The sequence below is a fragment of the Lytechinus pictus genome, chromosome 12 (genome assembly GCF_037042905.1).
Source record: "Lytechinus pictus isolate F3 Inbred chromosome 12, Lp3.0, whole genome shotgun sequence".
NCBI classification, from domain to species: domain Eukaryota; kingdom Metazoa; phylum Echinodermata; class Echinoidea; order Temnopleuroida; family Toxopneustidae; genus Lytechinus; species Lytechinus pictus.
Window position 1 is genome coordinate 11632602 of NC_087256.1, and position 72089 is coordinate 11704690.

The following is a 72089-nucleotide window of genomic DNA, read 5'->3' on the forward strand; positions in this document are numbered from 1 at the left end:
AGAATTTCCTTTATGGACATTAAAGTTATTCAATTCAATTCACTTCAATTCAATTCAATTCAATTCATTACTAGATAATAATTGGCAACTTTACCCGTGTGAACATTATTCGCACAGCAATCGCAATGTTAATATTACCAGTATAATGCCGCGCATGCGCACTGCTAGTTATTTTTGGCCGATCTTGGATCAAACTGGAGCAACCGTCATGGAATTCAAATTTGCTTGTTCGCGATTTGCTGGCCACGTTCAAAGTTTTGTGTTTTCTTCAAAATTCAACTTCCACAATACGGTAAGATTTATTCTTTCTTTTGACAGATTTCTAGTTCAATTGCTTCTATGGTTAAGATACTGTAAATTTATTTCCAAGAGCGATGACGTGTGGGTCGGGTTCGGAATAATGAGATGTGCACTGAATCTGAATGAATGGGTTGCGTGTATGGTTAGTAGGAAAATGCTACACCTTCGGATCAGGGCAGTGCCGTTAGACTATCGGGCCGGTTGGGCGGCGTCCGTCTGCGCCGCGTCTTCGCACAGGCCCGAGGCAGCTCCTGATGACTGATGATGGCCGATTCCTGCCGGTGCCTGTGACTGAGTCTGAGACTGAGTGCACACAATTCCCTATCACATCAGGCACATCACATCGAAGTTAATTTCAAATTAAACTAAATCAGATATATTATATTTATAAGATGATATTAGGCCCTAGTTGATAATTATTAACTTGATTACCAATACCGGTATACTTTTTAGTCTTGTTTCAAATTCAACATGTTCAAACATGTCACTGACATAGTGGCATTAGTGCAATGCCAATAGTTTAGTACTTAGTCTTAGTTAGTAGACAGCTGGCAAGTGGCAGCCGTCTGTTTTATGTGAGGAGTTTGTGAACATTTTAATTTTTTTATTTCTCCTCGTAGATAGAGACGGCTCGCAATCGTGCAGCCGCCATTAGGGGTTAACAATGCAAAATCCCCCCCAACGGGCTCATCAATTTCTGTCTTCATGCCTTTGTGTTATGAAAATATATAAAAAGAATTGGACTAAAATAAATATTCAGTTTTGACCTGAAATGCACCAAAACGAGGAAAAAAAACTTAAAAGGAAAAAACAATGACTTCGGCTGTCGCCTAGGCCTACTCCCACTTCCCTGGTTTATCCGAACTTATTACATTTGGCCATTTTTTAGTCCCTGTAGAGATCGAGTTAGAACTTCGGTCTAGCTGTAACTGGTGAGTGGAGCCAATGGAGATCAGCGGAACAATCTATAACAGAGACCGAAGCTTTTGGTCTATGACATTAGGCCTAACTCACTCAAGGGTTCATTACACGCCGCCGTGCACAGAAAAATCAAGCCATAGAAGTCGTGTGTTGTGGATACCAGAAGTGGGATCGCAGCACGCGCGACCCACTAGTTAGAAATCCACTGCCAAACGCGGTTCATGGTGCGAGGTTAGTATACTAATACTAACCTCGCAAACGGTGTGAGTGGGCCTGACTAACAGTTCCACCTACGAGTACTCGTTTGACCATGTTGACTTTAGTTTGATTTTGAATTTGCTAAAGTAATTGCCATGAAAATAAACGTTAATTTTTAATAAAAAGCTAAAAAAATTAACACGAATTGCATTGTTTGTCAGACGGGAAATAGCAGAAGAAATAATACAAAATATTGCAGGTTTCAGAGAAATCCATCAAAGAATGAAAAAGTATTAATTATGTGATTTGTAAGTTGTAACGTCATATCATGCGAACAGTAATCCTATCCGACTCTGTTTTGATTTTACACTCGGTAAATATTGTAGTCCCATATGTAGACTTCCATGGTGTTGCAACATTAACTGAAAACGACCGTTGATCGTTTTGATCGTTTTACACTTGGTCAACACCATGAAAATCTACATATGGGACTACAATATTTACCGAGTTTAAAAACAAACCAGAGTTGGGAAATAGGTGAATATTCTTCATTTTTTCGGTAGTTTCCAACTAAATCAAAATAATTTCAAGGAATTATGGAAAACAAATGCCTATTTTGTGAATATAAAGATGTAAAATGTGAAATTTCAGCAACTTTTTGTGGAGGCTTTTTTTTTTTTTTTAGGAGCGCGATATTTTGTTCTTATTTTTTTCTAGGAGCGCGGTAGGAGCGCCGGCGGAATCGCGCTCCTCAAAAAGGAAGGTGTGCAACAGCAACTATGGGGAAAAGGGTGAGCTACCTCACCCTCCTCGATTACTGCTCTTTTGATGGGCAAAAAAGGGCGCAAGAATTAAACAAAAATATGAGTAGGAATAGCTTACCTTCTTTGCGAAAGATCTGCTGAAAAAAAAAAAATTTGATATCAAATACAGAGGGTCAGGTTCTTTCTTTGATCGTTCATCTTACAGCTTGAGCATACCAACATGCCAGCCAATCACATTTGTATTTATACCGTATCATTTTCTCAGTTCACTGAAAGTTTTCAGTGAACTGAAATATTAATTATAAAGTGATCATTTGAATGATGAATCTATTTCCACTAACTACTTGTCTTTACAGAGTTTAAAATCTTGAGTTCCACCACCTTGTGTTAATGTGGACACCCAAGAGTGTCGACAGTGAAATCTGATTTTGAGCATTGTTTCAACTATAAAGCTTTACTTTCTTCCCCCATTTTCAAACATAGTTTACATAAAAAATGTATCTCACATAACCTATGATGCCCGTAGTCAAATTTCATATTTTTTCACTCTTTCCAACAAAAAGTAGATTCCTGTGAAATCATAGCAAATTTCTACCATTTTTTCCCATTTACTACATGTAGACCTATGTGTTGTTACATGTAGTTATCAATACAATGGTCAAGGGATCCCTGAAAATGACCTTTATTGTCTTATTGAATTTTTAAACAATTTTCATTTCCAGTCTGATATGACAAGTTAAAGTATCATCTTTCAGATGATATCACATCTTACAGAATTTGAAATCGGGATCAACACACTGTCAGATTTTAAAATATGATTTTAGATAATTCATTGGTTTTATCTTTTTTATTTATGAATGTGAAATTCACACTCATTTCATTAAAACAACAAATGTTTAGTACTATTGCAATTACTAGAAAGACCCCCCCCCAAAAAAAAAAAAAAAAAATTATGAAGATTTGCAGTCAGGTGGCAAAATATTTTTTAAATACCAGTTTCATCCATGAGTGAGGTTTTGTAGAGAAGGTATGATTCACTGTCAGTTGCTTTGTGGAGATAATTTGTTCATAAAACTGTTTTATTGGCACGTCACCTGTAGTTATTAGAAGGTTGACAGATTTCATATCTTTCATTGATTGCATTGCATGCATATTCCCAGATTGTAGTATCCGTTGACTTTGCAGAGGAGGGGAAAAGAACAGTTTAAAGTTTTGATTTTCAAGTAAGTTTCATTTGGTAATGGTGATATTCTTCTGGCCTTCTTTTGTTGTCCTCTTTGTAGAGTGTAGTCATATCATATTGCTGGGTTTGTGATAATGAGTGCTGTGGGAGAATAAAACTTAAAAAAACACTGTTGAGTATTTATTGTAGATTTGCTGTGAAAACTGTCTTTTCTGTTTATCATACATGTATCATAAGTGATTAACATTAATACCTACAATACATGTAAGGTGTTCTACACGTACTGTAGCGTGATTCAAAAAGATAATATCAACCAGCAGCCTTTCCTCACACCATCCAAAGTCGTCAACTACTTGCATCTTTGGCCAGGTTCCTACATGTACACATTCAAAAATACATTCATACCGCAATAATTATGTAATCAAGTAGCAAAGCTACTTTCATTAAATTACGTAAATTATGAATATCCTACAATGTACTCTAAATGTATATTTACAGAAGAGCTATTAATAATATGCCATTATTTAGAAATGATATACAATGTTGGTTAGTTCACTATAAACAAACTATATAGATAATTATGAAATATTGTAAAAAAAAAGAAGAACATGTTTGTGAACTTTAAACCCACACACGGTGGGTGCACTTCGCTCACATTCTACATTGTATAACGTGAGAAAACTTATCAGTCGGTGATCTATACTTCTCTAGCAGTTTGAGTTGTTTGTAGTTTTGTACAACTGGATTATTTGTTATGTATGAATAAATACACTGTACTTGATGTACTGCACAAGAAACCTGCATAGACTTGAGCTGATAACCCATGGAGGAAGCGTTGCTGATAGCTACAGTTATGGACCAATATCCTGTGATAGTCCTGAACAGGTGAACAAGCCTGCTGGACGACACACCTATCCATGCAATAGATTCTTTGCTATCGCTTTGCAGATCATATTCCAGCAAAGATGGTTATTGCTGGATGAAAATGATCTCTTAATTCACTTTTCTTATATCCACATGGCTGAGGTTTTCGGGTTTATGTCATGGGAGGTTTAGCAGCTTATGCCACATTGCATGGTTAGGATGTGAGTCACAAGTCATGATCGAATTATGAGGTAACTCTAAATTACATGTAAGACAGGACGCCTGTGATGTGTTTATGAAGGGCAAGCGATGATATGGTCCATTGAGATTCAATACTTATGATACGTGATGAAGTTGATGGATATTACTTGGAAGGGATTCAATCCGATATCTTGACCAACCAATTGCAACACCCAGGATAAAAGGATAGCTTCTTTCAGGAGCTACCCAAACTGGTACTTGTATTTTGTTGAATGATAAAATCTTGAGTATTTTTTCATTTTCACTCTAATGACCCATTGCAGAGCAGTGTACACTGTACATGTATTTTACATTCTAGAACATTTTGTATCAAAGATCATCTCTGGATTCATACCTTTTTACGTGACACAGTTTTGGGTAAACTATTAAAAAAAAATATTCTGACCCATATTCTTAGTCCAGTTTAATTCAGACCGTGGTCTAATTCTTCTATAATTATGGAAGCCAAAAAAGTATATTAAAAAAATGTGCACATTGTACATTTGTTATGTTAACTCTCTTTTTTCCCCCACACTTTACAAGTAATTATGAAGAAAACTAATTTAGTTCCTGTATTCCCTGACAATTATGAATAGGCTAGTTATGAATCAATTGGGCACCAAACGTGCTGACAAATTGATCCTTTACTTTTACATATTGTAGATGTCAATTGGCTATTCATAGTTAAACCTCAATTTCAGAGCAGAAATTTTAGATTCAACTCGAGTTCAGATTATGTGCCTAAATACCTGTTATTCATAAATTGCTACATGCTTCTGACAAATGGACAACAAATATGTACAGTTAGTTAACTACACCACGATATATATGGCCTAGAGTTTGACCTAGACATGAAATATGGTTACTAATAGTGCGCTGGAATATAATGTCATAAAAGTGGCTTCCTTCCTTCCTATCCCAATTTCCTGGTCAGGTTGTTTAGATTGACCTCTTTTGACAAGGATAAGTCATATGTGTATGCGTGTCATACTACTAGTGTGAATGTGCCCACACTGTAGTCACACATAGTGATGTGCTAGTCTTAATGGCAGACATTGATTTGTTACGTGTGCTTCACACATGTACCAGCATTATGATTTGTCATCATCTCCAATATTTTGCAGATGATTAGGAGAAAAGTTTGAATTTTGGGAAACTAACTCGTAAAGAACATTCTATGAGAACTGTGCATGTACAAATGTAGGGTCCATGGTTAAAGATATGCATGCAGTACATGTTCACATTCCATGCATTGTTGACATGCTTTAGCTCACTGATAATACTGTGAGTGATAGTGACATGTACGTACAGTCATGCACATTTTCCAGGATCGATGTGCACACGCAAGCATGATTCCTCTTTGTTTTGGGACGGTTTCCCATGAAACTGAGATTTCCACAAAGCTGCCTGATTTAAATGCCTTTTAAAGAACAATAGACAAGTATTAACAATGAATTTGAATAATTCACACACGTAAGCACTATTAAGCAACCATCCAAAGAATTGTTCAAAGGACATACATACATACACAAGGATTTTGCTTTGATAGCTTGTGGGATCATTTCATTAGTTAGGCCTACATGTCTACAAGCCTATTTCTAAAACTTCATTTTAGTATGTGTATTAGGAATGAGGATGCAAAAGATTGCAATGAAATTTGGTGAGAAAGATAAGGGGGTAAAGTGTTTTCTAGATTTCCCTTGCCCTTCCTTAGACTAGACTTGCCTCCATATCAGCCTGCAACAAAAAGGTCATGATTCACTACTGTATTTCAACAAATATCAGTAACCACTTTCTTGCTCTCAACAGAGCTGGGTTGTTCACAATGAATCCGAAGTACCTCAGTCGTTCTGCATTTTTTATGCATAACTCACAAGACCTTTCATCCCAGTATGATCCAGCTTCATTGACACTAGTGAACATTTCCATTTGTCCTTGGTCTTCAAACTAGAAATGTAAATGATGCATGTCACTGTCACAGCTTGCTGCTAGGTCAGTCACTGTGCACTTTTGGATTCATTAGGGGAGTTGACATATCTATTGTAAGCTACTATTTTTAGCAGTGATCTGTAACATGAGATGGCATGTGTGGGACTGTACATGAAGTAGTAGTAATACATATCCCGTGGTAGAAATGGTTCTTGATACAAGAACTGCAGTTCCAAGTAACGACACATTACAGGCATTTGTGTTGTATCCTGAAGGAAAAGGTGATCAAATGCTTCCTGCCTTTGGTGGAATGAATTACTAGTGTGTAATTTTGTAATCCGTACATGAACGTCCTGGTTGTGTTGAGATAACATACAGACCTACTGGTAAGTTAAAGTACTTTTTATCATGTAGGTATTACATTTCATTGCAAATTTTTTTTCATTGTCCTGAATGAAAAAAAAAATGTAGTGACATCATCAGCCCTCATTTGTTTTTCACAGTCACCTGTGGTGTGCATGCAGCATTAGTGTTTTGTGCACAAATATATGCAATACTCTAATTAGTTTTTCTTATTTTACATTCTCATTTAGATTAAATTCTCAGTGCCATGCGTGTTGATTTTTCTATATTGAAATTTTTATTCAAATCTACTTTTTCTTGGGATGACAGAACTTTAAGGCTCAACCAGAGAGCTGTAGAGATGGGTACAAAATTCACTGCAAAATACATAGTGTACATGTACATGTATAACATTTTACACTGTATTCATCACAATTTTATGTTAAGTCTTGAGTTTCAAAGAGATTATCTCACATGTGACTTGTAATGTAGTATAAGTAGTTAAATAGTAGTTTTTGCATGTGCTGTAGCAGTCACTTTTTCTTGACCTTAAATGGTCATGTAGCCATGATAATGACGATGACAGGGTGAAAACACAACACCTTTCATTATTATTGGGACTGTAGGTAAAGGATCATATTGCTTTCTCCATGGATGATACATGTATCTCTGTCTTCATAGAACACTATATGTCTTGTAGTTGTAGGCTGGACTGTGTCACATCTGTTTTCCTCATGTTTTTCATTGGTACAGTGTTAATTCATTTCAAAGAGAGATGTTCACCTCGGTTCACCTCAACCCAAATTCTTGTTGCGTCACTGAACCCCACACGGTGTAGGCTATGGCCACTTTTACCCGGTATTCTATCAGTTTGTTAATTTCTAATTCTCAAATGTTGAATGGTCTCTTATTAAGTTGAGACCAGAGTTTCACAGAGCAAAATGCTGAAAATTTCATCAAAATCTGATAACAAATTTATTGGATTTTAAAGATTTGCATTATTCTGGTGTTCCAGTTCTTGGCATGTCTTTACTCTTTATGAATATTCATGAGGTGGGCTGATCATGTCACATCCCCACTTTCCTTTTTCTTATGTTATTTATACATGAAATCATTTTGTTCATTTTTTCATAAATGTGTAAATGATTTGTCTCCATTATGATGAAATAACTTGCAGCAATAAATAACTAATGCACTTTAAAAGCAGTTGTCAATCCAATTGCTTTAGTTCTTGTTAGAAATTTTTTGAATAAACCTACAGTGTAATTTCATATAATAAAATACAAAAGAACAAGTGGGGATATGATACCACCTAACGGATATGAAGACATGCCTAGAACTGTTTCGCCGGAATAATGCGATTCTTTAAAATTCAATATTAACTTTGTTGTTTGTAATCCGATTTTGATCAAATTTTCAGCATTTTGCTCTGTGAATTTTACTCTTTTTATCAATATCTTTAGCCTGGAGCATCCCTTCAATAGATACTGTACATGTATGTAACCACACAATTCTGTTCATCTCAAGCTTTTCTTGTAACAGTAACATTTCATTTTTTCTCCAAAGGTTACATCCTTAACATCTGTATGGATTGAAATATTTGCCATTCAATAAACATATATGGAATGATAGATACATATAATTGTACAATATTAAAGGAGAATGAAACTCTTGGAGCAAGTTAGCTTCTGTGAAAGCAGAAAAATCAAAGAATAAGATCAACAAAAGTTTGAGTAAAATAGGACTAGCAATAGAAGAGTTATGAGCATTTGAATGTCGAGATCACTAATGCTATGGAGATCCTCCCATTGGCAATGCGACCAAGATCTATGATGTCACAGATGAACAACTCTCCCCTTTTGGACACTGAAAATATACCCCAAAACATCTCTTTTTGCTCATTCTAATCATATGACAAACGATTCATCAATGATATGATGTTGTGAAACCTCTGTACTTGTCCTCTCATAAAGAGAACACCTCACCTTGTGATAGACTCTATAAAAGTGAGAATATAAGTGAAATAAGTACTAAAGTAATGAGGGAGTTGTACGTGTGTGACATCACAGATCTTGGTCGCATTGCCAATAGGAGGATCTACATGGCATTAGTGATCTCAATATTCAAATGCTCATATTAAACTTTCTTGTTATTCATTCAATCTTCCTCAAACTTTCAACAATATGTTTATTTGATTTTTCTCTTTGATATGGATTCAGCTGGTTTCAAGGGTTTCATTCTCCTTTAATAAGTGCATCTTTATACGAATTCAGTAGTCGGACGAAGCTGATGCCAACCATTTTTGTCCACACTTTTCTTCTCATGGCCATTTTAGTCAAAGTCAGATACCCGTTTCTCTCTATTCTTAATTCAGGTGTATTGTAATGGGGAGGGAGTCATGTGTACAGTGTATGCTGCCAATCTGCTACTATGGATACAGTACCCTCTTATTTTAAGGTGGTGGTGATGATGATGATGATAGTACTAAAAAGTGTGGACACATCATTTAAACTCGTCATGTTTAACGTGTGTCTCTTTGCCCTCCCCTTTCACGCTGTCTTATGAGTCATTACTGGTTCAGTCACTACAGTGTAGCTACATGTACCAAGCAATATTCTAATGTGCATACTGCCCGCTTGGAGATGACAGTCACTGCTAAATTGAGTCACCAATCTCTTGTGATGGTATTGGGAGGGTATGAATTTGATTGAGATATGCCAGGGGGCTTTATGAGGATGCCTTGATTATCCAACAGATTAATATTTGAGCCCCAGTTTTGATTTGATGAATATTTTCTTCATTGGCCTGGCTGGATGACTGGATGTGCAAGTGCATCCCGAGCTGGAATTGAATTTGATTTGAATGGCGGAGGTAATGGAGTGTGAGATTGGGAAATTGATACTAGATACACGTTCAGGGGTTTAACCATACTGTACATGTAACACCACCATGAGTGTGATAGAAGGATGATGGTAATGTATTGCAGGAGAAGATTATTATTGATTTGTGGATTGGTAAAATGTACATACATGTACATGTAGTTCAGGGAGTGACGATGATACTACTCGTAGAGTCGTCGGTGTGCATTCCCATTGCAATGCACTGTAAATCAGTACATTCAATTCTATGTGTTCATGGAAGTATTAAACCAATAGAACAAATGATGCTCAGTGGCCACTTTTCATGATGCATTCATGCAGTGTGCATTGTTATAAAGTTGAAGAAAAAGAATGTGTGCTGCATACATTGCAAAACATGCAAAGGTACATTACACAATGTGTACAATATTTGGAACAGTATTGAAAATTGCTGTACATGTACATTTACAGTACATTTGTCCTGTACCGTATTTGAATTGAAATTTGACATCCATGGGTCTGTTTACTGTGTTGTACAAGTAAACACCTGCAATAATGAACACTGGTAATTTATAAACAGTATTAAAAAAAAAGTAATTGTAAGAAAACAAGCATGATCCATCTTGATTCAGTCTATACATATTTACAGTATCATTAATTAAGAGCAGTACTCTGAATATTTCTTGAGATGAGTATATTCTACTGATGCTCTTCTTCTTCATATAATACCATGGACAAAATTGTTGCCTGCGCTTTCTTCTTCTTTTTTTTTCAGTCGCTAGCCTACATGTATACCTGAATTGTATGACCCATATCCTTTATCTATTAAAGTTGCAATATCCAGTGCAGGCCAACTAGGCCTAGATTGTTGAAAAGTTCCATCCTGTATAAATCTTAGGAAAACAAGATGGGAGGTGCCCCTTGCACATCCCCTAAAATGGGCCTACCCTCATATGTATTTCTATTTATGAAGGTCGGGTAATGAGAGATATTCTGGATTTTGAAACATGAAGTTGCATTGACTATATTTTACTTTATTTCCCCCAAATATTTACTTGCAGACTATAGGCCTACATGATGGATCAACCATTACTTCCCTGAGAATGATATTGTACATATGTATGTAGGCTAACATGTCAAAGAACAGCTCAGATTTCTTACAAAATGATTTTGATGCATGAAATATGTTCTAAAGCAGAAGCATTTGGTAACAATACATTTTCTATATGAGATGCCTGCATTTGAAAAGGATGCATGATTTATAGGTCTATAGAATCCTCAAAAACTCAAAATCATTTGACACTGTATATTCTTGAGTTTAAAAAATGTAACATGATTATAGCACTCAGGATTCAATTTTTGCATAATTAATGGACTCATTCAAGAAACAATGATTGTTGCATTTAATTGTGTATGGATTTCTAAGACAGGGCCGCTCTTGTTGAAACAACATGTGATAAACATAAATCAGTCACTTTAATATGCAGAAGGGATATGAAGTCACATACTTGTCAACTGCATGGTGTGGTACTACACAGTAGCAGCTGTAGAAATGTTTACAGATTAATGTTGTGATAAAAGTATGTGATTTATTGCAGAGGCGTTGCGGATCAATTGAGAGACATTTGTCTTGAACATGCACAGTGGAACGGATGAAGTGCAGCCCTGTATTCTGTTCACTAAGCTTCTTGAGAAGATATGATTTTAACCCTTGTGTTACCACATGGCTTGAATGGTATTCACTTTGTGAAGGGTACATGTATTTTCAGCAGTACACATGTACATGTACATTTGGTATTACATGGATTATTATCAGGGTTGATGTGCTTTGTATGCAGATGAGATACATGTATGCTTCAAGCAGATCATCTGTGTGTTATCTTGCATCAGATGTCAAACATTTAATATCTCTCATGTTATACTTTGACACAAAAGTTACTGTACACACTGTACTTCACTTTTGAGTGAGTGAGGTGAAGTTATATACAATAGTAACAATACATGTATATTGCCTGCATCTTTAAAAGATCTTTAAAAGATGTTGCTGTGGAGAGATACAAATACGTTCATTACTAAAGACACATGATTTACTTTGTTAAAAATGTTTTTGCATGAGATGGAGAATTCAGTGGTCCTTGTGTGTAGTTTGTTAGTCTGAAACTACAGTTAAAAACTCATAGGAATCTAACAAAAAATTGTATTGACATGTTGGATTTGAACATTACTAATTTTTTTTCTTGGAGGTGAATATCTGAATGTCAATCATTCAGAATTTACAGTTTATTTGATGTTTAATTTCATTCTCTTTGTTCCCCCTTTGTTTCTATCTCTGTATTTTCCCTTTGAACTCTTATCCCTTCCCCTCCCACCTTCCCGCTGCACTTCTCTATCTGCTCCTCTCCATATTTCATTCTACAGGTAAAAAATGAATGGGTGTCCATTTTCTCCAGTGCTTGATAAAGAAAATTCAGTCACTCCTAAGGCTGTTGGAACCCCATCCAGCTTGCCACACTCAATCTTGAAACCATCGAACATCATCAATATCGTTACTCCGCTGCCTATCTGCAAGAGTTTGAAGGTAATTAACCTCAACAAATGATGTTTACAGATTCTTTTTGAGATGCTTGTATTTATTGGTCTCTAATTCAGTACCAGTTTATGATTATTAAAACACTTTTTATTGATCTCTCAAAAGATAAACACTGCTTTTTCATCATACATGTATTGCACACCATGGCATCTTCCGCTTGAAATCATAATGCCCATGTACATCAATTATCTAATGACCTTTGACCTTTATATATTGTACATCAATAGACTGAATGGTTTAACAAGCTATCAATGTTCTTGCACATCATTCATCGTGCAGACATTTAATTCTTTGTGTAGGTCAGATGCAAGCTGGTTATATGATTAGGGAACTACATGTATTCATCACCTCAACTCTTTATTATTTTAATGAAGAGGTGTGTTTACTTAATATCTTCTTGCTTCCTTTATTTAAAGTTTTTATCTTAGTAGCATTCAGACTAGAGAGACATTGATCACAAAACATTATTCCTCCGGGATGGGCGACACGGCCTCTCACATGAGTGACTTTTCATCCGACGGAAGTTTGTCCCCTTCATCCCACTTTTACTCACGGAGCTACACCCCAGTACAGAGCCTACCCTACACGACTGAAGTCAATATCAATTTCAATCATTTGAGCAGCTCCACGCAGACTAGAGATAGCATAGCACGGAGGCCGCCGCAGAGATCAAATTCCATGCCAGTCACTCGAGGAGAGAGCCGGAGACCCCGTGTGCAGAGTAGACACAACAAAGACGGGGGCTCTGTGATGAATGTTCCATCACCAAAGGGCAGCCCTGCCAGTGATAGGACTCTTGGTGATCAGAAGAGAGGTGACAACTCTCGCAAGTCGGCAACGAGGGAACGAAAACGAGGAGCCGGTAGCGGTAGTGGACCACGCCGTACTTGTAGGTTAATGAGTGCTAATGCTGCCTTGGACATGGGTAGTGCACATTCTGATAGTCATGGGGTGGGGGATAGCAGTAGTAATACCAGTTCTGTCATGGCACCTGCTTGTTCGGATGTGTACCTTCTTTCGGATACTCAGCCAGAGATTGAGCCATGTTCTCTACCAGATGTAATTGACCCAGCAGACCTTGGTACTGTGGAGATAGACCCTGGAGTATCAGATGATGAACTCATGGCACGATTGAGGCAGCGAGATGTCAAGAAGGTCCTGGAAGCTCTAGGGGTACCCGATGACTCTATAGCGGATGATTATAAGGATCTGTCGTCTGGTAGCGATTCTCTCTTCACGGATGCAGAGCTCAGTCAACTGGATAATGACCATGATCTGAAGTCTTTGGAAGAAGAGCTCGGCGGTGATCTTGACAATGATATCTGTCTTCCAGATGGCCATCGGTCTCCTACACCCAACCGCATGGTGAATGGTATTGGCCAGTGCGAGTATGGGGATTCCTCAGAACTGTCAAAGGATTCTGTAAGGTCACCAAGTCATAGCTCCAGTGACTCTGCTCTAGGTGTAGCCTTTGACAATGCTGCCAGCTCGCCACCACAAGATCCAGACTCCCCAATGGCGCAGGTAGTGTTGTGTGTGCATGGGATTTGCAGTGTTGATTCACTGAGCATGTTGTTACGGAGTTGACTGATGACTGGATGCATGGGTACCTGACTGACTCCTGGCATTTCATCACCGAGCCTGTCCCGATTCACGAAGACTTTAATTATACACCCGATGCCTACCCCACTTGAGCATGATTTTTAACAAAAAAAATAAGAAGTTCTGTAGATTAGATGTCCAATGCTTGGAATTCAGTTTCATTACAATTTTGTTCCATTTATCATGAAGTTTGTCCTGAACATTTGATTCTGTTATGTATCGTCTCTAGTGTACAGCTTTAACTATTTGGAGTATTAACACAGGTGGAGTCTGTTATTATTAACAAAAGTGCATAATTTTGTGATATCATACTCCCTACCACTAATTTGATTTAGATTACATTTATTGTATGAAATCAATAAAAAGGTTCCTTTTTTTATTATACTGGAATATATGATATCAATTAATTGAAGAATATGAATGATTTTGCTTTGAATATTTCATAAAAAGTGGTTTTTGTGTCTCCTGGGGAGTGTTTCATCAACATTTTTGTCTGAGAAGTTGTGATATCCTCCAACTTTCCTTGATTAAGGCTGAGAAGCACTGTTACTGTGGTAGCTGTCAGATAAAGTGGGACTTGTCAATAAATCCTCTGACAAGTGCTTTCATGAAACTCTCCCCTGGACTACATGTACATGCACATGTATGGTTTCCTGTGGCATGAAAGATAAGGTCCTATTCTTTGGTTGATTTTATGGTCTGGAGTGTAATAATTGATTGTCAAACAACTCAAAACATGAAACAAGGGTCCTAATGATATTTTCTTATTGGGTGAATTTCAAGTAACATAAATTTATGATTTCACAAGAAACTTATTGATAGCCTACCTTATATCTTTAACAAATATGTAAAGTTCATTATGTATTGATTTACATTATTAGAAGTAGAGAACCCTTCCTTCCAAATGTAACCAGGAAAAGGTATGGAAATGTTGTACTCTAATTATCTAATAAAACACTTCCTAACTGTTGGATTGAGAAATAGGTATTGGGTTATAAAAGGGAAGAGATTGGCAGGGAATGTGTTTCTACAAACCTTGACGTTGTTGGTTTTTTCTTCTCCTTACCTGCCCAAGGTGCTTGTGAAAAGGACTTTGTGACTCAAAATCCTAGGACATGGATCTGATTTAGGAAGATAATCTGCCAATTGCAAGATAACCTGAAGTCAACACCCTAAATTTTATTTTTAGACAAAACCAATGTCTTTGTGGTTTGTGGATCTTGAATATGAATGAAACATAGAACAGGAACCATTAATGTCCTTAGCTATTGAACATGAATTCATGTCGATCAAACTGTAGTACTTTAGCAGGGGATAACAGTAACAGCGGTTTATTTGCAGAATCCACTTTATAGTTTGTTGTTTGTTTGACGGCACCAAATCAACACCCAGAGGAAAATTTCTGATATTAGAAGTTTGAAGTATCTAATGTATACAACAAGTTATTTGAAACTAAAGGGAATATCATTCATCTCTTCGCAATCGTACTCAGATTACAACTTACATAGTTCTACCCGTGTAACATGGGTGGTTGCTTGTCTGACGAGTCCCATTTTCCGTCTGACGAAACTCGTTTCCCGGAAGCGGTAAGCGAAGCAGATCTTATTCCACACAGCTTGCATGCTCAGCTTATATTTTCTTGTCTTGATTATCAACCATTTTGAATATGATTTGGGCCATTTAAACAGGAGTCACATTGTACAGCGAAATAAATGATGAAAGAAAATGTTGTCTTTCTTTTGAAAAAGCCGAGCAAAAGTAAATCGCAGTTAATAAACATTAACATGATCTCATTTTGTCTCTTGGATATGTAATTCTGGTAAGTTTTATGTGATTTTTAATGGCTTGATTTTTATCATTAAGTTATACTGAAAAAACGCTGACAGTTTTAAGTTCCAGGAGAAAGAATATTTGTTTTCCTTGGTGTTTAATATTGAAATTGGCAAGTGGTCAAAGTATTTTAGTAAATGATTTAACAAATATACTATATCGATATTTATCCTAATAATACCACTTCTCACAAAACTAAAATATTAACATCCTCTCACATTATTTATTGAAATTTGATACAGTAATGAGATGATTTTGAAAATCAAAAACTCAAATTGAAACTGTTTTTTCATTCCTCTCAGACTCAAGGTGTAGTGTAGCTATACAAGTTTCGCAATTTCATTTTTTTTTTCATTAGCCTGTCCTATTTATAAATCTGCATTAATTATAAGATTTGCAAGCCAAAGCTTTATATTATTTCAGTTAGATTTTGTATTGTAAATCATGTACTAAAGTTCAATTCCATTTAGGTACTTTTACGTGCACATTTAGGCTATATGCATGTTCTTTTAATGTAACATCACTGTTGAAGTCGATGAAATATTAAGAAATGCAAACTACTAATTGTCCCTTTATTAGGTTAGGAGGACAGCTTCAGATCTTTCAATATTGACTTCTAAAATCGTCTGATTCACCATTGCTTCAATTGAAGATTGGGCAATTCACTTTAGATATTTTACTGCAATGCATTTGAAACCCTACCTTGCTCTGCACTTGCTATGCAGTGCACCTCAAATACTGGTTCCGTATGTGGTAAGAAGGTATGTTTATTATTGAATCCATCCAATTAACTTACAGACGAGATTGCCTGAGGCACTGACAGAGGTGTCTTTGGCACCATGTCAGGATCTTGGCTGGTGTCACAAGGGTTAGTTAGTGATCGATCGCTTTTCTGATTTCTATTTGACTTCATTGGTTATTGTGCATGATCAATAGTAAAAATCAGCCTTGGAATCAATCAGTGAGCTTTAGGTTACAGGGTCTGTATACATGGTCTATGACAATCCTATAAACACAAGACAAGCAAAATGTCACAGCCATCTCTCATCAGGCTTTGTCTGTTTGGTTTGGAATTACATTGTAAAAGGGCATTGATTTTCTGAAAATGTGATAAACTGTGCAATAAAAATGATCACATTCTTTGATTATGCAACAATCTTTTATATATCTTCTTTTTTTTAATATTGCTTAATATAGAATTTTATATGTCTGAAAACATTGTCCAAAAGTAATATTTTCTTATATACAGGTAGCCTACATAAAAACTTCATTGTTACAAATCATTTTAACCCCCTAACCTAAAATAGAAGATTTGGGGGTTAATTTTATTCGGATGAAATAATTTCAGGTAAAGTTTCAGAATCATCAAGGGATAAGAAATTGATTTCAAACTACATGTTTTGCTACTTGAAATTGACTTGGAATCATAGTATGGAAATTCAGACTGAAATGTTGTATACATGTAGATGCTTGGGATTGTTGGTTATGAATCTAAGGTCATTGATATGATTGTATTACCTTGCAGAATTATGTAATATGAAAATAATATAAAATAACCTACAAACAAATTTGCTTTTGTTTCCTAGATGCCAACATTTTTTTCTCTTTTTTTTTAAAGTCATCACATGAATGTTTAATGAAACACTTATTCAATACTACACATGATGTATGTAATACATGAAGCAGCTTTATTAAACATGGATAATTGGACATAGAGTGAATTTAACAACTAACAGTCATTATTCGAGAACTAAAAAGTTAAAGGTTTTAACTGTTTTATTACAGGCGGTTCGTAAGTTACAAATGCATATTGACTTATGATCTAGTTATTCTCTATGTTGTACATTAGCCAGAAACAAGCAGCAGCTTTATATCAACTGATATTGTTTTACTAATACAATCTGTTACAACATGCTTGTTTATCATCATGCATGTACTGGTACACACCATTTATGTGTGTAAAGCAGCTAATACAAATGCACACACTGTTTAATATTTTAACCAATGTTTTATTGAATACCTGAAATATATGCCAAAATAATAAATTTGTACATTATGAGTTTGTTGAGTTTGTATGGAATAAATTTCTTTATTTATGACTTTAGCAGGTTACCCGTGCAAAGATTTTTTTTCTTTCGTTTTATTTCAAATATTAAACGAAATGAATGTAGATGTTCTATTTGATGTCATATGAAAGTAGTAGAGCTCTCCATTTGTGAAATACTAAGAATCTCATGAATAGCTGATTATTTTTTGTTTTCATTCCAATATTTGGTATCAGTTGCATAGGAAGATATGGAATGTACCAATACATATACCATGGTGGTAGATAGTTGTATGATTCATACTAATTTCATACTTATTTGTATCTGAATTATCACAATATTTTTATTTATTTATTAATTGAAAAGGATACAGATCTGGATCGTTTTCATGATTGATTTGTTTCATCTGCATTTTTCCATTGTAGTTTTTTGCTAACATTTTTATTAATCAAACATTTGAATGAGTACATTTCTAAGTAATGAACAGAATTTTAAGTTTTTATGTATATTTGTATTTTATTTCTTCTCCAAAGCACACTTAATAGATCCCCTAATTTATTTCTTTTGATAGAATATCTCTAAATTTAATTATGCAATGTACTTTTGAAAAATAAATCAAACCAAATTAGTTCACTGGTTCAACATTTATATTAGATTTCAAAAGCATTACTTTATTTACCTTTCGGCATTTCAAAACCAGAGTGCACTTAATAAAGTTTTTGTTAAGAATTTTTACCATTATTTATCCCAGATCCTCTTGTTCTTCACAAATGTTTTATATTTACAATACATATTTCTGATATATTAATCCAAAATGACCTCTGTTTGTTTTTTTGTTATTTTTATCAAACTCATACATGCATTTATAATTAAATTTCCTTGCAATGAAATAACTTGTACTTATATATAATTTGTAAAGTATTCAAAGATATCCCAATGTTACTATATTCTGATGTGGAAAAGTATTTTTCTCAATGTATGCAGAATAGATAGTATAAAGTTGAACTTGGTTTAGTGTGTGTGTTGAAAGGCAATTCTTAAGATTAGCCCCACCTGTGTTCCTGCCTCCCCATTAAGAAAAACGGCAACCAAAGGGGGACAACAATTGTGAAGTGTCAGTAATACATGTTTTTCAGTATCACTGTAATTTTTTAAAACATGATGCATTTATTTATGTTGTTCAGGTGTCCTTCCAAACTCCAGCCCAAGGTCAGGGCCATCAGATCAACTCTCCTTACGGGGCCGTCCGAGAGTTGGACGAGAAAGAACGCTGGTCCGAGAGGGCCACCATAGTCACCAAACAGGATCATGAGGATTACATGATCATCGCTGCTGAGATCATCAACGATATCATCCTCAATCTACCTGTTGGGTGAGAAGCCATTTTGATTTCCTTCAATAATGCTTTTGTTTGAAATAAAACTCTTATCTGATCTTACGAAACTGTACTTCAAAATTCATAAAGTTCACTGATTTTGTTTCCTGTATCACACGTCAGCAGCATGATTTTATTATCTATTATGGCATATTTAATTCAAGCAAATATATATGACTTTTACTCGTTTGAATTATATTTGTAGATCTATATGGACAAAATATTTTAAGAGTCATCAGAAATATTAAGTTGCGAAAGGTGGATAATAAAAAGTTAAAAGTAAATCTGGTAAATAGCAAGAAGTCAGTTATTAGGTATTATAACAAAATAAACAGCATAGAATCCAATGAGAGGTTCATCCTCGTAGTATTCAAATGGATTCTTCCTGTCTCTTAATCCATGCTGTGGTCTTTCTATGTGTTGCTGAATCTGCATGGAAGTTAAAAGATTGTGTTTAAGAGTCACCATGAATGGGCAATTTACTCTTTGAATTTCATTTAATTCAAAAGTGTTTAAAATGAGGAACAGAATGTGAAAGATTATACAGAAATCCTTAAAAAAAGATAGGATAAAAATTCTAATTGACATGAGTAGCTTTTCTATTTACCTACTTGTAAAAGTGAAGAAAAAAACCCTGCCAATTGTTGCTGATCATCATCATTGATCAAACCACGCATGTCATATGAGAAGAATAGCAAGAAGTCAGTTATTAGGTATTATAACAAAATAAACAGCATAGAATCAAATGTGATGAATCATACAAGGAATGTCTTATGAATGTTAAAAATCATCTTGAACTTTCAATTCTCATCGCAAATACACCTATTTATGTAAGGAGGATCATTGGTTTTAGTACGGTAGTTGAAACCACCATTTAGGTATACTGAATATCTACTCCCTGTCATGTTGTGAATACATCTATTTTCAAACACTTTGGAATGTCAGTGATAAATTGGGTCTTTTGTTATGCCAACTACAATTACCATTTAAGGTATGTATTGTTTAGTAGATTTCTGTAGAAATAATACTATCAGAACATAAGGAAAGGATTAGCTTGTAGAGATTAGCAATGAGTTTACCCTTTATAGTCAGTATTCTACAGTAGACAGCAGGCCGTCTAAGGAGTGTGTTACTGACGGAAAACCCATGACCCTACAAAATGATTTGCTGCTTAAGAGACAGTGTGTGAAAATGGTAGAGATATCCAAAAATGTTGTGGCGCATTTCCTGGCTTGGTTACTACAAAATGCATTTTATCTTCAGATGTGTCTTCTCACCCAGCTGTATGTACTTGTGAAGAGATATTGGACAACATGGGCAATCCCTGGGTAACATTCACCAGCTATTTGTTCAGTATCTATTTAGTCCTTATTGTGAAGACCATCAATCAATAGATCTGCTACATGTATGTAATGTTGTATTTTAAAGAAATGTTGTTTGAACTCTTATTGGGTTTTAGAAAGAATAGAAAGTGTGTATTTTATTTTTCATTTCTAATTATGGTATTCTATTGTTTTCCTTGATGATGTGATGCATGTCAATATTCTTTTAATTTTTTGTCTCACCTGCATAGCTGCAGGGTGAGACTATAGGCGTCGCTTTTCCGACGGCGGCGGCGGCGTCAACACCAAATCTTAACCAAAGGTTAAGTTTTTTAAATGACAGCATAACTTAGAAAGGATATGGATCTAGTTCATGAAACTTGGCCATAAGGTTAATCAAGTATTACTGAACATCCTGCCTGAGTTTCATGTCACATGACCAAGGTCAAAGGTCATTAAGGGTCAATGAACTTAGACCATGTTGGGGGAATCAACATCAAAATCTTAACTTGAGGTTAAGTTTTTGAAATGACAGCATAACTTAGAAAGTATATGGACCTAGTTCATGAAACTTGGACATAAGTTTAATCAAGTATTACTGAACATCCTGCATGAGTTTCACGTTACATGACCAAGGTCAAAGGTCATTTAGGGTCAATGAACTTTGGCCATAATGGGGGTATCTGTTGAATTACCATCATAACTTTGAAAGTTTATGGATCTGATTCATGAAACTTGGACATAATAGTAATCAAGTATCACTGAACATCCTGTGCAAGTTTCAGGTCACATGATCAAGGTCAAAGGTCATTTAGGGTCAATGAACTTTGGCCAAATGGGGGGGTGGGGGTACTTGTTGAATTACCATCATAACTTTGAAAGTATATTGGTCGAGTTCATAAAACTTGGACATAAGAGTCGCCAAGTATCACTGAACATCTCATGCGAGTTTCAGGTCACATGACCAAAGTCAAAGGTCATTTAAGGTCATTGAATTTTGGCCATTTTAGAGGTAATTATTAGATTGCTGTCATAACTTTCAAAGTTTATAGATATACTGATATAGTGTATAAAATGTGGATATAGGGGTAACCAAGTATCACCGACAAGTTTTAGGTCACATGATCAAGGTCAAATGTCAATGAACGTAGTATTGTATCATTATATGAATGGTGTTTTTTGTGAATGATTATTTTATAGTAGTTTTCAAAGTCAGCACTGCTGCTATATTGAATCGCAGGTGAGACCGCCAGAGGCATTCCACTTGTTTACTAAATATTTTATTTTTTATTTTGTTTTTATTTCAATTTCAGCATTAAATTATCATTTTATTTTATTTCATTAGTTTATTGGGCGATGGGAATTAGACGATGACATGAGTAAACCAAATTCTCTCTCTCTTATTCAATCTACAGCGAAGTCTCCACAGTTCCTGATCCAGAAACCCCTGTTGTTCCAGCTCCTGAGGTTAACCAGCTGGTCCAGGACTCTGCTCCCAGTGCCAAAGACCAATCACCTCCTAGAGAGAGTACTGCAGAAGTACCCCCTTCAGAGGGTGGGGTCACCATGGAGGATGACGTTAGCGCCCCTACCCCTCCAGAGCCGGCTCGTAAGAACATCTATCAGCTGAACGAGGAGGACATTGCTAACATGAACCCATTCCAGAGTAAGTTATGAGATGCGTTTGTGGATGAGTAAATGGCAAGGTCCCCTATTAAAAGTCTGCGCAGTCCCCTTGTCTGTGCATACGCGTATCTGTGCGATTCTGGTAAAAGAAGATACGCGATGATCAGCAACTTTACATATGCAATACATAGAAAGATATTCATTAGAAAATCTGACTCAAAATGGTGGAAAAATAAAGAATTTCCAACATTTCATGGGTCGACCTCAAAATGCAGCCTTTCTCATCAAAATCCCTGAATCGTGTGTAAAGTGAATGGGTGCGCAGACATGGGTCACCATTTTTTTGGTTCCATCTGAAAATGACCGGCTGAGGTTTTTTACAAGAAAATGATATATTTCTTTAGAATTTGTATTAGGCCCGTTTTGAAAGTCCATTTTTGATGCACGTGTACACGGCGTGTTTTTCGGTCGTGTACACGTGTACACGTTGTAAACACTCTGAGAGCGAGTTGTTTTCATGTCGACACAGACCTGCATCAACATGTCATTAAAAAGGGGGTCTATATAGCCTAAGTCACGGTTTTAAAGCTTACCAGAGAAGTTTGAAGTATCAATCCACAAAAATTGGTGCAAATTAAAAGTTTACTCAGCTTAGCAGCGCATTAAATTAATAAAGAATGCAAAAGAAAATCAGTGCAGGGCCCTGCTAGCGCCGACGCTCGTTGGATGCGCATTTTGTATACTGTACCGTACGTGCATGCACAGATCGCTGCAGAATTAAGTGTAACTGAAGTTATCGATTGATTTTCATTATTTTGTTGCCAATTTGAGGAGCGTTTGTTTGTAGGCTTGTAGCACATGTGTACGAGCGTATAACACGTAAGTTGTCGCAATGATCGCTGTTGCAATTGGTGATTCTCAAATTGGCTATGAGTGTGATTGAGCAACACTTTCGAGACCGGAGGCGGAGCAGACCCATTTCGTGGTACAAAAACTTGAGTCTCCAGAATGTATGTGGATTAAATCGGCGATTTTGGAAGTGAACTCACTCTAGATTAATTGAAATATATTGACATATTAGTAATTAGAATATGTGCAGTGTCTGAGAACTATGATTTAATGTGAGGCTGTGAGCTTGTTCACTGATTTTGTAGTCCCATGCAAGCTTTATGCAGATGCTACCGTGTACACGGTGATGGAATTTAGTACACGTGCACTGACTTGACCGTGCGTGTACACGTGTACACGTGTACCCGAAACGGGCCTAATTTGTATGCATATTTGCAAAAGGTAAACTGACCATTAGCTAATCAAATGCTACCATATAAAGAAGTTTTTGCCATTTGTAAATTTGTTAATGTAAGATTTTTTTTTTTAAGGAAACTGTCTCTTTGGTGGTCTATGTTTAAATTCTTATCAATTTCCATGAAAGCAGAATTAACATTATGATAATTACTGGACTTTGATTTCCAAGCTTTGTTTTTTATTTTGTCATTTATTTCACCTTATATTTCTGAGTCTTCCCCCCCCCCCTCATTTCTGATTATTTTCAATTATCTCATTGTCTCATCACATAATCTTTACATTCCCACATTAACAAAGGATCTAGAGCTTTTTTTGAGCAAAAAATATCCAGAGGTGAGCTGCTATCATTACCTTGAAAAGTGGTTTCCCTAGATTTTGTCAATTAACTTTTCTTGTTAAATTTATAGATATGTAACTGGCTTCCTTTCATCAGGGGGTCAATATCCAAGGGGCCTATTGGAGGAGGTTATGCAATCAATAAAAATGTGCCTAGTTTGATATTTTCTTTATCTATGATGAAATGCAACTCTTTCTGCAAATTGCCCCTGGGTCATGTAGGCTGTAACACAGAGCTTAGCAATTGATTGTAGGGCTGATTTGATTACATTGATCATTATGTGCAATCAGTCGTACAAGTCAACAGTATGATCAATTGCTAACCTTTGTGTTACAGGCCCCACTAGACAGACAAATGGGTGCCAATGCTCTGTGGTATCAAGACATGTCGTAAAAGAAGAAGATTCTCAAGATATTTTTTTACCCTCTCTCTGAGAAAGTTGATATGGAGGCCCAACTGCCCATTATATGTCTTATTACGGTCATGTTCATCTGTTCCCAATTAGCACTGCTAAAAAAGTGATTAATAGTTGACCAACAAAATATTATGTACCTATTAAAAGCATTATAGGACTTTGGTGAATATTGGTATTTTATAGTTGATTTAGCATTTTACCTAAATATTGAATGCTACAAACAAATTAAAAAAGGGTTAGCATGGATGGAATATTAAAAGCAAATACATCTATTTATGTAAAGGTGCATGTGGATCGAAAAGCTTCAGGGTAAAATATCCTATAGCTACAAGAGAAATTAAGAAAATAATTCAAAAGGAAAATCCCAAGGTTTTTTTTTTTTAAAGGAAACTGTGCATTATTTGTAAATGCAAAGAGATATCAAAGTTACCTTTTTCTAATTAGCTACCCAGTGAAAATGGTGTTGGGCAATCTCTTTGCTGGTGGTCCCATATTAAATTTTATGTTTTTCTTGCAACCCCAATATTACCTCAAACCTGCATGAATCAATCCATCCATTTACCATGTCTATTAATCAAAGAACTAATTTAGATATTCATGGATATTAAAAACTGTGCATTTGGTAATAGAGAATACTTTTAAGTCCATTAAAAAGAATTGTCACAAAATTTGTAATTTTGTTGACTATTAACTGTAATTTTAACCATATGGAAAATATCAATTTGAATCTTTGTAGAGATGTCCGTTAATGTGTTTGTTTCATTTACATGTTTTTTGTGTGTGTAATACTTGTAGTACCTGGGCCCCGTAACACAAAGGTTAGCAATCAATCCCTAGTTTGAAAGAACAATTCTGACTGGTTCCTCGTCACCTTTTGTGTTACTTGGCCCAGGTGTTTTAATGGTTATTTTATATTTAATATTATTAATTTGAAAATATACCACCGATTTAAGTTTTACCAATGTATATAAAGAAATGCCCAAGTTATAGGGGGGGGGGGGGAGGGGGGAATATTTCCAGAGCTCTTCCAGTTTTTTTTTCTTCACCATGTAATCTTTCTTTTCAAAGACTATGATGATTTCAAATTTCCATTTTTCCCCCAGCTATTCCAAGTTTGCCAATTCTCATTCTCAAATGATCATTAATCACAGTAGATGCAAAACTGGTAAAGTTTAATCGTCTAAACCTCACCACCGATTCCTTTTCTAGGTACCAACAAGATGCAGAACTCTCCACCCATTACAAAGAAACCAATGGCTGACAACCAATATTCTGCTGACATTGACTTTGATAACATGAAGGATCCATTCGGTACATCGAGCAAAGTAGCCAATACACCCGAGACTGTCACCAGGTAATATGTCTTTCATTCAGCTATCGTCAGTAATTTCAAAGGAGAATGAGACATGTGAAACTAGTTGAATTGTATTCACCCAAAAGAGATTAATTAGAGTGGAGGAAAAATGAATAAAATAATAAGAAAGTTATAAATTAGCAGTTGAATCTCTAATGCTATGGCATTCCTCCTGTTTGAGGAATGTGACCAAGATGTATGATGTCCTGCATGAACAATTTGTCAGTTGGTCATTTTGTAATATTGTGATAGATTTTCTGTAATAAAGTTCTTTCATTTATTTCATGGTGTCATTTATTTGTTCAGAACAGTAATGTATACATGGCTTGTTTTACATGTCTTGGAAGAAACAGACATTTTTTGTCAGATCCCCTCAAAAGAAACCTGTATTGACACCATCACGGAGCCCGTGCCATGATATGATACTGATAGTGATTCTTGATAAAATGTAATTTCTCTATTGAAGAAGAAAACAATGAAGACAGTTCTTATAGACAAACATTGACACGACTTCACTTTCAGGTCACCTAAGAAGAAGTCTCCCAAGACCAAATCCCCCACCAGGGAACCTGAAGCGGATCCCATGCCTCCCGCCACCAACGATGTCGGTGACGATGCTGAGAAAGATGGTCATAGTCCTCCATCCCCCAAGGACATCCTGTTGCAATCCCCTCAGATGAACGGCGGGCCTGATCTTGACGAGGAGGATGACTCGAGGCATGAGGACAACGGTGTCCAGCTGCTGTCAACGGGTGATGGTGACAGCGGGGTCGCTAGTGCGGAGGAGAGGCAACCTGATGAAGTCATGCCTTTATTTGATGCTCAAGGTAGGTTTCATAGTCACTTTTACCTAAAGCACATCAGGGCCCCATAACACAAAGGTTAGCGATTGCTAACCTTAGTGCTACGGGGCCCTAGAATAGTTTACTGTTAAACTCCATAGATTGCAAGATTGTCCAAACTGAATATAGGTACACTTCAGGCTTTTCAAATATTTACAAAGGACTGATATAGCTCATTAAAAACCATAAAGATGTGTGTGTACACTATGTATGGGTCATACATATTATGAAATCAGAGGAGTGATCTTTAAAAGGGAAATGTACCAAGGACTGTTCTCCTGATATCAAGATGTAATCATTCTTATTTGTCTTTATTAACAGGTGGAATCCCTGATGTGATTGGTGATGATGAATTCAGACCAGCTGATGAAGGTAACTTACTCATTCTTACTTTTAACAACTATGTAACTTACAATAACCACCAATTCTGATGATTCCGAATTCCGATTTGAATCTGCATGCCATGAATGAATTACCTGTGAGTGGGCATTGATGGTTGCTGTGGAGGGATCGTCCATTTCTGGAATGACTGATAACGTATTTTTATTTTAAGTTAACTCAGAATTGACATTGGAAAATATGATAAACTTTTTTGAGCCCGGTGTTTTTAAAAATGATATTAACAGTTTGTAATCTGTTCATTGTGATATAAGTTTGTTCATTTTCACACAAGGAGAAATTTAAATTTTTGATTAAATCGGTTTTATGTGATAACATCAATTTCAATAGAATAATACACTTCAATGTAGTCCTTGAAATGGTTATTCCCCCTAATATTACTGATATATTCAAAGTTTGTTTGATGATATACTAAATGCGAAGATCCATCATTCATTTTTTTACACATCATACAAAACACATGCTAATTGGTCATTTTCATTTCTGTTTCAATCCACTTTTCTTTTCTCGTGCACATTTTTCAATTTATCATCTTAATCTCCATCTCATGCATGTGGCTACTAACTGATATTTCCTCTCTCAACTAAATGGATTGACATTTTTTCTTATTTGTTATGTTGTCATTCTTCCTTCACACCTTTCTTTGAATTAAAACCTTTTAATTTGTCATAATTTTACATTAATTTCTCCTATTTCCACATTATTCTGTATGATTATTTCATTCTACCAAAATGCATGTTATAAATCAATCACTTTTCTGTCCTCCTGTCTTGTAATCACATTGGCACTGAATTGTGCCTCTCTCTTATTTCCTCCTACGTTATTGAGTCTTTAATACACTTTGAATTTCACTCTTTGAAAAATCATCTTTCAAACATGAGTTATCTGTACATTTGCTCACGTTTTCATTTGTTTAATCATTTATTCAATCATTCAATCAATTCATTCTATTCACATAATCCATATTGACACTCATCGGTCACCCCTACCCCCCTTCCGCCATACCTATTCATCTCCCATATTGACATATCCCCATCACATTGGACTAACACCCACAATGACCTTTGACCCCAAATACCTCCGCTGCATAGCCTCTGAAGAAGGAGGAGGAGGGGGCGGTCATGGTGGACTCACTCGAGACATAAGCTTTGAAGAGATGGAGTTCAGGTTAGCTGAGGAAGGTACGAAACACTGGTTGGCAAAAAAAAAATATTTGATTGAAATGTACTCAGTTTAAGATATATGTCTAATGTTTCTGTGTGATTTGCTGACGCCTGCACGAAACATCCATAGCATGAGATGTTCTTGGTGTTCAAATCCTTTCAAATGCACAATTTCTATGGGATTCAATCATAGTTCTGTTCCAAATGAGGTAGAAGTGGTTATGGTTGATTGTATTTGTCATAGAGCTATTGAAAGTTTTTTTTTTCTTCAAGAATTGATATTAATTTCAGATGCAAAACAAAGGGCAATTAGAAATAAACTGTGTTTTGGACAATTGAATAGATTTAAGTGAAAAGTTGATTTCTTAATTAGTGTACTATGGTACACCCCAGGAATCAACTAACCAACTAGTAGGTTGAGAAAAGGAGTATGAGGGAAAAGAGGTGGAGCAGGGATGAAAAAATGATGAAGAATAAAGATGGCTTAGAGAAAGAAAAAGGAAATCAATGGCTAGATGCAGTGAGATAGGAGGCATATATTTCAAAGGATGGGTCATGGTGTGATGTAACATTGTTTTAAGATTTATTGAGATTCATACAAATTGCTTTAACCCTAACTAGGCCGGGCTTTTTTGGCTGTTCTGTGGCCGGGGGGGGGGGGGGGGGGGGGGCTGATTCTACCCCCCCCCCCTGAGATCTCGGCCGCCGATCGCGCAAGCGCTGCAAAAATTTGCACGCTGGTAGTGTGCGATGTAATCTACAAGGCTGTATGGTAAAATTTTCCAAAATAATGAGATTTTATTTTATATGAATTAATTATGCTAATTTATGCATAAATCATACTTTTTGCTCTAATTCACTAAATAAAGCTCCTAGAATGCTTATTTTTGGTAAAAATATTCTTTGTAGCATTCTTAACAATAGCAATTGAAAAAAACTTCGGTTTGGAAATCAATTTCTTATGTATTTTATTGTTTTATAAATATCTTATGTATTTCATTGTTTTTCAACCTTTCGTTTTTCTTTGTTTTTTTCACCAGATTTATTGCACAACCTTTTTGAAGCATAATTATGCTAAAATCAATTGCTTTCAGCTGTTTAAAGTAAAAATAATCATATCTTTATGAATAAGATGAGAAAACTCAATTTGCATCGACTTTGTACACAAAATCACGTTTTGGAACAATTTTTGGTCTGACATGCACTTACAAAATGTTGCGTGATTTCGGAACCGCGTACCCGGGCGTCGTAAATTTGGTCTCAAAAGATGCGCGAGACTTAAAAGTATAAACTCTGCGAGTGGCGCGGTCAAAAAATTTCGCGCGGCGGAATGATCGCAGAAAATGTTGAGGGGGGTGATTCAACCCCCACCCCCGGCCATTTTAGGGTTAAGAAGATTTCTTTTATTAATAGTGGAATTACTGTAAAATCTTGAATGCGATTTATTTAAAGTTTTCAGTGATTATTTGGCTTTGTGCAGGCATGACCAGCTTTGTTTTCTATGTCAAATAAAACAGAAATGTTGGCTCATGCATGAACGTGATTACATATATTTTACATGGGTGCAGTTTTTTATCAAACAGTACTTAGATAATAGATCATTTGATCATTTGCAATATGAGATTAATAGTAAAGAATAGTATATTTCCTTCTTGTGTTTGTGTATGTGTATTGTACATAAATATAGCACTTCAATGGCTGTAATATGTACATCTATAGATAATCATCCAAGTGCGAATTTCATTACATTACCTATTTTAAAGCTGAGTGAATGAGGAACAAAGAAGATTCTATACCATTTTAGTTGTAAATAAAGAATGCTAATACATGTAAAATTGTTTTGCTCTCATATTTCATATGTTTTCCATCCATGGTTAAACTGCTAATAGCTGTCAATCATGGATATGGCAGATTCTTAGATATTCCAAATCCTCGCATGCGAGCAGCCATTGCACGTAAAGGTATTGCATGAATAATAACCAGTGTGTTGGTGGGTTTAACTTTGTCACGGCATGGTTGTTTAGTGCAGTGTCATGTTGGTATTGAATATTGATTGATATGAATATTGATTTATGTGAATAGGATAATCAAAAGCAGGCATTGTTTTGTGTTTATTGAGAAATTACATTTTGATATTTCAACTTTATGGTATGATTATTTAGTGCAGTGTCAAACTGTTTGTTTTTAATATGACGTATAAAAAAACAAGCACTTTCAGGGTTTCCAGCCCATCAGGGAAATCAGGGAAAATTAATTTACTTTTTTCCAGTCAGGGAAATATCAGGGAATTTGATTTAAAAATACTTCAAATCAGGGAAATATGCCTCAAATGAGGTAAAATTCAGGGAAATTTTATTGGCCCAAAAGTCAAAAGCATGGTAGTCGTCAGACTCTGTTATATTTTGTATATCAAAACAACATCCATTGAATGATTGGTTATGGTGTTTTTTTAGTGTAGTCTCTTTGACTGCAGTAAAAAAATTATATACTGAAAATACATGTAATTCATTGCAACAACTTACAAAACATGCGAAACTGGGAATGGGTCTAAATAATTTTCAGTGAATTTTTAAACTTCATCAGGGAAAAATCAGGGAATTTTTGTTTTCTTGAAAAGCTGGGAACCCTGACTGTTCTATCGATACATTTTCGAGAAATTTACTTTTGAAGGTTTAATTTCATCATGGCGTGATTGTTTAGTGCAGTGTCAAATATGATATGACATGTATCAAAACAGGCACCTGTGTCAAGATAATTTTTAAGTGAGAAATTGACCTTTTAATTTGCACATATTTTCTCTAGAATATTCACACAGTCATTCCTTTCCCAGTCCCCAAATTCCCAAATTTACGATACAAATTGACTATCATTGTGTGAGATCACTGAGCTCTTGTTTCTTAACTAAGAGCTCAAAACAAGTATTTTAGTGACAAGTGTCTGGTTTTACTGGATATTCTGTACTACTTGAATTAATTCTAATGTGTGAGCACCGTGTTATCTATCAAATTGCATCAAGTTTTCTCCTTTATAGAATCCCTATTAAATGGTTCATGGTTTTATGAAGTGATGTGATTTGAATATCTTCTGGGTTATTTAATAATAGATTTAGCAGTGCAAAGTTGGGGTTTTTTTTAAGAGAAAATAGCTATCCAATATATTTGTTGGGTACTCCACATTGTATCATTCATATTAAATGCAGAATTCATCATATTTGTTTTTTTAACTGAATCTGTTATTCCTGTTTAATTTTGCTGTTTTGATATAAACTTATTTACAATGTACATCCAATAGAAGAGTTTTTGGTGTGTACTTCAGGCATAAAGAGTAGTATTTATGTTATAAAATATTGTAATAATACAATTCATTGTCTACATCGAAGTCAGATAAGGGCAAATATGCCCATGGATGTAACTTACTACTGTGTGAATATGAGTACATGTTTTTAAACCCAAACTTTAACAATTGTCATTAATATTATTCAATATTGTGGAATATCTGCAGCTGTTATAAATTCCCAAGGACATTGACCTGATTCTAACAATTGCACTGCATGAGTAGACATTCTTGTCTACACTCACAATCATTCACAATATCACACACACACTTTTCAGACACACATTTAAAATTAATGTATAGGCCTACTGTTGAGTGTTGAAGGTCTATAGAAATTTATAAAATTGAAATGAGAGATGAAAAATACATGATTTCATGAAAAGAACCCAAAAGATACAGAAAATCAAAGTTGATTTGTACACATGTATACTATTACTTTATGGTTGTTGTTGGGTGAAAGGAATTCAAAGAAAAATCTATGCTTTGTGGAAAAATGGGAAGAAATATGAAGTTTTTGGAAAATAGAATTCAATATCAGGCAAAATTGTCAAATTACTACCAGAGGTGAAATAAATTACAAATGTGAATATGAGGCCAGTTTGAACTTGATGTTGCTGTTTAGCAGTTGGTCAAGATTATACTCAGCCACCCTCTTTTTTTTCCACCCAAAACTGTTGAAAAAGACTCTCTCTATTTGATTTGCTACCCCCCCCCCCCCGCATAAAAAAACTCTGTAGTTTTACCCATTCTAAAATTGGTTTTCCAGTTTTTACTTTCAGTTTCATGTAGGAGTGGTTGCACATGAAACTACAGAAATAGTCTCGTATTAAGACCATTCATGCAGATATTAAATACTGCCAATACAAAATTCTTCTAATTAGTCTTTTTTCCAGATATCCAATGTTTGTGTATTTAGCAATCATTCATGATCAAGCTATTATTAGATGTATATTTATATAGTCCGGTTTGCAGACGTTCATGTGTACTCACTGTTGATATCCAGATACTAACACGGTACTCTACCAAGTGCAGATAGTCTAGTATACAGTCCTTGTGTTGCTATCCCCTAACCACTGAACACGTACTCTGCGAACTTGGACAAAAATCTACATGACATGTAGACTACAGACTTTTTAAATTGGGATGTTATACTGTTCATCTAACTTATTACATAACACCTATCATTAATCAGTAGAAGAATTTCTTTATCTTTTGGCCTTCCATACAGTTAAGTTTTACAGCCCCTTATCAATGAATGAATGGTACCTGCATTATTTATTCTGTCTAGCAGGCGTTCATTCAAGGGTTCTCCACACATGTTTCAAAGTCCATTTCATTCTGTATATTATCTTCATATTTCCTTGTTTCCTGTCATAACAAAATTGGAATACCCAGAAAGAGGTGTATGCTGTGTATGAAATAGGAAAGCAAAATTGATTTATATTGCAGATCATGTAGACTGAACTCACTGAAGGAGTGGTCGTGTGGAAAGCTTTGATAAATCGTATCAAGCAGTTTTCTGTGGAATAATCTGGATTAATGTCGAGCTGCTTGCTATGAAATAGAACTTTCATTTTGATGTTCATCTGCAGATAATACATCACAATGTTTAAATATTATTTGGCTGTTTTGTGTGATGTATTAGTGACTGCTGCGGTTTTCTGCAAGAATGTAGTTTGTTGGCTTTGTAAGTAAAGAAAATACACACATGTATTGTATTATGTTGAGAAAATGATTAACCCATTCAACCCTATGTTTGTGCTACAGTCTATTGAAAGCATGTATTATACTGAAATCAAATGGGTTACTTAGCATCTACATGTAATGCATATTAACATATCATATTATGTATACCTTAAATTTAATTTCTGATTTCCTCACTGTTACATAATTATCTAGTCATGGAAATTAGGACTCTAAACATTTTATCTTTAAAAACTACAGAACACATTAACATTTGTCAACTTTGCATGCTGCTAAGTATGGCACTTGTAAATTGCTCTCTCCTACTGCATAGTGGTCATGACATAATAGATTGTACATTTATCAAATGATCTTTAAGAGAGATTACAATCTATTCAATATGATATATCAGCGTAATGAAACCTCAAAGATATTCAATTATTGGTGACTTGAATGTTGTTATGACCCAAACTGTATTAGGGTAAAAAGAACCTTCTCTATGCTATTGCGAATTCAACAGTAAATGACACAGGAGTACAGCAGGTAGATCATTCTCTTGCAAATAATTGGAAATATTCTGACATTGACCTAAGTAATACCTGGGGCCCCGTCTTACAAAGAGTAGCGATTGATCCGATCAAACGCAACTATGGAAAGCCAGCAAAGTCAACATATAAAATGCATGTTTGTTCCAAAAAAATTATAGATATGAATATATATCTATAAATTCATTGATTTCTTGACAATTTGGTGTGTTCTCCTTTACAAAGCACATTTTGCAAATTACCTCTGGAAGAAATTATGACATATGATTGATTGGATCAATCGTATCTCTTTGTAAGACGGGGCCCTGTTTACTTCAACTCAACAAAATTATTGGAATTACACAGAAATCCACCATTATCATGTGTTACACAAGCACCATGAAAGCTCCATCAAATTCAATTACTATTGAGGCAACCAAAAAAAAAATCACAAAGAAAATTGTAAATTATGTAGATATCTGAACTGAAGTTAAATTGTTTGTAACATATTGTTTCTATTGTCTTTGTCTTTTACAGTGTTTGCTAATAGTGATGCTATGCAATTCGATGTGGACTATTTGGCACAAGCAGGCAACTCAGATAATGTAAGTCTGGGTGGAGTACATTTTTATGCATGTGGTTTAACTTTTGTTTTTTTGTGGATGGATGTATAGATGGACGGACGGACAGACAGACGGACGGACGGACAGACAGACGGAAGGGCAGACAGACAGATAGATAGATAGAGATATATTTTAATACATAATGTGTGTATTGTGAGCAAGTGAATGATGATTGACTGAAAAATTGGAAAATACATAGTAACACTGCAAGAAGACAACATATAAACAGATATGTTGAAAAGAAGGATAGGTAGATAGATAGGTAGATTGCAGAGATGCCAACCCTCCCGAAAATTTATCCCAACTCCCGCCCTTACGATTACCATCCTTATCCTCCCGAAATTACAAATTTTTTTTGCATTGATCAAATTGGATTGGAAGTATATGTATCGTCTGCTAACTTTAGCATGTAGTAACTCCATTACGTTCGCTGCTACTAAATTCTGTGTGAAAGGCAGACAAATAAGGAGCAGCGAAAAGCTGGTGCATGTGATATGCCCAACGAGAATCCACTGTGCACCAGGCCGGTAGGCCCGGCTAGCTTCGCGAGGCGTGTGCGCTCGCGGCCGCTGGATTTGTCGAGTCGTGCGGTGGAATATCAGTGTGTGATTTCGGCGTATTGATGGGTTGATATTGACACGAAATGGCGGAAAATCAACAAAGGAAGACCAAGAAATGGTCTCAGAAGTATAAGACTGAATACAGTCTCCAGTACCCGTGTATTCGGAAGTCGGAAAGAGGAATTTACCATGCATTTTGCACAATTGCAGCGTGGACATTTCAGTTGAGCACGGAGGTCGTGATGATATTCGGAAGCACGTAGGGAGCAAACGGCATACGGACATTGCGAAGACGAGATCTTCGAGCTCCACTAGTAGTAGTACCCTGTTGACTTATTTCACTAAGCAAGGGACCAGCGAGGAGGAAGACGTTACCCGCGCTCTAATAATAATAAAGAAGATAATTCCTCATTATAATTGTTGAACAGGTACTTTTCTTCTATTGTCCCCTCATTTTTTTACATGTAAAAATGCATATTTGATATTTTCTTTAATTTTTATGTTAAAAAGTGGGAACAATGTTTTTTTTAAAACATGTGAAATGCTCCAAAATAAGGGTCAGATTGCACCAGAGAGCATCTAGAAACCCATCTAGGACCCCGGCCGCAAGGGTCGAGCGCTCCGCGCTCGAGATGTGCGCTATGCGCTCGAGATGTGCGCTATGCGCACATAATTTGGTGTCGGTTGCAAATCCTCCCTATTTCTGATTTCCAAAAGTTGGCATCTCTGAGATTGATATGTCATAGATAGATTCATAGACAGACATGCATGCAGACATGATTGTATGACTAACATCTTGTTGTATTCATCCAACAGTTCAAGGATTCAGCGTTGGCCAGACAGTCTCTTTACGTCAAGTTTGATCCGTTGGTTAAAGGGTGCCCTACACCACAAGGTATGTGTCACAAATCAATAGTTGGCTCGTAAACCCTATCTCAAAATAAAAATCTGAGGAAAGCTCAGAAAAAAATTATTTTAGAGTTATAACATAATTCACTCCATTATTTTACAGTCTATAAATACTTCTCTACAGATAATAGATACATGTATAAGAGACCATGTAAAGACACTATGGGGTTACCACCATTACCAGAATTCTGTAATACACCTTTTTCTGAGCACTCTTTAATTTTGTGAAATTTTGAGATAGAAAATTTTACAATGTTTTTCTCTTTAATAGAGATAGAGACAGGATTCCAAACATATATTAAATACTTCAATGAGTTGATTGAGAGATTCAAGATAAAAAAATTGCAAGACTTTTATGTTACAATGTTATGAATTGATCTTAACCCTGTAACATAAAGCTTAGCGATTGATTATAAAGCAGATTTTTCTCATTGATGACAACGATAAATGCAATCAAACATAGAAATAAGCCCCATGATCAATCACAAATCTATAGGTTACAGGCCGGGGGAACGTTTTTTTGTTATGATTTATTTGAATTATGATTATGTCATCAATGTTTTAAAGATAGATTAATATTGTTGCAATATACACTGATTTTTAATGAAAAACTCTGTGAAACCAAGGTTAATTGTCACTACATCACAGTAGGTCTAGATGTGGTAAAGTTGCATAAGCCAAGCTTTGTGAAATCATAAAAGTCTTAAGCCCTGTCACATCGTTCTGTGCAAACCTTGCAGGTGAGCAATCACCCGCAACAAAGTTTTGAGCTTGTTAAAAACTTTTATAATAATAGTACAGTTCTTAAATACGCATAACACCTACAGGTCTCTATGCGCGAGGAAAGCGAGAAATGTGGTTAGAATTGTAAATTTTAAAAATTAGACATCAAATAATTATACATAACATCAAAGAATATTAAACATGGTTTGGACCTACATGTGACTAAGTTAAACATTCTGAAAGAGGTGGGTTTTTAATTGTACTTTGAATTTCTCAAGCTGGGTAATATTTAGTAATGTCGGTGGTAGAGAATTCCATTGTGCTGGTGCAGCTTTTTGGAAAGCCCGATCCCCATATGATTTGGTCTTGACAGTAATTTCAGAGAGAAGATTTTGTGAGCCAGAACGGAGATTACGCTTGGGTCTATGAATTTGGACAAGTTCTTGAAGATAAGCAGGGGCAATACCATGATTACATTTGAATGTTAATATGAGAAGTTTATATTTGATCCTTGTTCGAATGGGTAGCCAATGAAGGTCAGATAAGATAGGGGTGATGTGTTCAAACTTATGCGTTCAAATCAGTCTTGCGTGCGTCCCTGCGGGCAACTGCATGCGAGATACTGTCAATGGGGAGCAAAAAAAGTCAGCCGCAAGTAGCACTCAAGACTTGCATGTAACGATGTGACAGGGCCTTAAGCTGAAAACATTCAAACTGAAGATTGCTAGCACACGTGGGAGTGTGTTATCATTGCATGGAAAAAGACCTTACATTATGCTGGAATACTTTATACTTGATTGCTATTTTCTCAGCAGTTACAAAATATCTTCCAGAATCCTTTGCCACATACTTTCTTTTTATATGAATGGACACTTTGGTGGCCTTTTTATAAGACTCTGTACGAACGCATTTTGAAATCGTTACCACAACTGCCAAGAAAGATTGAATTGTGTTAAAGATTTCACAACTGGCAATAAAGATTGAATAAAATGATTAGTGTGAATATTAATTTCTTGACTCTAAGGCCCTTCAGCCCTGCCTGTGTTAGAACCTGAAGGTGGAGACCTCTTACAGATGAAGACCCCCTCACCAGGCCAAGTACTCGATGGTAGGGCCAAGAGGAGAGCAGCCGCTAACCAGAGGGCTAGTACTAGCCCTGACAATACAGCAGCTAGCAAGAATGTTGACAGTTTACTGGCATTCTCTCCAAATAATGATCTAGATGCAGAGGTAGGCCTTGGATTGACGTGGCTGGGTTAGGTCACTATATCAATATTTCTTTCTTAGTAATAATAAAATCCTATGGGTTGAAATCCTGGATATCAATAGGTGGATAGAGCTACAAGACCCTCTTTTTAGGCCACTGGAAACAAAATTGCTCTAAAAGATCATGTGCGTTCCACACTTTTTTTCTATTGTGTAAACGTGTGCGTACGTGGCACATCTCTAAGGTACGTGGAGTACTTTACGCGTTGTTATTATGTCATGGAGTACTTCTTCCTTGGCCTCAAAGATTGTACATGTGTGCATGCCTTACATAATTGCGTGCGTGCGTGCAAGCTCCATCCAGCTTATGGATATCAATAGTGGAAATTCTAAATCTAGATTTGTTAATTCTTGATAGACCTGATAATAATATGAATTAAAATACTTTGTTAAGAGGATTAAGATTTGTAGCATTTTCACTAGAATCTAGAGAAATTATATGTTATCCTGAAAGCTTAATGGACACTGAAAATATGTTTATACTCATGAAGCAAACACTCATTTTGAAAAATGTCTGAAAATATGTGCAAGGTGTGAAAAGGAAAAAAAAAAGCAAATATGTTTCAGAGGAGAAAATTCTGCATGTCCTAATCTAACAAAAAATGTCCAGGGGAGGGCGCGGGGGGGGGGGGGGGTTGGGGCTGAATGAAGGGATGAGGTTATTCCATGGTACACATTTGGTTAGAGACGATTTCTTGAGTTTTTTAATTTTCAATGGTTTTGTACTCTGGCTCTGTACATTTGGTATATGCATGTATTACAAGTATATTTATATACATGTATACACACAAAATTTTATGTTCTTTACCAGTACTTGTATTGTCATAAGATTGCCATAGAATGATACTAAAATTTGATGGTATATTAATGCACCATTTTATACATATAAATATTTACAAAATGAAAATATATATGTAAGGTCTGTGCATGTTCAAAGTCTATACCATCTGACATAGTAAAGCACTATTTTAATGGGGTTCTTGTTTAATGTGTCTATCTAAATATTATTTGCTCATTGTAAATCCATGTTTTATTTCATGTTTAGGATGCAGTTGAAAGTGCTAACTCCAGCACAGATATTCCCCCCTCAGTACCTCAGGCAGTCTCCAGCAGTGATGAAGGCATTGTACAGGTAAGGGTTAGAATAGAAGAGATCAGGATTGTTATGATGGTGATGGTGAGTATAGTTTGTTAAGTGATTGTGGTGGTGATAGACATGGTGGGGATAATAATAACATTGGTGATGATGATGGTAGTGATGATGATGGTGATGGTGGTGATGATGATGATGGCAGTGATGATGATGATGGCAGTGATGATGATGAATATGATGATGGCAGTGATGATGATGATGATGAGATAATGATGGCAGTGATGATGATGGCAGTGATGATGATGAAGATGATGATGGCAGTGATGATGATGATGATGAGATGATGATGGCAGTGATGATGATGGCAGTGATGATGATGAAGATTTTTTTTTTTTTAAATCTTTTTCCCCTCCACAGGGATTTTATTGGCAATCAAAAATCAATAGGTATAGGGCACAATGAATAATACAATCACTGATATAAACAATGAACTGACAAGTATAACAAAATAATTTTACATGTTGAAGTCAAACAGTAAAAAGATTTTTCAACCGAAACCATCTTTTGTCAAATCTGCGTTGTTTGAAATTAAGTTGGGCAATGTATTTCTCATTTTGATAATAATTGATTATTGAGGATTTAATGATACTGAAAAGAGGAATTGTATTGTTTATTTTACAATCATATACAGTTTTTCTTACTAAAATAAAAATACAATTAAGTGCACAATTGTTTTTTCCAATAAATCCGAATATTTTATTTTCATCTGAAAAGTGTAGAGTCTCACTGGTTTTGGTCCTAATCCAAACCTCTAACTCTTTCCAAATGTGATTAACATGCCTGCACTCCGAGTATAGATGCAAAACCGTTTCGATTTCTTTTCGGCAGAAGGTGCATTTGTTTACTGAAACTAATTTCAATTTGAAAAGCAAATCACTTGTAAATAATATACGTTGCACAACCTTATATTGAAACCAACGCAATGTTACATCAATGGTACACTGAAAACCCAATGAGCAATAGGATTCCCACCTTTTATCGTTCAGATCAAATATGCACTTCCATTTAAGAAAGCTTTTGTTTTCTGTTTTTCGTCGTTTCAATAGAATGGAATAAATATGCGAGCATCCTTTTTTATGTTTAGTAATTAATGATAGCACATCTGGAATTAATGGTTGGGGGATTCTATTGAAAGTGGACCTTTTGTAGGCTTCCTTGATAGCAGCACACAGTGAATGATAAAAAAGAAAATTTGACTGGACATCATAAAGATCCTGAAAATCTTTGAAAGATAAAAAATGCCCTCCTTCATCCAAAATATCATTAATGAAACGTATACCCCTTTCACTCCATTTCTTCATATATATTGGCAAATTGCCTATTTTTATGTTATTATTCCATAAAGGATGTGAAGGTATATTGACATGATTATTATAATAGATAGTTAAGAAATTACTATAAGCAAAAAACATTTCACTCCAGAAAGAGTTATAGGTCTGTTTTGATAATTCTCAAAAGTAGTGACTACCCATATATGTCATATACAAAAGAACATCTTGTAGTCTTGGCAAGGATAACGTAAGAAAGCTTAGAATGTAACTATCAATTGATCCGTTTACAATTCTCCTAATCCAAGAAATCTTTAATGATTGACAGTGTGAATATATGTCTATCATTTTAACCCCACCGTTTAAATATGTTTGGGACATTTGAATCCTACAAACTTTGTCCGGTTTTTCCTCCCATATGAATTTGTAAAATAATGAATTTAAATCCTTTAAAACTTCGTCACTAGGATTCGGAAGAGACATAATGAGGTAATTAAGCTTAGAAACCAACAAGGATTTAACCACAGTTACTCTTCCTAACACAGTTAGATATCTTTTTAACCATGATGTCATTTGACTCTTTATTTCTATAATTTTTTCATTGTAATTATATTGTACCATCTTCTGCAAATCCGTACAAAAATCAACACCTAGATATCTAAAGAATTCATCAAATACCCATGTTAAATTACGATCAATAAGTATCTTGTCTTTTTTGTTTTTATTTAGCCCTATCCAAATTGCTTGTGTCTTATGAATATTTATTTTTAATCCAGATATTGCAGCATATTCATCTAAAATATTTAATGCGATATTCAATTCCGAAGCGGTACCGTTTAACGTGAGTAAAGTATCATCCGCATACTGAATCAATTTCAAATTTTGTTCAGATATCCTTATTCCATTAATACACCTTGTATTTCTAAATAAAATTCCAAGAATCTCTGCACACAAGAGGAAAATATAGGGAGATAATGGGTCCCCCTGGCGACAACCTCTTTCGATTCTAAATCTCGGAGTGAGGTGTCCATTTACCACAATACAAGATTGAATATTTTCATAGAAGACATTAAACCATTGTATAATCGATGGGCCAAAATTAAAGTATTTAAAAACTCTTATAATGAAGCTGTGAGAAATCGAATCGAAAGCCTTTTCGAAATCGATTAAAAGCAATAAACCGGGGATATCGTTCACATCTGTATACAAAAGCAAATCATATAACAGTCGAATATTTTCACCAATAAACCGGCCCTCCATGAAACCTTTTTGGTTCTCATGTATTAAAAAAGGAAGCACCTTTTTTAGTCTATTTGCGATACATGCCGAAGCTATTTTGTATGTAACATTCAATAAAGATATAGGTCTCCAATTTCGAAGATAAAGTCTTTCTTTTTTATTTTTTGGAATAAGAGATATCACACCAAGTTTCTGAATCTGTGACATGCTACCTGATTTAAAGGCAAAATTTAAGCATCTAAGCAAAAAAAAGTTAATATCTTTCCAGAAATGTTTGAAAAACTCGACTGTATACCCATCTAGTCCGGGAGATTTACAATTCTTCATATTTGACAATGATTGATATATCTCCTCTATAGTAAGCTCGCCTTCCAAAGATTGAGATAAACAGTCTGTTAACTTGGGTACATCAGCATAATTTAAAGAGGTGTTCAAATCAATATCAATGACCTCGTTCTTTCGATACAATTCTGAATAAAAACGTAAAATCTCGGATTGAAGATTTTCCTGAAGACAAATAGTTTTATTTTCGTTATCAATCAGTCTATTTATTTGTTTGTTCACTGCATTCCTTTTTTCTAAATTTAAGAAGTATTTTGAAGGTTTTTCACCAAATTCCATCCATTTGACTTTTGATCTCATCTTTAGACCATCTATCTTTTCTTTTCTTATCAAATATAACTGAACTTTCTTGTTTTCCAACATCTCAATATATTTATTTGTATCATGTCCATTTAACATACCAATTTCTAGGGCTACAATTTCTTTTTCTAAATCATTTTCTAAATCACGCATTCTTTTCTTTTTATTCACAGAATATGAAATCGTCTCACCCCTTATTAAAGTTAATAAGGTGTCAAAAAATAATTGGTCATTAACCATAAATTTACAATGCTCATAGTTATCGTGCGGGAAGTTTATATCACCGTCACGTTTTACAATATAAGTTTCAACAGTTTCTGCAATTAGCTGTCTTATTCTACATGTATAATCACCGTCTTTCAATAAGGAGTTGTTAAATTTCCAATAACCGGGACCGATTTTGTCACGATTCAAACATAATGTTAGGTTTACCCATGAGTGATCTGATCTGTAACCAGGTACTACCTCTGTACTGTCAATTACTGATATTAATTATTTTGATATCAAAAAGAAATCTAATCTGGCAGCCTTGTAAGGTGTAGGCTGACGCCATGTAAATACTGTATCACTGACATGCAATTCCCTCCATGGGTCAATCAATTCTAAGTTAATCTTCATCTCGTCAACCCTTTGTTTCGCTTTGGGATTATTTAGTCGGATATAATTGTGTGTATCTTTTTCAAAATCCTGAACCAAATTCCAGTCACCACATATGATTGTAAACGGGTTGTTGAAATCCAATATTAAGTTCTCAATGTGTGCATAAAAGCCGACATTATCCGTGTTAGGACCATACAGTGAAATCAAAGTAATACTGTAATCATATAACATCATATCTATAGCAACAAAATTTCCATCATTACATTTTTCAGTTCTTATTACTTTCACTGGTACATCATCACGAAATAAAATCACAACGCCTCTTGCGTTAGATGTTTTGTTACTAAAAAAACAATTGTTTCCCCAAAATCTTTTTATATCATCTTCTTTATCAGTGTTAAAATGTGTATCTTGTAAACAGCATATATGATAATTCTTTAATTTCAATAATTCAAAAAAATCTCTTCTCTTCACTGAATTGCCTAAACCTCGGCAGTTCATTGAAACAATCTTTATACTACTCTTCATAAAACTGTTTTTTCTTTATATTATAAAAACCAACAAATCCTGTGGAGTTTATCCTTTCTTTAAAAACAGAACACGACGTTATTACTAAAATAATAAACAAGCTACAAATACAAAAGTGGTTTCCACTTCTCCTGAACAATGACAAAATACATATATAATAATTCAAGATAAGATAAGGTGGCCTGTTCAGTCGTGGTTTTAGCCTAGACTTATAGGCTCGAGGCAAATAACCAACAAATACAAATGAGACAAAACACATAGTGATCCTGGTGTAATTACACACAGTGTTCACAATTAAATGATGATGATGAAGATGATGATGATGAGGAGGATGATGGTGATGGTGAGATGACTGCTGACAATTATGTAACCAAGAGATGGATTGATTCCAACTAATACCACGGTCACATTTTCTCTACGGCGGCCGTACGGCAAGTAAAAAACAGCCGTTTTATTCATTGTTATTCAAACCACCTATATGTAGCTGGTACAAAAAATGTTAAAACGGCTGTTATCAACTCGCCGTAGAGCAAATGTGACCGAGGTATTAGTTGTATCATGAATTAGATATCCATGATACCCCTTTGCTGTAATGTGTTATCATTTTCTCTCTCTAGCTCTTGCGATATTCTCAGTCTGATATGGATGCTGCAGTATTACAAGCAGCTAGGTCAGCAACAGTTGAAGCACAGAGGGTGGTAAGTTCTTGTTCAATTTCATATTTTTTTTTAATAAGTCATGATTTTAGTACAAATTACAAAGAACCCCTGCCCCCTTCAAAAAAAAAAATGAATATATAGTGGAAATTCTTAACAGTTCTAGCGCTTCTCCCATTTTCCCTCTTTATTCTATTCACTCCTCGATCTGTTTATAAATCCATCTTCAGACTTTCTTTTATTAATCTGTGTTAAGTCCTACCTCCTTCACACGCTGATTTTATATGAATTGAAATTAAAACAAAATATATTTATGGTTATAATTTTTTTCAATAGTCATTTTTTTTTTCTGAAGATATAGCTATAAATTTTATGACATGATGAGATAAAAACTGATGTTTTATTCTCATGGCAGGCTGAAGAGAAATACAATGAGTATGAAAAGAAATCCCAAGGAAGTAATGAGAAAATCAAAGACGTCACCAAAGCTAAGGAGACATTGGAAAAATCCAGTGCAGATATGAGGTAAGAAGAGAGAAGAAATTATATTTTTGTGAAATTCATGCTGTATATTACATAATATTGGTCTAGCTCAAGTCCCTGAACAACCTCGAACCAGAAAGTAATACAAAACCATACTAATCAATAAAGTTGAATCTGCGTATGGAGTTTGTTCCCCTTATTCAATCCCTTTGGACAGCAGAATTGTGGAGCAGTTGTTTGCTGTTGTCACTAGCTTCTTGTAGGAATGATCAATGTGGTTATTTGTCAGTTTAACTCAGATTGACATTTCATTTATATACAGCCGACTTGGAGGCTGATTGGCTGGAAAATGTAGCATTACAGGGTTTTATACAATATTGTTTTTAAATATTTTATGTGGAAAAAGCTCACCATACTGAATAAGTAATTGAATATACTACAGTAGTAGTAGTAGTAGTAGTAGTAGTAGTAGTAGTAGTAGTAGTAGTAGTAGTAGTAGTAGTAGTAGTAGTAGTAGTAGTAGTAGTAGTAGGTGTAGTAGTAGTAGGTGTAGTAGTAGTAGTAGTAGTAGCAGCAGCAGCAGCAGTAGTAGGTGTAGTAGTAGTAGTTTTATTTGGTTCATTTACCTTCCTCAACTCAACCCTCCTACTTTCCATTACTTGCTTATTCCATATCTTATTGATCGCCCCCTTCCCCTCTGACAGTCCACCTCAAAATCGGTAGTTAATGTTGAATTTGATAGTCTCAGAATTTGTTCAGTTAAATGATCTAGATTTGTCATAATTTTATTGTATTTTCATGTCGTAATTTCTTTGCTTTTCGTTATCTTCTAGGGCATTGATCATTGAATATGAGAAATCTATTCAACAACTAATGGGTAAGATATGCATTCATTCTCTTTGAAAAAATAATTTGTAATTTTGCTCTTTTTCAAAAAGTATGTATACTCTATTTGAACAAATATTTCCCTAAACCATAACCAAAAGTCTGATGAAATCTTGGCGTCTTGTCTGTAAACAATACTCTTTCTGCAACATTAAACTAGTTGGCTCGAAGCAGTTCATGTATATATGCATTGGATTTTTTTCCATGAAATCATCTTTTAGAGCAATTTTGAGTATGACATGCTTGTATATGATGTTCAATCAATGAAAATCTAGACATTTTTTGCTTGGTGATTTGTTATGATTAATATGATGAAATGCTGTCTTGGAATGTTACAGCGGATGTGTCACAGGCCAAGTCATCATCAGACGACACTGCATCACAGTTACAGAAAGAAAAGGACCAAGCCCTCGAGGACCTTGCTTCAGTAGAGAGTGCCTTCAGTGATCTACACAGGAGATATGAGAAGTTAAAACAAACACTTGATGGCTATAGAAAGGTAGGTTATTTTATAGCCTTCAAAAGATACAGTATTGAATTACCTTTAAATAAAACAGAGAGGTGAACTGAATCTACCAATTAATACTTTTTACTATAATCCATAGTATAAGCCCTACTTTTTTTCATCAATTTGTAATATTGTGAAAATATTGAGATTCCTTTCTTTTTTCTTTTATTTTTGTAAATTCATGTGATGTTGAAATTACAGTGCATTCCTGGTTTTTCTTTGTCCATCTCCATCTGCATACATGTATTGATTGTTTGTGTGTTTCTTTTTTTTCTGCTTTCATTTTTGAAGAGCCTCTGTTGTAAGATTTGGCTATTACATGATAAATTATTGAAACAAATGCCTCATTTCTGATTTTTTTTTTATAATTCTGATTAATTTTCTATACAACTTGTCTCCATTCTTTTTTTCCTGTTTCAGTCGATAAAAATCTTTCATTGGTGTATTCAGAAGAAAATGAATTTCAAATTTTCAGAAATCTTGACTAAAATTTCCAAACACCGAGCACCATGCCTCTTTATTAATGATTAATTATTGCTTTATAATTATTCCTTTTTAACCAGTATATGCCATATTGTATTTCTGGAAAGACACGGTCCTATTTCATCCTATAAAACAATTGTGTCAATTCAAATATTTGTTACCATTTATCAGTCAGACCGCAGGTCCCTATGCTAATGAGCAAATAGGCCAGATTCATCCAAATCATCCCGTGGCTGAATCCTCCTCCCTTGCAAAATCTTATGAATCATGAGATTTTCTTTCTCTAAGAATTTACCTACTTTAACCTTAAGTCAAATCAAATGTCATTGCACCATCAGATAGAGTAAATGTCACTTTTTCATTTTGGACATTTATTTTGTATAAAACATTTTTATAAATTAGTGAATTTCAGGCCTGAAAATGTGCATCAAAACTGAATTTTCTTCCTCTGTTTTCTTTTGTAAATTGTGCAAACTTTTTATTTTGAGCCTCGAAGATATCTACGGTATATCACCACAAAGCTGAATTTCTGTACTTTCTCACAATGTCACTCTTAATATACGGCACCTTTTAATCTGGTCAAGATCACACTTTTCCCATCAAGGTACAAGATGAGATTTCTAAAATTTTGGAGTAGCACTCAATGTAGAGTTCTGATTGGCTGGATAAGGCTTCAAAACAACAATTGCGGGTATTTTGATGAGATTACCACTGTGGGAGTGTGTGTGACCTTGCCGTGAACCTAGCACTGGAACCGTTGAATGTGTGGCCTCTTTGACCAATCAGAGTGCAGTATTCTTACTTTCAAGCTGCGTAATGTACTTGGCCAATGAAAATTGTGATCTTGACCCGATTAAACCAATTCTTGTTTTAAAACTTATACCATTTTTATCATGATCTAAAAATGATTTGGGCTCAAACAAAAATAAAGTGTAAAAGTACAACTTTAATCAGGTGAAAATGATTATTTTGTAGCATATTTTAGATCAAAAGTTTCACCTACATTACAAAATCTTGGAATAAATTCAAACACATGACCTGAAAGAATGATTCTTCTTCTTTACAATGATACCAAAATCATAAAATATGAATATTTAGAGCAGCAATCACCAAATTAAAAGAGGTGTTTTGGTCCGCATCAAGTTCATTAAATATGCAAAACCTTTCTAGTCATGAATATATCATTTGGATGAAAGAAGCCACTTTTCGGGGACCTGCCTACTAACTGTTATATCAAGGTACAAGTTTTGTGCAGCATTTCATGAAACAAATAGTGATTTTTCTGGCTATTGCTGTAAGCTTACTGTTATCTTTGTATCTGTTTGGCTTAAAATGAATTAGTCAGGGAAATCACAGATTATTTGCTTCATAAAACACTCCCCAATTGAACACCGTATTATTATTATAATCTCACTTATTATATATTTTGTGAATAAAGCATTTTCCCGTCTGCTTGACCTTTGAACTTTGTGAATTTTTTTTTCTAGAATGAAGAGACATTAAAAAAACATGTGACAGAATACCAAGCGAAGGTCAAGAAACAAGAGCAGAGATACCAGACACTGAAGTCACATGCAGAAGAGAAGATTGAAAAGTAAGTCCAATATGAATATTATAGTAGAGGTGTTGTGTTCGAGTGGTTGTGACCCAAGGTACAGGGTTCAAACCCTGCATTAGCACCAATGTCCTCCTTCTGTGATGTGCTCCACAACATCCTGTCGGAAACCAAAACGAGGAGAATCAGGGAGTGTGCATTCTTTAGTATTTAGTCTTTGTTGTTTGGAGCGTGGTTCATAAAGTTACTTGAAGAAGTTTAAATTATCTGGATTGGTCTTCTAGATATCGCGGAAGTGAGTTATAGTCTTTGACAATGCATGGAATATGTAAGAGTCTTTTAAAACAGTTCTAGATCAATGTTTGCCTTTGGAAAGACACTGATCTAGATTTGATGTGGCATAGTGGATAAGTCACCAGAATGTAAATCACAAGCTTTGGGTTTGACTCCGGCCCTGGCACTAACATCCTTTGGCAAGGCGTTAATCTACATTTGGTACACTTGACACAGTCGAAGTAAATTGGTAGCTGGTAGGAATGTATTCGTTGAAATATTGAAGCACCTTATTGGAAGCTATGCTGAAACCAGGGTAATACAGAGCTGCCAACCATTACGTTTTTGCCGTAATCATTACGTTTTTTCATTCAAATTACGGCATTATGGTTTTTCTTTTCAAATTACGTTTTTTGACAATTTTGATAATGTGTGTACATAATTGTATGTATGTGGAGTGCGTGTTGAGCCCACTGAACTTGAAATACGTATTTCTAGTTCAGTGGTTGAGCCCGAGATGAGCCTGGTATTTGCGCGTGCGTAGTCGCCCGCCGGCCGGTTTTCCAATGCACTTTAATAATTTGATAGCGTGCACGTACATATACGTTAGTTGAATATGCGAGCGGCATGCATGGTACGAATCGCGATGTATAGCGACTGGTAAATACGTCTGTAAGGATGATGACGTCATCCAAGATGGCAACTTACGATGACAAACGAAAGGATCGAGGATGATTATGTTTTGATCATCATTTGAAAGGAAATAACAGTAACTGCGGTCTAAGGTACGATATTTCTGAATTTTATATATTTTATCTTAAATTTGCATGTAATTTCTTTCCTATAAAGTGATGTTTTATGTACAAAAAAACGATCCGAAAATCAGATTTCAGAATTTAGATCTAACGTTACTGCTAATACGTTGTCTTTACGCACGGGCCAACACTCTTCAGGTGATCGAGCCAACGTTTGTTCTTGCAGCGCAGAGCGAGGAGTACGATGAATTGGGTAGGGTAATTCCCCAAATGTAGTAAGAGAAGAGTCCATTTGTAATGGAGGGGGATTTGGAGGTTTGAGGGAAATTATTATTCCATTTGCAAAATTTTACAAAAATACTCATCATATATATTAAAGATTGAATCATCAAAAGATATTTTTCATATACTTTAAAGTTAATTTTTGTGATAAAGAAATGAAATTTGGAGGCTATTTTCTTGAATTGATTATAATATCAATTCCCTTCGGATAACGGTACTGTCTGGTTAATTTTCATCAACTCGTAATCGTATCAAACAAATACGATGAATTCGGCTTTGAAAAGACCTGGAAAGCTCTTCATTGTCCCTTGAAGTAATAATTCTGGGTGATATTCAACATTTATTGATAGTTTCACATGATTTATACTAGAGAGATGTCCTACTGCCTTTGGAATTCATTAAAAAAGTCGGCACTTTAGCATTCAGTTTAGCAGGAATGGGAAGATTTCTTCCCCGGTTCTGGCGGCCTAGATGTCTGCTCTATAGTGCCGTCACTGCTGGGGATGATTGAGTGTGCGTGCAGTGTGATTGAGGCTGAGCTGTGCACATCGTGAAGTGATTTACGACGGGACTTTTGTGGAATGATTTCAACTTCTTATCTATAGATCTATTTGAATTTGAGATTAGATTGATTTATGAATAATTTTTCTATATTTGTGGAATGTTACATGTACACTTCCATTTTATGACACTTTAATTTTAAAGGGTACTGTTTGGCAAAAACAATGTTACTTGGGAAGAGAAGTCTGAATTGATGTCAACTTTTTTTTTATATTTCTCTTAGTCTACAATTTGGTAGTTTTGTCAGGAAACTCAACATAAAACAATTAATTATTTTAGAAGTGGAAAGGAAGCCCCAGAAAAATGGGGCCCTAAAAATGTTCACCAGAACTGATTTTGGTGCCCCTGAAAGAATTTTTTCTCGACAGATCTTCACTTTGATAAGTGCCGGAGTAGGTTGCACTACAAAATGAAAGGCCTACTTGTCATTTTTAGAAAAATTTGCCTAGGTGCCCATTTGACTAGAATAAAAGTGGCCTTCATGTCCTTTAGAATGGCCTTGATACCCCTTGAAATTTTGGGGCATCCAAGGCCACTTTGCCGGTTGCCCCAAGCTGAAAGTGCCCATTTGAAAATGGCCTTGCCCCTCTCAATTCTTAATTCAAGCCCTGCTACTGACTTAATTAAAATAAGGGTCCAATTTGTAACGCTCCGTTACTTAGCCCAGACTAGGCCTAGAGATTAACTTTTTTTAAATTGTTCACTGCATACATACTTTTTGCATTGGATGTTTGTCGCATGTCGTTTTAAGGTTCGTTTTAACACATTCCTTTTTTTTGTTGGAAATTCCTTTTTTTGGCCATAATGATTCCTTTTTTTGCTTGCACAAGGTTGGCAGCTCTGGTAATATGTGATTGATGTAAGTTAAAGGGGAATCCAGCCTTGGCCATAAAATATTGTGTTGGGAAGGAGAAAAAGAAATTAAACAGAATGGTGAAAGTTTGAAAGAAATCGGACAAGTAATAAGAAAGTTATAGCTGCTTTAAAATTGAGATCACTAATACTATGTAGATTTCAAATTGGCAACTGGGTAAGTAAATTATGACAAGGGGCAAGGACAACTTTCCCATATGCCATGTACTTTATTATCAGGGATTTGTGGTTTTCTCCTAAGTACCCATTCCCCTGGGGCAGTAATCTAAATATAACCCAGGTAGTATATTGTTTTATGTCCTCATGAAAGAAAAATATAATTTGAAATAAAACTTTTGGGAAAAATGACATTTTAGCCATAAAATGTATTGGAGTACATGGAAGAGTAGTCCTTGCCTTACATCACTATGACATCGCATATGTGGCCAATTTGAAGTCTCCATGGGTATAGTGATTACCAATATTTACAACTTTTAAAAATTCATAACTTTCTTGTTGTTTGTCCAATATTGTTCAAACTTTCACCTATCAACTTGTCTGATTTTTCTTTTTGTTATAAAAACAAGTTTTTATTTGGGTTGGATTCCCCTTTAACTATAGGTTTTGCAAGTGTTCGATGGTTTTATTACTTCCTGTAAAGGGTATAAATTGGCAATTCTGATGGTTTTAGTTAAAGATATGCAATATGCATTATACACTAACATAATACACACTTTAGTATGTGTAGTTTTGATCATCCTATGTTTGTTATCTCCTTGATATTTCTTCTACAGAGCCAATGAACAAATCGCGAAGGTCACAAAGAGTTACCAATCTGAGATTGCCGGTCTCCAGGCAAGCTTGAAGAGAGAACAGATGAATGTAGAGGGACTGGAAAAAACTATTCAACAAAAGGTTAGATTAAGCTCAAAAATCTCCCCTCTACATTCCAAGGAAAAGTGATTTTATTGAGGGGAAAATGAAGTAGCATATAAATGTGTGAAGGTTTTGAATTTTGAAAAGTAAAAAAAATTGTCATCATTGATGACATTGTTACATGCGTAACCATTAAATTGAATACGACTTTTTTGTTGTTGCTATGATCAACTTTCGCAAAGAATATCCCTTCAATTGCAGATATATTCCTACAAAGCACTTGCAAACTGTTGGAATACATTATTTCATTATTTTTTATTCAGAACAGAATGAGCTGTTCTGAGCTGAGAATACTTAGATAACTGAATATAAATATCTTATAAAACCAAATGCTTTGCATAATCTGGTCTGAAAAAATTGCTTTAATTTAGATTATTTGACTTATGGAAGGTTGTCTTAGACTTAACTGTATAGTTGCAATTATGGATATGATAATGATAAGAATGAACATTTCTAAAATACTTTTTCTAAAGAGACACGAAGCATGTTTATATAAATCAGAATTAGTGCATTTTCCCCATTAACATAACTATTGCAATGTCTATTTCTCTTGCAGACCAAACAAGTGGGAGAACTGACGAATATCTGTGATGAACTCATCTCGAAAATGGGAAGCAGTAGTCAATGAGAATAATTTGAGTGCGAGAGCAGATTCCTGGAGACTGTTTCATGAAAGCTGTCAGCTCCGACAAGCTTATCAGCCAATCAAATGCAAGGAAAGACGTCATATCTGACAACTTGTCAGATGACAAATGTTGATGATAAAACTCTCTCCTGATCCAGCTGGAACAAGAACTACCATCGATCTGTCTTGAACACTGTAATCTTGTGCAACATATAGTACTTGTGTATCACATGGAGGTCACATCCTCACACAGAAACAGACTGTCGGAAGCTCATGAGGAGTGTACACATTTTGTTTTATACATCAATTGGTTGTATAATATATATATATATATTATTGTGTGAATAATGGAACCATGTGGAGGACTTTGTGAATACCTGGATATGCTGTGATGCAATGGTCTTGGAATTATCTGAAAACGGTATACAATAGAAGATCAACTTAGTGATTTGCGGGTACTATAGATTTATGCCCAGCGTGGCATTCATTTTTGTGTATTAAGATGCACTTTATTTCTGATCATATGTACTCTTTTTACAATGGAAATGAATTGTAAGACAAACAATGATTGCCTGACCTTGCACTTTGTAATAGTATTTGTAGTTTGACAGTCTTCATGTCACCATATGTAAGCCACATCCTTTGAAAAAAAAATAATGATTCTGATGTGGTTTGTGATCATGAAGAAATATGAAGCTCTACATTATTGCTATTTTTGTTGTTTTGGGTCATATTTTTATTCCTTTAGGCTGTTTTCAATAGTAGGTTAGAATGGGCGTACACTTACTATTGATTTTCAGATTGTGTTTTTATATTCATTTTGATGAAATGGGGGGCTGTTGCGCTTATCGTCCACTTGTTGCACCCCAGGGGCCTGTTGCATAAAACTTTTGCCACAAAAATCTCTGGCAAACAAAATTATGCCACTGACGCTTAACACATTGAAAAACTCTGGCAAAAAAAAAAAGCCAGAATTTTTCTTTTATGCAATAGGCATCAGGCAGTTTTGTAATGACCACTTTGTGATATCAAAAACAAAATTCATGTTGATTATAACTGTTTGACAGTTTGATATGATCAACTCAAAATATGAATGTGTAACCATGATTTTTATTTGATAATTAAATTCATTTATGATTCTTGTAAAATGACTTGGCCAGTCATTGATAATATTTTGAGTATTTCTAAATTTATTTAATAATTGATATATTGTGTTGTAGGTATACCATACATTCACAGTAATTTATTTTTACATAATCTGCACATACCTGTATAGACAAATAGCAAATTTATAAATGTATTGACTGTGTATTGTCTGTATATGTAACAGGTATATGCTTGATGTAACCACTGTTTTGTAACATGTAATTTTTATATTGTTTGTCCTCTTTCGATTCAGGGTAGTAATTGGTAATAACTGTGAGAAAAACTGAATATATATAATTGCCCAATAGACTCCCAGACCCTGATAATATGCTATGATGAGTTCTAAGAGAGACCTATCCATAATTAAAGTGATTGGGTTATTTGGGTAACATTGGTTTGACTTTTAGAAAATATGAGCTAGAAGGTCACACTTGTCACCTGTGTCTGTGATATGTTACAAAAATGAAGCCCAGAAAAAATTGCGTTCGAAAATAATTATTTAGTGCTTCAAAAATTGAAATACAAAGTGACCGAAAACACCATCTTAATTTCATCCCATACACTTATGTGTAGTATTTAGGCGTCTATGAGACGCCTATTTACAAAATCGGGGTTTGCCTTGTAGTTTTAGCTTTTCATTCTCAATAATGGTTGTTTTCAGGGTTTATTAGTTCTAATACATGCACTTGTACACATGTTTCATCTTGATTTGAGAATTTTTTAAATCGGCTGCTCACAAAGTTAAACAATACCTTTAAGCCAATATTTTTTAAATTTCATATGCTAAACGTAAAAGCACCTATCACACGAAACTGTACTACGATCTGTGTAATTCTCAAGACTCCATTGTTAGCAAGCAATATGCAGAAGTCCATTTCCTCACTCATCAATTGAGTGTTTGAGCATTGATAGAAATTGACCAGAAGTATATATTTTTTTAGGAGGGGGAGGGGGCTTGCCGACCCCTATGTACAAGTGCTGACTACAGGACTATCACTAGTGCAGGTGACTAGCAGGGCTCCAAACGTCCATTTTGGACCCTTTGTTGTACCCTGCTGGTTTTTCTTGTATTAATGAGAGCAGCGGCTGACTAGACATAATCTTTTTCATGTTTCTTGGAGATTCGTTATTCAATTCAATGTCCTTGTAAAACTATCAGATAACATTCAATTCCACTAGTTGTGTAGAATGGTTTCTATTGAGAAAAAGTCTAGTGTTGTATTGTGCAGTTTGGGCCATGTCCTTAGCAGTAAGAAAAAGGGGAGTTAGAGTATTGTGGGTATCTTGATATTTGGAGAGTCCATTGTTTGAATCTAGGTAACATGAGAATATTTTAAAAAGGCACTGCTTTACTACTTAATAGTTCAAGTAAAATTCCACCATGGCATTGGTTTGAGATATTTTAACAATCTTTCCCTTTGTAAAAAAATGTTTCGGATTGTTATGCTAGATGAATTGTGATTTTGATCGTTTTTCAGTGCTTTACAAGGTATGTCTAGCTGGCAGCCATATTTCACTATTGATTATAGTTGAACTGGTGTCAACTCACTATATTGTCCAATTTGGTGTCATGTTCAATGTAAGATTTCAAAGTGCTTTTGTGATGATATTACTGCTATTGCCTTCTTTATTTTCTGTTGAGAGAAAAATATAATTTATTTTCAAATGTAAGTTTTACTTTCAGAGCTGGATTGACATAATGGTCAGGATTGTATAGTTGTTACCTCAAAGACATCATATTTTGTTCATCATGTATTTGAAATGTTGTCTTTGATCGCATTCACAACCAGTTTGCAGAGTCTATTTTGTTCTGTTGGAATATTGTCAATGTACTCTTGATTTATATTTTGCAAATTGATATGTGCATCAATATTTTATAGCTCTCATAAAAAGTTTGGTCTCACTTTATCCCATGAAGATACAGTGAAAGCCAATCCAGTAAAGTTGAAGTGCTGTTGAACCCTGTCACCATAGTAGTTTCCATAACGGCTGTTAGTTGTACAGGTAAATTTAAGTGCAACAGGACCCATTCACACAAGCAGGGTCAGATGTAGTCAGACTTTTGACAGGCCCAACATTGTGCTAAGCTATATGGCCCATTTAATGGTTTATCTGGATCCACCACTGCACACAGATATTCATACATGTACATGTATGCTATCTTGTCTTTCTACATATCATGCAGACTAAAATTGTTACATGTGTGGAGTTTCTGAAATCACAAGTTTGTAGTGATTATTCATAAAGTCAGGTTCATTATTTCAATTTTAAAATGTATTGCTTTGCTAGGAAGCTCTTTTCTAAAACTAAAAAATAAGTTTTCAACTGATGTAGACCTATCGAAGTGACAAAAAATTAGTATAGAGGATGAGTAAAAAGGTTTCAGTCACTCTCATTTTTTTCATCTTTCATTTCATTATTATGTCTTGATCATAACCTTAAGCCTGGTTGACACTTACACGCATTGTGGTTCCCGCATAGTTTGCGCATGGGCACGCACTTTTGCATGCCAATGCCGGAACTTTGTGCCACCTTGCATACAGGTGCATGGCAATGCATCAAATGCGTGCCAATATTTTCAACATGTTTAAAATTTGGGCACGCATTATAAATTCATGAACTACCGTATTCATAAACTATGCACAATATAGCCACGCCACTGCGTTGCGTCGAAATAGAAATTTTGTCGGGCAATAAATAGTAGGTACAACCCCCGGGGTGGTGGCACGCCCTTCATGACTAGTTCACAACAGGGCACTCATACTTTGCGCATAGGCTACGCATGCTTCACGCATAGTTCGCAAATAATATGCGTAAAATTCTGTGTAGACACTGTAGATTGAGAAATATTTGTAGTTTTCAGCAGCCTTTTTGATTTACTTTGCTTGTAAATATGGCGTGTACATTGACCATTTGGCAGAGTGTTTCATTGCAATGAATGTACTAAAGTTTGTTCATAAATTGGAATATAATAATAATCTATCTCAATGCATATTTTGTTTTGCTGGACATTTTGTCCTGTGTATATTTTCCTCTTATTTCCCCTTTTTTTTTTCATCACTCACTATTTTGAGCTTCCGTTGAGATTTATGTTACAAAGTTTTCTTTGTACAAAAATGACAAAGATAACTTGTCTATTAAATTTATTGTTGAAAATCTTATATTTCTGTTAATTCATTTATGGAATTTATGGTGTGGTGGTGATGGCAATGAATAATGATGATGTGGAGAAGGATGATGATGGTGGTGGTGATGATGGCGGCAATGGTAGGAGTGGTGGAAATGGTACCGGTAAATTGCCAACTCGTCCACTCATCAAATGGTCTACTTTCATTTAGTCCAATGCCATTCTGTCCAACATTTTGTCTAACCAACCAACTGGTCCAATAACCATTTGGTCCAATCATCACTTCATCTAATTACCATTTTATCTATGATCATTTCGTCTCATAACCAGTTAGTCTATTATCCATATCATTTTCATTCATTTTGCACAATCGACTCTTAGTCAAATTAGACCAAATGGTATATGGACTAAATGGCTTGGACCAACTGGTTTTTAGACGAAATGGTGAATGGACGAATTGGCAATTAGACCATGTGGATAGTAGACGAACTGATGGTAGGCCTAATGATAGTAGACGAGTTGGCAATTGGACGAACTGGAAATAGACCGTGGAAATGATGGTGGGTAATTGTTTTTTCTCCATTCCAACACAAATTTTACTCTTTTACTTTAATTATGCTGTATCAAATCAACTCTCACTCTACTGTGGTTTTTGCATCTTTCAGTGTAAAAGCTCCTACTGAAACTTCAGGGTCTTTTCCTCCTTGTCACCTATCTTAGGCTTGGACATTGCATTTCGTCAAAATCTTTGGTTTTCAAGGCGCTGTCTCCTAAAAAAACCAACTAAAAATGGCATTGAAATGGTGGACTAGAAGGAGGGAAGGAAGACCTGTCTGATGAAACTTCATCACGATGTGGCTGGTTTTGTAGTGATCCATTGTTGTTTGGGTTTTTGATGTTTGTTATTTTGTTTTGTCTTCTGATGTGTTCAATCATTGTGTGCTGTACTTGATCATTATTTATCATGCTGCCTATTGGCATTGCTGGTAAAATTCTGATTTTTCTTTCATAGAAAACACCCCCCCCCCATGAAAAGTTCCTGGAGTTCTGGGGGTGTCATTTTGGAGTTATTTGGGGGCAGCCATCTTCTTCTTTTTTCTGTATTATATTTCTTAACTTCTTCCAGTGAATTGGAAACGTGAATGGATCAATTTGTTTGTATTCACTGGATGAAGCAATGAAAGAATACTTTATAATATAAACAAAAAATCTGGGGAGTTATATGGGGGGGGGTGTCCTGATATATCTGGTGACGTGATTTCAATTATCTAATATGACAACAATAATTGTGAAAGAGATATTCTAAACCAACTAGAGACATGCGAGTTGATTCTAATCATAGAGATATATAACTAGAAATATAGTTTTTCGATGGGATGAAAAAAAGTGATGCGCGCCAGCTCCGGTCACGCAAACATCTCAGCTCGACCGTACCCAGGCATCTGCACAAGAGCAGCTCGAGCAGCTAGCTAGGCCATCGCCAGCGCAGTGCATGCACGGTAGGCCTAGGGTAATTAATAGCGGTAAATCAAATACTCTAACCGTACTTCGACCTCGAAGGAGCTAGCTGGAGCCAGCTCCGATGCGCGGAATCCGATTCCGAATCACTCTAGATCCTCAATTCAACGAAACTGTGCTGCCGATCGAGGAAAATCCGTTGCAAGTCTAGTTTAGCAACGACGTTCCTGAATTCTGTCTACTTTCTAGGTTTTTCGGTAAGTAGTAAATAGTTAGGCTTAACTGCAGAATACCCCGACACTGCTCACTACCCAATCGTTGGTCAGCCAACACAACGATGTCAAGACCTATAGCTATATACTAATTCAATGGTATATAGCCTAGATATATCCATACTATTATATACGTACATGCATTACTGGTACTACTACTACTACTATACTACGTACGTACGTACGTATGACGGTACGTACGAGCAATGCATCCAGGCCATACGTAATGACCTTTGCCCTTTGACTACTACTAGAGCTATAATTAAACATCGTTGGGTGCGCTGCTAGCCAACGACCCACGTTGTGACGGTACGGACGGTGCAATATAATATTCAAAACATCGCTAGCCAACGACCAACGATGTGACGGTGCCATGTAACATTTAAAACTAGGGTGTCTGAAGCCACACTGAAAAGTGTCAGCATAAAACAGGCTGATTTAGGGGAAAATATGGCACATTTTTTGCGGGAAGTTCAGGCTACTAGAAAAATGTGATCTGAATTGATTATTAACTTGTGTTTGGCATGTATGGAAAGAGTTTCTTTTGACAGTAAGGACAAGTTTATATGATCATTTTAAATAAGGATGTAGAGATAAATTGCAAACCCTTATTTTTTGTGTGTGTTGAGATTGCCATTTCCCCATGCGTTTTCTATGGGAAAATGAAATTTCTGTTTTGCACAATTTTTTTCACTTTGTCGCAATTTTTCATTGTGATCTGGTTTCCAAATCTTTATAAAAATCATACCATCAGAAAGAGCATAAAAAATCCTATTGGACTCTTTATGGACAAGTTTTTGGCATTAATAATAAATTTATGACAGCTCTCGGAAGCTAAAAATTAGGATTTGTGTGTGTCCATTTCTTAACTACACAGTCTATGGCAGAGAAATGCTGAAAATTGACCAAATTTCATTCTTCTTTTTTGCAGCCAATAATTGGATTTTTTTCAAAAATGTTACATTTCTGTCAGTCTGAAGGTAATTTCTCTTCAAATTCACAAAGAAAATGTGATATTTTCTTGAAATAAGAAAAATAATTTTTTTCTCCAGACACCCTATTAAAACATCGTTGGCTAACCAACGACCCACGATGTGAAGGTGCAATAGTACAAGATTAATACACTCTTTTAAATTACCTAAGTACTACTACTAGCTATTGCTATACATCGTTGGGTGCGCCGCTAGCCAACGACCAACGATGTGACCGTGCAATGCAACATTCAAAACATCGTTGGCAAGCGTTTCAAAGTATGGTTTCACAAAACAGTTTAATATATGCATATCCTGGTTAGTGAGGTGATCGATGTCATTCACTCTCTATTTCTTTTGTATTTTTTATACATGAAATATTTTCATTTTTTCTTCATTAAAATATGAAATAAAGTTTTAATTCCCATTGAAGGAATTCAATGGGAATTGAATTCAATTAGGGTTAGGGTTAGGGTTAGGGTTAGGGTTAGGGTTAGGGGTTAGGGTTAGGGTTAGGGTTAGGGTTAGGGTTAGGGTTAGGGTTAGGGTTTAGGGTTAGGGTTTAGGGTTAGGGTTAGGGTTAGGGTTTAGGGTTAGGGTTAGGGTTAGGGTTTAGGGTTAGGGTTAGGGTTTAGGGTTCGGGTTAGGGTTAGGGTTAGGGTTATATTCACATCGTTGGCATCGCCGGCAATGTTGGCCTATGTAAGATACATTCACATCGTTGGCACTGTTGGCATCTACTACAGGCACCAACACATCGTTGGCATCGCGGGCGCTGTTGGTATATACATACTAAACATACATTCACATCGTTGGCATCGCCGGCAAAGTTGGCCTATACTTACTAAAGATACATTCACATCGTTGGCATCGCCGGCAATGTTGGCCTCTACTACAGGCATATTCACATCGTTGGCATCGCCGGCAATGTTGGCCTCTACTACAGGCATATTCACATCGTTGGCATCGCCGGCAATGTTGGCCTATGTAAGATACATTCACATCGTTGGCACTGTTGGCATCTACTACAGGCACCAACACATCGTTGGCATCGCGGGCGCTGTTGGTATATACATACTAAACATACGTTCACATCGTTGGCATCGCCGGCAAAGTTGGCCTATACTTACTAAAGATACATTCACATCGTTGGCATCGATGGCAAGGTTGGCCTGTACTACAGACACCAACACATCGTTGGCATCCTGGCCGGCGCTGTTGGCCTATACGTACTAAAGATACATTTACATTGTTGGCATCGTTGGCACTGTTGGCATCTACTACAGGCACCAACACATCGTTGGCATCGCGGGCGCTGTTGGCCTATACATACAAAAGATACATTCACATCGTTGGCATCGCGGGCAAGGTTGGCCTATACTACAGACACCAACACATCGTTGGCATCCTGGCCGGCGCTGTTGGCCTATACGTACTAAAGATACATTTACATTGTTGGCATCGTTGGCACTGTTGGCATCTACTACAGGCACCAACACATCGTTGGCATCGCGGGCGCTGTTGGCCTATACCTACTAAAGATACATTCACATCGTTGGCATCGAGGGCAATGTTAGCCTGTACTCTACAGTACAGACACCAACACATCGTTGGCATCGCGGGCAATGTTGGTCTACATAGGAAACTACAGATATGATCGCATCGTTGGCATCGCGGGCACTGTTGGCATGTACTACAGACACCAACACATCGTTGCCATGGCGGGCAATGTTGGTTTACATAGGCAACTACAGATATGATCGCATCGTTGGCATCGAGGGCAATGTTGGCCTGTACTACAGACACCAACACATCGTTGGCATCGCGGGCAATGTTGGTCTACACATACTACGGAAATATACACATCGTTGGCATCGCGGACACTGTTGGTCTACATACTACAGAACACAGATATAGATCGTTGGCATCGAGGGCAGTGTTGGCCTGTATATGTACCGACTACAGACACCAACACACCGCTACCATCGCGGACTGTGTTGGCCTACACGTACTACGAAAATATACACATCGTTGGCATCGCGGGCAATGTCGGCCTACATACTACAGATGCACACAGATATATATATAGATCGTTGGCATCGCGGGCAATGTTGGCCTGTACTACGGACACCAACGCACCGCTAGCATCGCGGACTGTGTTGGCCTACACGTACTACGAAAATATACACATCGTTGGCATCGCGGACACTGTTGGTCTACATACTAATCGCGCGCGCTCGCATCGTTAGCGTTACAGTGCAGTCTGAACACTTAGAATCTATTCAAAAAATACTTGTAAGTTGTAAATCATTCAATTATTTATTATAGCTGATTTTCTGATTTGATAGCTTAAAGTGATCATTTCACTTTGTTCTGATTTAAAAAATTCTCCTTTTGGTTCCTGAAAATGGGCTAAACATTAGGCTTATAGTGTAAAAATACCATCCCCAAAGTTTCAAAGTATTATATTTACAGGATCAATTTTAAAACCTTGGAGATGTAAACCAAAGTTTGAAATAATTGGGAGTTGGTTTCAATGACTATGTGTATACAGGGAATCTGTGCACCACAACACATTAATTCTAGATGAACACAGCATGACCTACATACAGTGTGTACAAGGTATACACTGAATGTACAGTGCAGCTAATAGTGTGTGTATAGGAGATGCACACAACAGAAGGCAGTCAAAATAGCCAACAGACTTTTTGAATTGGAGAAAACTGGTCATAAGCTGAACCCGTCTACTAGACGGTTCTCAAAATCAGGCTAATAAATTGCTACTTGTATCTAAATTAGAGTTTTTCATCCTATATTGTGGTCTGTTTCAGGGTTTTTGAGGACAAATACATGCACTCATACGCACGTTTCAAATCAGTTTGAGAATTTTTTTAATCAGCTGCTCACAAAGTTAAACGATCCCTTTAAGTACATCGTTGTGCGTTGGCTCTCCAACGATAAGGTAACGCAGTGTCCGGGTATTCTGCAGTTGTTCCAATAGTTATTTACCGTAGTCCTAACTAGTATTACCGTATTACTGTACCGTAAATTGATAGAATTCGGTCCGTTTGTGTTTAATGTCAATGCAGTTGAAGAAGAATCGTGGCTGGCGATCGCGATCCGACGTTCGACGGGGTGTTCATGGCGCAACAATGTACATGACTGTAGGATGGGGGGTCGGGTGTCCGGACACTATATATTTTTGAAGCCTTCTTTTTTGTATTTGGATTACACTAAAAATATGAATTCAATACTTGTAATCATCTTCTATTTTCTTCATTATAATATTTCCTAACATTTTGTTTGGTCAGTTCCCCCATGTCTGCGCGGTCTCCCAAGTCTGCGCACCCGCGTATCTGCGCGATTCTAGTAAAAGAAGATACGCAACGAGCACGAACTTTACACATGCAATACATAGACAGGTATTCATAAAAAAATCCGACTCAAAATGGTGAAAAAATTATGAATTCAGGGCATTTCATGTGACGGCCTCAAAATACTGCCTTTCTCATCAAAATCCCCGAATCGTGTGCAAAGTGAATGAGTGCGCAGACATGGGGTACCATTTTTTTTTTCAATCTAAAAATGACTGCCCGAGGTTTTTTCAAGAAAATCCCTTATTTTCTTTCATTTTTTAAAGGAGAATGAAACCCTTGAAACCAGCTGAATCCATATCAAAGAGAAAAATCAAAGAAACATATTGTTGAAAGTTTGAGGAAGATTGAATGAATAATAAGAAAGTTATGAGCATTCGAATATTGAGATCACTAGTGCCATGTAGATCCTCCCAACGGCAATGCGACCAAGATCTGTGATATCACACACGTACAACTCCCTCATTACTTTAGTACTTATTTCACTTATATTCTCACTTTTATAGAGTCTATCACAAGGTGAGGTGTTCTCTTTATGAGATGAAAAGTACAGAGGTTTCACAACATTATATCATTGATGAATCGTTTGTCATATGATTAGAATGAGCAAAAAGAGATGTTTTGGGGTATATTTTCAGTGTTCAAATGGGAGAGTTGTACGTGTGTGACATCACAGATCTTGGTCGCATTGCCAATGGGAGGATCTCCATAGCATTAGTGATCTCGACATTCAAATGCTCATAACTCTTTTATTGCTAGTCCTATTTTTCTCAAAGTTTTGTTGATCTTATTCTTTGATTTTTCTGCTTTCACAAAAGCTAACTTGCTCCAAGAGTTTCATTCTCCTTTAATGAGAAATTTTGTATATTTACTCTCAATAATATAAGGAACATTATTATCCAAAAGATTTTGTGAAATAAGAAGAAACTCATGTTAAATCTTAACTCAAATTGTTAGGTGCGCAGACTTAGGGCCCACCATCATACTAAAAATTTATGAAACTTCGCTTGTAAATTTTTCCAAATGACATTCTAAAATTGATCGTCCGGACACACAGCAACTGGGTATACAGCATGCAGCAATACCGGAGCAATTATACAGGTGGTGCTTATGGTATGGAGTATGGTGACTCTCCAGATCTCTAATTTTAAACTCGTACTGCTGGGCACCCAATATTAAGAAGTCAATAGTGGGTGTGCAGCTGCAGTCAAAGCAAGGAGGCTGTCACTGTGCCGCGGAACTGCGGAACGGTTTTGAAAATGAAAGTGGGGGGGGGGGGGCTGAAGCCCACTCCCCTGGTTCCATGGCCCCTGGCCTGAGTGATATATAAATGAATTATTCTTTTATGAAGTTCAGTGAGTGAAATTTCTTGTCTTTCCAAGACAGAATGATGACACCTTGAAGAGGGCCTTTAGTTTAATTGGACCTTCATTCTTAGTTTAAAATAAAAAAACACAACTTGTTTAACATTCAAAAATGTAATTTGAAACCTTTTCTTATATTTTGATGTGTAAGAATAAGTATGCAAAATATCTGCAAATAAAAGTATGAAACACAAAATATATTTAAAAAAAAATCACAGCCTGTGTTCTAAAACAACCCCAATGGTGCTCATTGTTTGCGCATTCATTTTTTTACATCCACTTCGTGGATTTGATGCAGGCCCGGCTTGCAGGCTTTACATTGGCATTGCAATTTTTTCATAAGAATTTCAATCTCTTTATCAAGTTCATGTACTGTACCTCAGGCGATGTTAATGCAGACTATATGCCACTTCAATACCGCTACACTACGCTCCACCTACCCAAACTTCGAGCCTGTGAACTCGCTCTGATATTCCGAGTGACAAAGGTGCGATTTTATGGGGGGAAAATATAAAATTTATGCAACATCACGATCTTTAAAAACAATTAAAACTAATATTCTTACTTTACACAAGGTTTCACTTTTCCATGCTTCTATCAGTCTCAAAATTGGTGATTTAGAGCCAACGTGGATTTCCTCACACATATGTAAATAATTCGCTGCCGATTTAAAAACATCGCATGCGCGAGGGTCAGAGCTCGGACCCTCGAAATTTTAAAATGTCATAACTTTCTTATTTTACATCCGATTTTGTTGAAATTTTCAGCATTATGCTTTTTTGATTTTTCTCATTTATTCCAATCAACATATTTCTGGGGTTGACTTGAACTTTAAGTAATGAAATAAGGGTATCTATTTCACTAGGAAAGCTACATGTACGTGTTTAGGATCAAATTTGCGAGGGTATAAAAAAGACTAAAATGGTCGCGTATGGCATCCATTTGACCTTTAAGTAATGAATAAGGGTATCTATTTCACTGGGAAAGCTACGTGTTTAGGGTCAAATTTGCGAGGGTATAAAAAAGACAAAAATGGTCCCGCATGGCATCCACCCGCCAATGGAAGTGCCCCCCCCCCCCCCCCGGAATAGACCTCAACAGAGTGTAACAAACTCCAAAAAAATGAGAAAAAATCACCTTAAATTACAATGGCCTAAAAATCTAAAATGAAATGTGTATAGTGTAATTTGCAAATCTGGGACGTATGCACAAAGGTTTATCCTGCATGTTAATAGAGTCTAGGCAAGTCTTGGACAAAATCTGTGTTGAGAGTGTCCTTGCGGCGTGCCCTTGAGGCTTTTTTCAGGATGATTCTCGCAGATGCTGTTTATCCTGTCCACTCTTCAGTGGCTGTGACCCATGGGGGGGGGCACTGTGCAGTTATGATGCTTCAAGTCTAATTTCATTATATCCATGTCACATGTTCCCTTTATCTGCACAATCCCAATAAAAAAAATTTGCATACAGCCATGTATCTGCAAGTCAAAATGGTATTAAAAAAACACACGCACATTTTCAGGTGTTGTATGATAGGACCTCAAACTCAAAGTGCAATTTTCCCCAGTGAAATTCCTGAATCGTACATGTATGTGTAAAGTGTTTAGTGCACAGACATGGGGTCGGGATAGTGGGGTGATCCTACTTCCCCCCCCCTCCCTCAACTGATTTAACAAGTCCTACCCTGCACCCCTGCGAGATACAAGGTTGATTTTCTTTTTTTTTTAATGTAAAATTGTAATTTGTTTCATATTCAAGGGTGTATTTTCAGATCAAAACTATATGTTCTCACTCCTTGCTCACCCCCCCAAAAAAAAAATGTTTAAAAAAAGCGAAGAGAGAGGGAGAGAGATTGGGGAAGATAAATGTGTTGTTTATCAGCAATTCAAACATTCTTGGGAAATGAGTAGCCTAATTCTATGTTGTAAACACCAAACACCATTTTTTATGTAATGTGTGTGACTAATTGTATGTTTCTTATAAAAGTAAATTTTAAATCCATGTCCCTATAACTAATGATGCATTCACTTTGCAATACCCAGTTTCGTTCAATTGAGTCAATTCTTTCGTTAATATAATCCAATCCCATTTCAAGGCTGGCTATAAATACAGAAGTGCAAACTGAGTAGGCGGAATGTACCACTTTTGCATGGAGGTGCTTTGATAGCAGAGTGTTGGAGAATCTTTTGTGGTGTGAGGGGCTGTGTAAAAGGGGTGAAGCAAACAAACGTTGACAGTGCGAAAATGGGTGAATTTTTCACAAATCAAAAGCTGTTTGGGAAGTGGAAAACAGGTCGTAATTACAGTGGATAAATGGTTGTTGTTGAGAAGGCCATTTCATGGAGGCTTTTTTTTTCTAATTTACATAAGTTTAGGCTCTAAATGTCATGAAATGGAGTCTTTATACCAGGGAATGATTTAAGTATTGCCTTGTAGTTAGCTGTGCAGTTTTACATTATGCCGAATTTCGATGAAATATTTCGCCTGTGAGAGGCAATTATCAGTATTCGTAGGAATCGTCCCATCAAGGAACACAATCGGCCTACCTGTTGGCCGATTCGTAAATACATGTAGTGTCCCTCAATAAATTCTCACATATTGCTCAGTGAGATTGCAAAGAAAGGTAGCAAGAATCCCTGCATATATTTTTACTTTTTTAAGGAGCACTTCTTCACACTCCTCCCCAAGAATAAATTTGAATACATTTAATTGCTTTCCCGTGTGAAAATTACTGTTTATTTTGCAGAAATGCATTTGATTTAATACTTATTTATCAGACATTTTAATCTTCCAAACCTGCTTTCAGAATTCAGAAGATTTGATTTTGAGACAAACTTCTGTCCCAACTGACTTCAGTGATTTATTTCCTCATATGGCTTTGATAATATGCATAGTTCATGTCCTCTAACGAAGTATTAATATCATTCAAGAGTGTTGGTGGTGTGTGCAAAGCCACTTCAATGGTCTCATTATAGTGAGAGAAGTGGCAGATTACTGACTTTATGATCCGGGCCAACCATTGAAATCTATCCATGGGAAAATTCATCCGTAACCTCAACTACAATGGACCCTTTTGATAAAGTTCTCTTCATACTTGATGATGTTGTTCTCTTCATGAATAGATTCGTTACAAGAAATCAAATTCCTTACCTCATTGTAATTCATCCTTGTAAATGTGTTTTTCCTGTTCTTTCTGGATTTCCCAAGCTGATGATTATGCCATAAAAATTCACATTGCCCAAATTGATTTTAGTTTGATAGTATTTTTATTGCATCTTTCATAAATGATACATTTCTTCAGTTGGGATATCAATTTACACCAGCCCAAGTTTTCAAATTTCCAGCTACATGTATTTATGGCAAGTTATCCCCTTCAGAAGATTCAAGAATCAAGATTGTACATTATAAAGGCACAACTAACATGTATTTAGGATGTCCTGTCAAATATTTCAACCTCTTGTTCTGATTACCGTAGTTTTATATTAATTTCATATCGAGTATATGGCCTGATGTGCATAAATTTACAATACTTGGTTCCTTAAGAACATTCTTATTTTGCTGTTGATTTAAAACTAATGAAATTGCAACAAAAGTTTAAACTTTAAACCAACTACTGGTAAATGATTACAATTTTGAGGGATTTTAACCTTTGACTTACATACATGTCACATTTTGAGATAATACACTTTTGAAGCTCCAGTATGTGAGTGCAATTGAAGGTTGTTAAATTTCTCAGTTGTCTATTTTTTTTCAGCAGCCATTACCATTATCATTTATTATGTGCTGGAATCTTGTCAAAGAAGTGCAGTATGAGTGGATCATGTTTGTGTAATTCTACTTAAAATGAAATATGGGGGGGGGGTGACATGCATGAAGACTCACCCCCCACTCTTCTCACACCTCACCCCATTTTAAGTTGATTTTATAGTGATATTCAGTTACAGTTTTTATAACCTTGAATCACTCTTTTGTGTTTGCATTGATGTAATGTTATTGATATGATATTATAGAAACTATTATTTCTAACCATGAGTCATCAAACAAATTTTTTTACTTTATACCACAAGGCACATTCATACTCCCAAATTTCCCCTGTTCTTACAATGGAGACTATTACAGAGTTGATTTTCAGAGCTGAATTTCTCTGAAGGCTGTGAACGCAGCAAAATTAATGTCTTAAATTGTAAGGTGAAAGTGCAAATGACCTCAAACTTTTTTCTTTTCTTTGATTATCGATGATGGCGATGATTAAATGATGATGAGAATGATAATGTAAATGTTGCTGCTGCTGTTCATGATAATGATGATGATGATAAAAATGATGATGATGACGATGATGATGATGGTGATGATGATGATGGTGGTGATGATGAAGTTGTTCATGATGATAATGTTGATAATGATGATGATGTTAATGAAGACTGATGATAATCGCTATTAAGTGGTGGTGATGTACATATAGTGATGATGATTTTAATGATTAAAGAATTGTATTAGAAGAGCATTTTTAAATCACTGAAAGATTCTTCAGTTTCCAGATACATTAATAGGCACTGCATCCAGTCATTCTTATATTCTGAACCATTGAAGAGTAGAATTCAATGACTCATGGTGTATAAACCACCTGAAGTCATTCAACCCCATGTGACAGTAAGGTGATGCATTTTACAACCACATGGTGAATTTACTCTATCCAGCTCACATTAATATTCAACCAGATCTTAAACGATTAAGGGCTTACTGGGGCTCCAAAAACAAGGATGCCTCCCCCCCCCCCCCTAATGATAATTTGACAACATTTGGAAACTACTGCATGTGCACTAGCCTGTTCTCTGGAGTCTGAATGTCTCTCTTTGTTGACTTTTATGCTAAAGATGGCATTCACTAGAGTCTCCCTCTCACGTCCCTGGTTTGACTGAATTATCATGAAATTTACTTCATTGCACGGTCTATACCATGCTAAATTGTACGGTATGTGTCTGAAAATGTTGAAAGTTGTACAGTGTATACTATTTGAAGACAAAAAATCAGTAAAAAAGATCATTTAAGAATAATTTCCTCATTCTTTCAATTTATTACAATTTTTTAAATTCCTTGGCTTATGAATAAATTCTGACAGAGACATTTCCATTACCACAAGCAATACAAGGCAGATTGCATTGTTATCATACAGTGGTAGTATACTGTTGTATTTCTAAGGATGATTTAAATAGGAAATATTGATTTGTGGTGTAATCAGTGGGTGGTGGATATGAGTAGCAGCTGCTCACCATGGCGTCATAATAAAGTCATTGACAGTGACCATTGGCCAGTGGTCAGGTTCCTAGAAATTGTGTAGGTACACGTAATGATTGGACATAGGTCTTGTGGCTTGCTTTATCTTTCTCAGACACACATATTTTGTATTGGAATTTATTGGTTTTGAATCATTAACATGGATGGAAATGCCAGATGTGATTAAAAAAATATCTTGAAATACTGGACTCAGTGAAATGTTATTGCAGCTATCATTTGATTGTCACAAATATGATACCAACTATCAAGCGCAGTAGAGTATGCAATTATAGTAGCTGCGCTATATAAATGGAACATACTACTAATATTATAAATAGTATTTACCACTTTTATATTGGAATGCGATGATCACTTTGATTATATCAGAGTGGTCTTAGCAGAGCAAGTAATTCAGGCTCAACGTTCAGATAGGCCTACTGAATTACAGCTGGGTAGAGAATCAAGCTTGGCAAAGTTATTGACTTCTTGCCAAGTACTTTACTTTTAATCTTGATATAAATTCAATTAAAGGAACCGTTGCCCCTCTCCATTGTAAAATATGTAGCCTACAACCTGTGGTAGAATGTTGCCTCATTCAGTAGGCTAAGACACTTTTCTCACTATACTTTCTAACACTGGTTTACTTGAAACCGGGTCAGGAAACCAGTTTGGAAGATCGCTTTGCTAGCGTTCCCATCTGATCACCCAAAAGTGGTTTTCAAAATCACTTCACGTAAAGCCATCTTGTTGCTATGGGAATGCTCTCAGTGGGTGACACGTTTCATGCAAAATTCGAAACCGCATCGTAGGCATTTCACACACAGTGTGTAGAGTAGTGCGCTCAAAATGTGCGAAGATCACTTCTAGAAGAATGGTTGTGTCCTCACTTACGCTAAAACCAGTTTGACGAGGCAAAGCGATCTTGAAAACTATATCGCGAGGTGGTTTTATGAACCGGTTTGGAAGATCGCTTCCAAGATCGCTTCGACCGTTCTCATTACATGTTAAACTAGTAACTTTTCAGTAAACTAGTTTTAGGAAGGTAGTGAGAACGGTGTCTAAGTAACTACTATTGACTTTTATTATTATGCTGTCAGTGACAATGTTTGACTGTTGGCCACTTATGTGTATGCCTGTGTAGGTCCAATACCCTTGATAAATGCATTATGTGTAGTAGAGATGTTTAGGACCATTACATCAAATGCGATACATGGAACTTGTTAATAAGCTTGCAAAACTTATGTAAATACAGGAGATAAAAGAAGCTTGTTCAATTTGTAGATCAGTATTCTTATATGTATGACCCAGGTCTGAAACAAAAGTTGATTTGAAAATTATACCTTTTTATAAAGATAATTTTCTTCTTTTTTTGCATGGTGATTATAAAAAAGTCACTCTTTTTAATAGAAGCCTGGCTAGTAGGTCCATGACTAAACCAACCAAGAAATGTTAATCAGTCAACTACATGTAGTCCAGTAAATATTATAAGGCCTTTATTCATTATTATTTAATTGACTCTGACATGAATAGTTAATCCAGTCATTCCAGCTTCGTGCTGCGGCTTAGAGGCCTACGATTACACATGCATATTTAAAGAATTTTAATAATAGATTAATGACAAAGCCTTGAACTTTTCAAAGCATAGCTCTTTAATACCTCAGCTCCATGCTTTGGTTCAACACACATCCCTCAACTTACAAGTACAGTGGTCAGTCAGGTTAGATTTTATGTCATTATGCCTGGATCATTAGATTTAGGCCAGATCAATTTCCAGATAAGCCAGAATTATACTCAATAGAAATATTGCTTGGTACATGTACTACTTGATGTCATATTTGTGTTGTTGGCCTATTTTGTGGATTGGATTTTAGAAATAGGAAAAAGGGGAATGCCAACTAAAAACCTATAAGGATTTGAACAAATTCATTTTGTAACTTGAACATGTACAGCAGCCGATTTGTATGTACTTCCCATGAGTTTTATCTTTAAATCTGGAACTATCATACATGCACTACATGTATGTTACAACATAGCTCTAATGATATTTAACTATCATTAAAAGAGTCACAAGCAGTAATACTAGGCCTTACATGTACATGAAGGTCATCACTTTGTCCACTATTATGAGAATGCAGTTAAACTGCATCTTGTACAGGATTATTCCTTTAAGCTCTCGCCTCCTGCTTTCTGAAGACAATGTTCTTCTGTATCCTGGGGTGTTTCACAAAGCCAATCATCAGTGATTTTCATTTTCAAATCTGCTCTCAGCCAATCAGCTGTAAAGATTTCAAAAGATATGACATTTGTCAGATTTCCACAATGGGTTCATGAAATCTTCCTGGATGACTGGGGGATACTCAGTAGTTTTTATTTCCAGAATCAAACCATCAGGGTGGTTTTCCAATTCTTTTGGGGCAGTTTCCTCCAACCAAAAAGGGGAAGCACGCAGATTGAGGTCAAATTTTGAGCGTAGGGGTGAGAGGGTTATCCTCCTGAAAGCTAATTGCTGTATTGCGAGCAGCTGTAAGGTCAGAGGACAAAGATGAAAAAGATGGTAAACGTTTGTAGCTGATTGTAGTTTTGATAAAATCAGATCTGTTTAGGTAGGGGGATTTCATTTTGTTTCCATCACAGTGTAAATGGTAACCAATATAGAATATCGGGTTTTTTTTAAAAGGGGTGTGGCTTCTCGCTGTCTTTATGCTGGAATTGATAAAACCATATAAAATAAGATATGTCGATCTTAGAAAAAATTATACAACCCCTCCCTCAATAAAAACCATTACCAAATTTGATGCACATCTTTCCATGGGTCCATGGTAGGCCTATAAAGGTATTGGCCTAGTAACTCTTGAATGCTCGAAGTGTCTTTTCCCCATTGAAGTACTTACATGAACATGCATTACTTCAGTTTGCATTGTAGTTTACCAGAATTAAGATTTAGGCATATTGACCTCTGGTAGGTAGTTCCTTTGAGTTTTAAATTGCCAAATTCTTGTTTTATTGCTTCCTTTTATTGATAATGACAACAAAGCACACAGTTTTAATCAGGGATTACCTAATCAATTAATTCCTACATATGTAACCTCCATTGTATTGTAATCAATAATGATACATTCCAATCAGACAGTATTCTTGACTTGTCTGGTTTATCATCCTCTTTCAACTCCGCCTTTGATGAGATTTGTAAGTAATTTGATAAATCAATAGACTACATTCCTTTTCCCAAGAAATCATTACTTTTTCCTCAGACTTTATAAATTCATGAAGAGCTGCTACCTCTATTGCAGAGTTGCATACTGTTCTGAGAGGTTGCTAAATATTGAAGGTTCAATATTTTGATTTCTACTTCTAGTCATCTATGTCCATGACTCCTCGAACCCATGATGGCAGCCTG

At 35.8% G+C, this 72089-nt stretch overlaps 1 protein-coding gene across 3 annotated transcripts; it reads left to right on the forward strand.

Moving 5' to 3' along the window:
* The first annotated feature begins 207 nt into the window (after positions 1-207).
* LOC129273529 (transforming acidic coiled-coil-containing protein 3-like) lies at positions 208-54218 on the forward strand. Of its 3 annotated transcripts, XM_064107945.1 has the most exons (20): positions 208-292; positions 3344-3406; positions 12018-12177; positions 18851-19038; positions 21779-22029; positions 25256-25400; positions 25923-26227; positions 26564-26614; positions 27733-27822; positions 33882-33949; positions 35344-35422; positions 37184-37389; positions 38471-38557; positions 43473-43553; positions 43927-44036; positions 44828-44871; positions 45218-45378; positions 47358-47464; positions 50943-51063; positions 51641-54218. In XM_064107945.1, exons 3-20 carry the CDS (start codon positions 12025-12027, stop codon positions 51710-51712), a joined length of 2319 nt encoding a protein of 772 aa, XP_063964015.1. In that variant the 5' UTR covers positions 208-292; positions 3344-3406; positions 12018-12024; the 3' UTR covers positions 51713-54218. The 3 variants fall into 3 exon arrangements, with proteins under 3 accessions (XP_063964015.1, XP_063964016.1, XP_063964017.1); XM_064107946.1 differs by lacking the exons at positions 208-292; positions 3344-3406 and adding an exon at positions 6562-6785; XM_064107947.1 differs by lacking the exons at positions 208-292; positions 3344-3406; positions 12018-12177 and adding an exon at positions 12646-13713.
* Positions 54219-72089: the final 17871 nt, after the last annotated feature.

Excerpts from the sequence above, each read along its gene's own strand:
- LOC129273529 (XM_064107947.1), top strand. The coding sequence starts at position 12,667 with ATGGGCGACACGGCCTCTCACATGAGTGACTTTTCATCCGACGGAAGT. Across the intron at positions 19,039-21,778 it reads ATCCTCAATCTACCTGTTGG|CGAAGTCTCCACAGTTCCTG; the intron begins GTGAGAAGCCAT and ends TTCAATCTACAG. Across the intron at positions 51,064-51,640 it reads AAAAAACTATTCAACAAAAG|ACCAAACAAGTGGGAGAACT; the intron begins GTTAGATTAAGC and ends TTTCTCTTGCAG.